The sequence below is a fragment of the Opisthocomus hoazin genome, chromosome 18, assembly GCF_030867145.1.
Source record: "Opisthocomus hoazin isolate bOpiHoa1 chromosome 18, bOpiHoa1.hap1, whole genome shotgun sequence".
NCBI lineage: Eukaryota > Metazoa > Chordata > Aves > Opisthocomiformes > Opisthocomidae > Opisthocomus > Opisthocomus hoazin.
This window is the reverse complement of record NC_134431.1, coordinates 13,288,001-13,351,482: the sequence shown is the minus strand read 5'-3', so window position 1 is coordinate 13,351,482 and position 63,482 is coordinate 13,288,001. Positions and strand designations below refer to the sequence as shown.

Sequence of the window (63,482 nt, the reverse complement as noted above, 5' to 3'; positions counted from 1 at the left end):
GCTCTGCAATCAAATGAAAAAAATCTGTTTTTAATTTCACTAACACTTGGGTGTACATAGGCAGGTTTTACTTCCCTTATACACCCTGCAGTCCCACTGATATTTCCGCCCATGGGAATCTGAGATCGTAGTTTAGTTCCAAAGAAATTCAATGTACAGAAGCACATTAAGGAGATATACCATCTTTTCTCACCACTGGAGGGAACTTTTTTGCCCTAGTTTGAAAAAGAACTTGGGTGTGATTAAGATAAAATAGACTATGGAGAATTTGATACACGTGTAAATGCCTCCAGATATTTAATCAATGGGGAAGCAGCGGAACAGGTTTGGGCAGCCTACAGATTGATGACCTGTTCTGATAAAACCTGGCTGGACTACAGAAGTCATTCAATATCCATCCCTGTTGCAGTTTCTCATGGCCAGCCAGCTACGTGGAGCACAGATTCCTGATTTTATTAGACTTTAACTTGCCACCCTCACACAGGTTACTGTAGTAGGATATAAGAAAGTAATCTGAAAGGAACGTTGAAGTTTTACCTATCAACTCACCCCCCCCCCAACCAACCATTATATATCCAGATTGGGATGGAGAAGAGGAAACTGTAGAAAATATTGGCTAGGAGTCTTACTATATGCATAGACATGAAATCTTGGCTGCCCACTGTATGAGCTAAAATGTTGGATAGTAACAGTGCTCTAGAAAAGACTGAACCCTGGGGCTTACTGCTAGGCAATGATGGATTTAATTAGCAGGGTGTGTCTAGAGGGAATGAAGAAGATTCTTCTCAGGACTTGCCTACACTTGAATCTGTGTGGGTTTTGTGCATCTCTGTTAAATGACTTGAAAAAAACATTGTATGATCAATGCACACAAACCTCCTCACAATACCATCCTGCACATAAGATATTCTTATTTTCTGACACTGCAGTTCTCCATGCAATCAATGACAACACACTCTTTATGAGCTTACCTCAATATCTCATCTTGTTCGAACTCTTTCAGTGTTTTGTGCTGTTTCCCACATGTTCAGCAGTGAACCATTTCACACCTTTCCAGTTACAAATAGAATAAAAACTAGCAGATTAGCATGCAACTGAAACAAAAATACCCAGTCAAGGTGCTAATGCTATGGTTTTGTCTCTGATCAGCAGACTACAATAAATAGCACATTTCCATTTATGCAACAGAGATTTTGTTAGCCAATAAACCCATGCAATCTTAGAGGGAAGAATTAATCTTAAATAATTGGAACTTTGTTTCAGGAAATGAATTTATACTAAGAGATTCAGTCTTGTAATTGAAAAGATTCAGTGTGTTTGTGATCCGCTTAGCAGTTTTATTTGTTCTTTAATTCACAGGAGTCCATACTAGGAAACAATTTAACAAAAATGCCAAGAGGAAAGGGATGTGCATACCAGGTTTGTGTGCAGACAAGAAACAGGGTCTCTTGAGCTATGCTACTAATGTTAGTTGCTCTGTTTGTAAAATGGAAATTGAGCACTTGGTTATCTCACATAACTGCTGTCAGCGTTGGTATCCATAGAACGCGCAGTTGGTAAGTGAGCTACTAGTATTACAAATGTAACAAAATCAAAGAAAGCAGGGTAAGATTTCATGGGTGGGAAACACTGCCTTAACAAGAGCCTTTTTCAAATGTCTTTCTCTCCTGACAAAAGATGAGGAAATTGCTAGTCAATGCATCAAATAGTATTACAGGAGGACAAAAAAAAAAGCTGCCATCTTTATATTCTGCCAAGAGGAGAAAACCAGCATTGAGCTGTACGTATTACGTACAAAAATGTTTGTATATTGAGAGTGATCCTGTATCAAGACGGTGTCTCAGTGTGGGAATTTCGTTTGCGAAAGAACTGCAAAGAGCATCTCAGCCTACAGACCCCCCTGCCCTTCCCAGGAACTCTTGCTGCTAGCTTACTCTTTCTCGCTGTGAAGTCTGAAAAGAGTTCACAGAGGAGCAACAGGATCAGACTTCCCCTCTCACCTTTTGTTGCAGAAAAAGAAAAGGGTTTTATCCAGTCCTCTAAAAACACTTCAGACGGAATTAGACCACAAACAAACCCACCTTACACACAAAATGTATGCTCACAAAGACCGCCATCTTCCTAACTCCTGGAATTAAAATCTTTAAAGCTGCTCTTTACAACCAAATATAGCCAAACAGCTTTAGGACCTGGTACAAATGATACTGAAACTACCAGTCGCTATTACTTAAGTAAGTATTCCACAGGTCTGATTTTGGCTTCCATTGAAACCTGATGTAGGGAACCACCACCCGTGGACGCAGAGGCGTATGCACATGCACATATTTCATCCAACCCACCGCTACCAGTTCCAGGTCATGCTGATTAACACTTTTCACATAAACACACTTTTTCTTATTTGAAATGTTAATGCCTGCTTAGTGCAAGGTGAAAGTCTATCCAACGATAGAATCCTTTAAGCGTGTTAATTAAACAGGACAATAATAATCCACTGGTGATTTATAGCAAGGTGGATTACTAGACCATAGTGGTTGGTCTGATAGGCATTTATTGCCTACTTAACCGTTTAAGTATAACAAAAAAAATCATTGTGGTACAAAAGGTGATGAATGTTTCTGCTAAAACAGTCCATTAAGATGATTCATTAACATTACAAAGAGGTCTGCAGCCTGCGTGCCACTTGGAGCCTGTAAAAGTCTGGGAAAGTGAGAGGCATTACCATAGGAAATGCTTTATGCTAACCGTGCGCTGATAGAATCTGAAGTCCACTTTCTGCAGATAACATCACTTTTTACATTTTGCACTACAAGGTCTAAGGGTGCTTTGTACTTCTCAGTTCTCCAGAATGTCTCTTCCTGACAGAGGAGCGCGGGAGGAGAGGAGTAATAAAAGCCACAATGCTCTGGCGTGTGTTGGAGTCCCTCACACTCCCTTGTGAACTGGTGTTACTGGAATGCCGAATCGCTGGTTACACCACTGCAGACGACATGGGAGTCATGAGTTATAGTCACAACAGCTACAACTTCATTAAATGCACGTCAAATAAAGCTAGTGTAACGATCTTTTCAGGTCAAATAACAGCAGATTCCTGCTGTGTAACAGCAAGGCAATATACCAGCTACAACTGAAACACGGAATTGTAGAAGGGTTAAATCGGCGTGTAAAGGTATCCAAAATACCGAAATTAAGACCTCAATATTTTCCTAACAAATTATTCCCTGAAAAGTGGAACTAATGAAGCTTGATTCTTTATGGATTTATGTCCCATCTCTTACACCTCCCTACTGGAATAAGCCCAGCTGTCCTCCTGTCCTCTACCACATCACGCTGCGATGCCTCCAGCCCCCTTCAGCCTTCCAGCCCCCCACCCCCACGAACACGCAGCATCTCTTACTCTCTGGGGAGTACCCTCGCATGCCATGGCATCCTTCCCCTAGCCAGCCCCTGACTTTTTTGATTTGGCAGATGAATAAAGCAGTGCTTTCGCCAAGGAATATCACAGCAACGTGCAAAGCAGTCGAATGGCTTGCTGTTGTCAAACACAACGAATAATTGCCGAATTCTCCCTTCCTCCTCAACGAGAGTATTAATAAGGATTCCTTCCTCTATGTAGTTGCTAATTCTTGCAAAACTGGTAAGCACATAGTATCTTCGAAACATCTATGTAACCTGTGACAAATGTGTCAGCATACTGGAAACTGGGTCAGACAAATAATAAGATTGTGTAAGTAGTTTCCCTAGGGAACCAGACTAAGAGGCGTGATAGGATCTCCACTGACCAGCAGTCAGTAGAATCTTGTTTATGTATTTTATCTAAAGTAGAGCGTCACCCAGCGCTTCCTACGTTGCAGGAAGTGCATGTAGCACCTGCTGAGACTGCCTGCACTAGCTCAGAGCCAGCTAGACCGGCTTCTAGGAGCAGGACAAGAAACTTGTGCCAGGGCAAAGAAATTCTGCTTCTCAGTAGGTAATTTGACTGTTTTATTTCTCAGTAGGTGAGTTAGCACAGCTATACCAAAACCTGGGCTGAAGATGACTTAGCTTTGCTGTCCCTGCATGGCGTTCATTTTCACTTCTAGAGACTTCGGTTGTTCAGCAGGGAATGTTAAAAGTGAAACATTACAGATACCAAATCTCTACAAGGCAATGGAGCTGAGAGGCACATGTGACAACAAACATAGCTACCCCAATATTGTTCAATACCATTAAACTGCGTGGGGAATTGGGCAAGCCACATTTAATATCTGATGCAAAATATATTCCCATTTTGTTCTTCTAGGAAAACAAGGCATTGGCTGCATACGTAAACTGTAACAACGCTTTATTACAAGGCATGATGAACTGGATTGACTTCATCTACAGTAATGGGACAACTGTTTTCAAGCAGGGCCATTAACCCAGTAATCATCTTTCCAATAACCGGCTGAGGAAATGGTAAACGTCTTTAAAATTAACTACGCTGATTAATGAATTGAGAGTGCTGAGGCACGGAGAGAATGTGCTGTTGAAACGCATGCTCTCCACCTCTACGCATGCCTTCAGGTTCCCCTGGGACACCCGCGAGTCTCAGTTCTTAGTCAGTAACGCCCAAGGGTGCACAGCACTGGGGCAGTGCATTTGTGGTAGGATCAGGGCCGGGTGTAAGGCAGCCAGCAGGGAGGAAGGAACACAAAATCGTGGGAGGTTGGCAGGAACACTGGCTGAACCAGAAACAGAAGCTGAACACGTGTGTCCAGGGGAGCTTGCATGATCCAGAATGGGATTGGGAACAAGGATGAAAGGATTGGATTGAAAGGTCCATGTTTGCAAAGCAAAGGAGAAGAGCTGAAATTTCAGCCCAATAAATTTTCTGATTTTTTTCCCCTACATACTCAATTTAACTTAATTTCAGTATCAGCTGAGAGACAGTCATCAACAGCTTTTCATGTTTTAACCTACATCTTCCTTATGAAGTTCCCACAAATTTACACACAGAAGTTTTGTCATCCCAGACCACATTTTGCTTGTGATCTCTTCTTAAACCTAAAAAAGTACTGAAGGTAAATGCCTCACACTTGTACAACACAGAGGTAGGTCTCAGCTCAGAAAAGCTGGTTGGGAAGTTTTAGAGAAAGTGCTTTTTGCCATCAGAAAATGCCAACTTGTCAAAAAGAAAATTATTAAAAGTAATATATTGTTTTCCATGGACATATAGTTAGGTAGGTTCAGATATTTCCATGAGAAAAATCTGTTCTGAATGAGAACAGAAACATGAATGTTACTTATTCACTCCCAAAGTCAGAAGAATACCTGAATATATCATAGCACCCTACTAAATGCAACAGAGTAAGTGGCTGTCTACTCTCTATACAGCTACTTTACTTTGTTTAAAAAAAAAGTAAAATAATAGAATTCCTCAAGAAAGACTAAGTGACCAAACAGCCTGGTGACTAAGTCTCACCTACGACGTACAGGACTCCAGGCGAGCTCTTTTTCAATCCATTTCAGGGCCCACATTTGACTCTGACAAAAATAATGTTGAAAACATTATGTCAAATGTCTGCTCCAAATCCCATAAAGCACTGCTTGGATACGGCCCAAGTAAATACCCTAGCCACTGGATGTTGGCTATTCTGGGATGTCTCATTCTTTCTATTCATGTTTTGTTTTTTAAATCATTCTGTGACAAATCTAAAACAAATGTCAAAACCGTTAATTTTTTTATATAGTAGAATTTTTTTTTGTTTGTGGACAACTCTAATTCTCAGTGCACCACCCTTAACTCTTAAATTCATTTTTTCTCTTATAACTTGATCCAAGTTGCTGGTCTTCAGAAGAGTGAGACACATTTAGCTCTTGCACAGGAAAAATTAATTTGATTTGTGCATTCTGTATTGTCCCATATCACTGATTTTTCAAAGTGTGCTTTACAAGCATTTGGGTTCCATGAGCTGCTTTTACAGGGATGCAAAAAGGTAAATAAGACAGGTTGCTTTGATATGCCATAAAGGATTGGCTGCTGCCAAAGCCTGCAAATCAGAAAATTTTCATGATCGCTGCTTTCTACCAATATACATGTGTCCTACTGTTGTTAGTGTAGGTTGAAAGCTTGTGATAAGCTTTTCTTTGCACTACTAACATTGTTAAAACCTAAGAGAATGGGAAGATTGTTTGAAAGACAGTAAGAAGAATACTTTGGCTCAGGAGATTAATGTATAACCAGATTCATCACTTTCAAGAGAAAGCAATTTTGCATCAAAGTTAACATAAATTTTATATACTTTTTCCTCATCTTTATCCTAACGTAATCATATGAAAACTAGAAAAAAAAAATCATTGACACTGTTGTTTTTCATGGGTAACATTTATCACATCTCTAATATGACCGCTAAACATGAGAATTTCTAGTCAAAACATTAAATAAAATCTGGTTTACATGGCATTAAAACCAGTTAGAAATCCATCTGTTCATTTATTCTGATGAATTAATTCCCATAAAATTCTGTAGATACATTCAGAAGACAAGGTGTTTTTTTAGCCTACCCACCTGACTTCTCAACCAGAAAGTCTCTGAGGCAGCAAATTTTAGTCAGATATATTTAGTCTTTTTTCAGAAATTTTCAGTAAAAATAAGCCTCGAATGTGGATTTTTGAGGAAAGATGTGACAAAATAAATACTCTACCTTCACGCTATCACATTACACAGTTACCATACTTAATCCTGAGAACTAGAGTCACAGCACTTTGTACAACGTTTATATGCATACAAATGAGAAAAATAAAATCATGTTCATGGAGAACATTGTCACATGCTTATGGACCTTGGCTATGCTGCCACGAAAAATGGTCGTTCTCACAAAAGGCCAGGCCAAGCCTCAGCTGCAGAACTGCCCTTTAACAGCAGCATTTTCTCTATCCCTAGCGCAACACCACAGCTTGCAGCAGAGTTAGGCTCTGCATTTTATTAGCTCCCTTGATGTCCAAACTGCTCTTCCATACATACCAAATATAGTAAACAGTAAATGCTCAGCTTTTTATTCTTGCCTCAAGGCTTAGAAACAACTTGCAAATCCTCTCAATTCATTTTACATCCCCATTCCTTCCATCAGACTTGCTAACAGTATCTTTCACAAAGATTCTTTTGTTTCTACTGGAAATCTCTTAAAGATTTCCTTGACATTTCTCTTTCTCACAGTATCCTGTCACAGGGCATAAACCTTCATCCTGCACTTGCCCAAATCCTTCCTTTTTCCAAGACACGCTGAAACCTTCCATCCCACTCTCCTATGAAGGAAAATGTGGACCCTACCCACAACCAAAAAACAAAAGCCCAAAGCTGTGAACTCCTCAGCCCTTCCCACAAATGGCAGAGTGCCCTCACACCCCCATCACATTGCGGAGACTCAAAGGTGTTCTGAATCTTGTAAGAGTTACTTTTCTCCGTTATTTAGTCTTTACTCTGAATATGTGTTTCCTGTCTTAATGGATGTTCTCTCTTCTCCTTCCATGATCTCTGCCTATCTGTTTCCAAATGAAGCAGTAGCCCATGTTCTAAGTTATAAATACTCCTAGTAAACCAGATGCTAGAAAGCAAACTCCAGATTCTTCCAGAAGAAACTGGCATTTCTATCTGCAAATGTGGTCAGTGTAATTCCTAAATCATCCAAATTACGGACTTTTGCTGCCTGACCTGTCATCACTTCCCAATTACATACTATGAGGAAGCTATGTAAATAGGTTTTTGTTTAAGTGGAAGGTCTTCCGTGCTATTCTGCTGATGTATTCAGGACACAGAAATCGGGACAGAAATAATCAGGAAGTGATTCACAATCTCCATAGCCCCTCAACTGTGTGAAGACACACTGTCTATGGTACACGTATCCGTACAGAGCGTCCTACTGTTACTCATCTGGAAGAACAAGAGCTGGGGTTCAGTTTGTCACCAAATCTCCAATTTCTCTAGAAACTAAACAGCTGAAACCTCACCCCTGCTCAGAGCTTTCCGCGGCTCACGATAACCACACGTTATTCACAAAGATGATTTTTATCCCCAAAACAAATGTGATGATCTTACTGGAATGTAAAAATCTGAACTTCTTTGGATTTTACATTTTTATTTCCAAATGAGTTTAACAGACAACAATCTCAAAAAAAATTTAAGCTTTTATATGGAACTCATAAGAGTCTATTTTATAGCCTCTTGAGTTAAATAAACAAAAACAAACAAATGGCTTCCCTCTGCTGTTTTCCCGACAATCCAAATATTTAGAACTCTTTATAGGATGCTAATTGTGGAAATTCATGCTTTTAAATTATTCTTTTTGGGTGCCTTGAACAACAAAAACAACAGATTCTCTCTTGTGGTCAGACCACCAAAGCGGAGTGAAGTGCAGCAGCCCGGAGAGTTTCTGCCCCGTGTTCTGCTCCGCTTGTCCTTTTGAAAGGGGGCTCAGTGCAGAGCCTTGTCGGGACCTCCGCTGGTGCCACTGTTTATAGAGGGGGTCATTAGGAACAGTTTAGTTGGAACAAAAGAGGGTTTGTTTCTATTGTCCCGCTTGCAGTTTGACGATGTCTTAACTGAAAAATTATCTTAGTAGCTTAACAGTATATATTTGCCTATGGGGCTCAGACAACTGTAGAAAAGGCTTGGGATGAATGCTGAAAAGATGCCCTTTACAAAGCAAACTCGGTGCACGCTGAGCACTATTTAGGAAGCAAACATTTTCCGACTAAAAACTTAGAAGTCCCAGCCTCAGAAAGCTAAACTCTTACAGCATTGCACTTACAACTAAAGTATCCTCCACAAGCAGAGCAGCAGCAATACCAGCCTCTCCACATACAGTCACGGAGAGCCCCAGGTTAGTTCCTCAGTGGGGTAAATCAGCGTGCCTCGGTCTACTCACACGGTGCTATGCCAATTTACACCAGCAGAGGAAACAGTCCCTTCATATTATTTTAAAATCCTCCAGCATAAACTTCTGATTAATGATTTTCTGCTGCTAAAGCTCTGGGAGATTGCTTCACGCAGCCACTTGTAATGTGACAAACCTCTCCCTCGGTCGGACCGGGAGCTGGAACGCTCCTCAAGCCATGGAGAACGGGGGCCAAACCGTGCTACTCTGCGCAACTTGGGAAGGGATTTTTGCGGCCAGGGCTTTGGAGAATCAAATGAATCTCTCACTTCCGTCTTGTTTCAGACCAGTTCAGAAACACCACTATAAATCATCACAGATATAAAGAAAGTTATTTTAGAGGCAGCACCAGGGAAAAAAATGCACACTGTATCCCTGCAGCCCCACGCAGCTCAAAACTGGCAGCTCAGAACTCCCAGCCTGAGTAGCTCTAATATATATTAAAAATAAACTGTTAAAATAATTGTTCCTATGGAAATGAAATATAAATAAAAGTAGAAGCCTAGACCATATTAAGATAATGCTGGACCAAATTCTGTTTCCTGCTTATTTAAAGGCAGAAGATAAGCCTCAGCAGGAGAGAAACTGTGGGGTGCAGCTGTTGTACATAACCCTGCTTCCTACAGACCTGTAAAACCCATGGTCTCCAAAGATCTCTCTGCTCCAGCAACAGAAGTTTTATGATTCAGGGGCATGGTACATATGGTTTAGCATACACACCCCAATTTTCCATGCAACCTCCCCTGTTAGGATTACTAATACTTGTGGCATGAGTAGTTTGTACAGCAGCTGTGCAAGGGTTATGCAAGCATTTATGTACACATTGGAATAAAGGCACAAAATAATGGTTCTTTTGAGGTATTACTCTGCACCTGCCTGGAGAGAAAACGTAAAGCCATCCAAATTTGTCCTATTGCATTTTACAGGTCAGAATCAGTTATTGTTACTCCCTTTGAAAACAATGAATAGGTTTTATATGCTTTTTGGACATAGCTGAGTGTAAAAGTACCAAACATCTCTACCTTTAGTGAATACAAACCACAGAAACCTAAAAAATACTCTAGAAGACATACATATATGTTAGTAAGAGGAATCCTGAATGTCTGTTGATGGACCGTAGCAGCAAAGATCACCATTTATTGTAAGAAAATGTTACAACTCAGCAGACTTTCAGAGGCACATTTCCAAGGTGCTGCAGCATGGCTGAAGTCCGCTCCTAACAGTGACATATGAGTGCGTTCTCAGCACAGTTTTTCACAAATATAGGCCTAAGATTTCAGATGTTCAGATTACAATGTTACCCGTGAAGGAAATGCCTGGGTTTATGCCAAAAGCTTCAACCAAATCAAGTGCTCACAGAATAATTTTATAGTACGTAATTAAATTCAGTTTTTCTTGGGCTGCTTTGGCAATATCTGGACTTAAAAGTGGTCCTATGTTAAACAATATTCATATGTGTGTATCTGTGGTACAGAAACATATTACTTACATAAAGTTTAAAGAAATTATTGGGGTATACTGGTGTATGCACACTGCACATGTTCATACCAGTATAGAAACAATTACACACAAAGATATATATAAAATGTAACACAGGCCTATATTCAAGCTATATATAGATGCATGATAAATATCATACTACAAGTGTTCCAATGACATGAACTAATTTCTAATGTTTTCTGAAGTAAATAATAACAACAGAATCCCCATCGAGATCCCATTTTATAAAGTGAAGTCCTATGAAGTGCTGAACTGTGAAGGATTGAACTTTGTCCACCTTACTCAGTTGATGAACATTAGATTCAGCACCAAAGATCATTTTCTATTTAATTATCAATAGCATCTCCAGAAACTATTATGCCCTTTCACACCTCAAAACACAGATTTCATTTATGACTCTCCTCTGATCAGTAGCAATGGGAATCAACACTTAATTTTTATAACATAATAGGTATAGTCCAAACCAGAACAGTTCAACCCAGATCTGTTCAAATTCCTGGATTAGAGCTAATATAATGGCTTACCCATAATGCGATTACTTTCATGTTGGTGAACACGTTCTCAGTAGTAATGCTGAAGAGATGAATAGAAACTTTTGATAAGAATGATCCCAAATAGCATAATTAAATATGCAAGCTAATTATGCATTCTTATACAAATAATAATACTATTATTTTTGTTATGTAAGTGTTTTGCATGCACAGGGCCCAGAGGAGCAGTTAAAAATTCCTCAAACACATGCTATTTTAGTGGAAATATTTGGAAGAAGAAAAAAGTTTGCTATAATTTAGGACTTGCACTTAGTTCAAGCAAAATGAGAGAAGATGCAAAACAGAATGGAAGAAAAACATGGTTAACGTTAAAAAGAGGACATCAAAGCTGGAAGGCAAGGAGCTTGAAACTGATTCAGCAGAAAAGAGGAAAAAATGCTTTGTGTCTGATTTCTAAAAAGTCATTAAATGAGTTTGTGAGCAGAACCCACTACTTTTTACTGCCCAGTTGGTAAAATTGAATGCAAATGGCCAAATTCTGCCGCTGGCATCTGCCTAATACGGGTACATGATGATGACAGCAGCACATACAAATTCATTAAGCACAAACCTGCACATTTTTGTCCATTTCATATTTTAAAACCAGACCTTTGATCTCCTAAATACATGCTTCCAACTATACTGGCTTCCACGCAAACAAAATCAACAGCAAGAGTTGGTACAAAAATCAGATAAAAGCGTACACGCAAAGCTCAGAAAGATCAAAAAGTTACTCAATTGGTGATGTGGTTTGCGCAGAACCTCAGAAACATTGGGAGTTTGTTTTTATAGAAATAATCTGAAGCAGCAAGTGCCAACAAACAGGGATTACTTCATCACAAGCATTTCATTTTCCTTCTCAAGAAGAGGAGGACAGACAAGAGAAGCAGAGAATAGCCAGAGGAAAAACTGGTTTCTTAATTGATCCAGGAAGGAGAAGGAAAAAGACAATGACACGTGGGTGCCAATATTTCAGCAACCTGTGTGGAACTGATCCTACACGCAGCAGGATGGGGTTTATGCAGCAGGCAAGAAAGGAGGGAAGAGAAAGACGCTGCCCATGAGAAAGGCAATCCAATTTGTACCTTGTCTGTTTGAAAGGTATCCGAAATTCAAGCTCGGATCTGAGGACTCAGCCATTGCATTTTGAGCTGCATCATCCTTTATTGTATGCAGCAGAATAAATGCTGCTCTTTGTTGTGCCCCAAAGCAAGCTGAAGACAAGAGCCGTGGACCTCACATTCAAAAAAAATATTCTTTAACAGATTTCCCTTCTCTTTGCACACTCCTGGACTGTTTTTGTTATGCTGTTCTAAGAAGACGTGCAAGCAGTACCCCCACTGCAAACTATCACGCACTTCTTTAATGCTGTACTTGGCGCAATAGGGTCATAGAAAATACTGCTAGAAAATGTTAAATTCTTGCAACTATCCCTGTGAAAGCACAGGATACAGTTACAGCATCGCCCCCCCTTTAAAGAGCATATCCTGCAATAAATCAGGGTGCACCTAAACCTGGCCAAAGTCAGATCACTTAAACAGACAAAACAAGAAGGAAGTAGATTTGAACATCACTTTTTCAAGCAGTTTGTCACATCAAGAGGTTTCAAGGTTTACTTTTCTTCCTCTGCTGTTTCTTCAATGACATAAGCAGCTTCAACAGTCGTTACCCAAGGCATTAACAAGTCAGGATCCAAACCTCCCAAACTATCTTTTCCTTTCCTTTCTCTCAAAGAGTGATGTCATTCCAAAGCACAACACTGACCTGAAGTGTAGTCACTCTTTAAACATGGGCTACAAGCAATTCAGGTGTGAGTACTTCAGGCAACAGAGACACCTGCTCTCCAGCCCATGGTTCCATCCGTACAGGTTTTTTAATCTCACTGTCCATGACAAAGGCAAGTCTCCTTTGCCCCGCTGCTGCCCGATGAAAGGTCAACACTCAAAACTCGGGAAAAACCAACTGCCTACAAGGAACAAAAAAAGAGAGTGGAATCAAGTTATCTGCAGCTGAAAGGAGGGATGCTGAATCATCTGCCTGCCCGTCCACCATCAGTTTAAGCCAACCCAAGGCAGCCCAGCCCAGACACCCTCTCCTTGCCCCCAGCTGTGCATTCCTGTGGCCTCCCTAGTTCCAGCACAATACGTAGTCAGTCAGAGCAAGGAGCTGATCCAGCAGAAAATGAATTCAGCAAAATCAAATATCTAAATGGTTAAAAAAAGAGTACTTTTAAAACCACAGTCAGCTTCCTGACCTGTGTGTGGATGGAACCATTAGGGGTGGGGTTGCACAGCTGAAGGTCCAAGCTGGGGTGGGATGAGAAAAAAAACATCTTTCTGGGGAGAGGCCTGGCTTTAGATCAGCTTAAGCGAATCTACAAATCACACCCTTGGCAAGAGGGAAATTTAGGCAAATACCTGCCTGGTTAAGAGCAGGTTAGTGCTGCTCCTCAGGAAGTACAAAAGATGATAGAGAGTTTGATCTTCACTGGGCACCCAAAATGCAACTGCTCAGGTATCGGCATTTTCCTTAGTGGGGAGCAATGAGAAGGCAGGCACAGGGGTGGCATTTGAGCACCTCCATTTGCACCAGTGAGTTTAGCAAGTGCTCTCATGGTACCCAAGGTGGATGTGGCTGCACAACCTCTTTTCCCACACCTTCCTCCCAGAGCTTGGGCCATTCCTAAACACCTGTTAGGACTGAGCTAGGAGTTTAATGCTGGTTCCGCCACTATTTCAGTAGCTCTGTGAGTCATTGCGATGTCATGCCTCAGTTTCCCTGTTATTAAGAAGTGCACATGCACACGTACAAGCGGACTAAATCACTCAGAGTGTTTCCCATGCAACTTTTTTGGCTAGTTACCTGCCGTTCACACATGGATTTCAAACATAAAGAGCTAAAAGAAGTGCTTAATATTAGTTTCCAGAACAGATGCAGGATATCTGGTGCTGGATATTGCTCGTCTGAAAACATCAGATGAACAATCTATCAAAAAAACCAACGCTGACCTCTTTTCTCCTCTGCCCCTCTTCTTCCTCCTTTGCCTAAGGAAGGAATCCTAATGTCAGCATAAACTTCGTGTGTATGTACATGGTTTCTGAAATTACCTCAGGCTGGATTCAGTGACCCAGATAAACCCTTCCATCCTGCCCTCCCTCGCTTCCCAAGTTAAGTTTGGGCAGCAGCAGCCTACATTTGTTATCCGAGATTACTATTATTATTATTTATGTGGCAGTATACATCTACCTGGACTCATCAGGAGCAGGGCTCCATTGCGGTAGGTGTAACACCCACTGAGTTTAAAAAAAGTAAAAGTCACTGCTTAAAAGAGTTGACAGTCCATCTGGAGACCGTACTCCACAAAGGCGCGTACCAGCGAGCGGAAGGAAAGGGGAAGGCGAGAGGCAGGGTAACGCCATGGCATGAACTGCCCGGCGCACAGGTTGATGGTTCCACTCCCAGTAAATGCTGCTATCGCACCATAACCCCCCCCTCGGGTTTCCAGTGCTTCCCCACTAACTGCCCTGGCTGCCCGCTGGAACAAGCGACCCGGGGCTCTGCGCACAGACACACCGGGTACGGAATCCTCAAGCTGTAAATAGCTGAGTGCCCTTGGTCTTGTCCCGGGCAGCCTCTCCCCAGCTGTACTTTCACAAAAAAAGAGTGGACGGGAAGGAAAAAGCCCCCCTGTGTACTCGTGTTTGTGCAGGCAGACGGTACCCTCGCGTCCACAAACTCTGCGGGAGCCTGGGCCCCCTCCCCACGCACGCCGCCCTCCCGCCTGGGGTGCCTGCTCCTTCATTACGTTCGCGTTAATTGCAGCGCCCGGGACCGGCTCGCCCTCTCCCCCAAGCCAGCAGCCTCCACAAACATCCTGCGCAGCAACCTGATCAGATGTTCCTCCTCCGGGCAGTTACACGGAGTTTCTCTCCCAAGCGGTTTGGAGCGCCTGGGTTTCCCCGCCCGCTCCTCCCACCAGCGCCAGCCTCCCGCTGCCGCTCCGCCGAGCCGCGCCGCACACACGGCTCCGTGCGGGACGCGGGCGGACCGCGCCGCTCCCGCTCCCGCTCCCGCCGCCGGGGGAAGCGCCCGGGGCCGCCGCCGCCGCTGCCGCCCCGTCCATGGCCCGGCGCCGCTAGGCAGCCCCGCCGGGGGGCCATGAGCGCTCCGCGGCGCCTCACCGGGGGCCCCCGGCCGGCGCAGTGAGCGCAGGGCCCGCGCCGCCCCGCTCCGCGCCGCTCCGCAGCCGCGCATGCAGCCGGGGCGCGTCCCGCGGCGGGGCAGCCCCGCGCCGCCCCCCCGCAGCCGCCGCCGGGCCGCGATGCGGGCGGCGGGGCGCGGGCAGCCCGCCTCCTGGCTGCTGGTGCTGGGCGCCGCCGCGCCCGCCCTCTGGCTGCGCTGCGTCCTGGCCGACTTCACGGTGGACAACGAGGTGCACTCCAGCTTCATCCACCGGCGGCTGCGCGGGCCCGAGCGCCGCGAGATGCAGCGGGAGATCCTCTCCATCCTCGGCCTGCCGCACCGCCCGCGGCCCCACCTCCACGGCAAGCACAACTCGGCCCCCATGTTCATGCTGGACCTCTACAATGCCATGTCGGTGGAGGAGGGGGCGGCGGGGGCCGCCGCCGAGGAGGGCGAGGGCTTCTCCTACCCCTACAAGCCCATCTTCAGCACCCAGGGGCCGCCGCTGGCCAGCCTGCAGGACAGCAACTTCCTCACCGAGGCCGACATGGTCATGAGCTTCGTCAACTTGGGTGAGTGCGGGCCCTCGGCGAGGCCGCGGGGCTGGAGCCGGGGGGCACCGGGCGGAGGGAGGTTGGAGCGGGGCTCTGGCCCCCAAGGGAGGGCAGGGGCTGGCGGCGCAGGTGGCCCCGGCTGGGAGCGGTGTCCACAGCAGGTCGGGTGGGCGGCAGCCCGCTTGGGCGAGGAGGGACAGGTAGCGGCCCCGCGGAAAGGCAGCCGCTTTGCCAGGCGGTAATTAAATGGCAGCAACGCGGAGAGGGCTCCCACTTCCCATCACAGCATTTGGACAGCCGCAAGCTCTCGCCACGCTCCACCCCGCGTGCCGGCACGCTAAGTTCTTTGTCGTCTCCTCCCTGGGACAGTTACGTGCCGCACCTCAGAGATCGGGCGTGCAGGTAGGAGTTGAACAGGACGGTTGGCGGGTCTGTTCCGCATCCCGCACCGCCAAGGAAGACACGAGACCCAGGTAGGACCGCAGAGCCCGGCACAGCTCCCAGCACCAGGCTGGCGCTCGTGCAGGATGCGGAGCCACCGCGGCTGCCCAGATGGAGAGTTCCCCGCGGCATCCCAGCGCTGCGCTCCCTTGACCCGTGTTTTCCTAATGGCTTGAGAGGGATTCCACAGGAAACCCTTATTTACTCCTGCAGCTTTTTCCGCTGACCCCAGTTTGTGCAGCTAACTCGCCTCTTTTCACAAGCACATGTGGATGGGTTTATGCAAATGACACGAAAGTTGGCACGCTTTGTATGCGGCTCGCTAGGCCTCTCTAATTGGATGCTACGGCCCAATCTGATTTCCATTTGCTTGCTGTAGATTGCACACCCGTGTGGACTGGCTTGGCTGGATTTGAGTAAAACATTGTTGGGATGAGCATTCTATTTTAAATATATAAGTATAGACCCCGGTTCACTCTTACCCATTTTTAGACCTCATCATGTGCAGCTCTGAAGCCACCACACGTACAGATTGGGTGCCTGCAAGTTCAAGACAGAATCTGAATAGTATTTCCAAAACAAGATCAATGCAGACTTTGCCCAAAACAAAGGGACACGCAAAGTGCAAGAGGAGCCCAGCTCCGGCACGTAACCCGCTAGGGCTTACAGACACCCCCATCGCCAGTAAATCCGTTAACACCTTTATGGATGTCACTGTTCTGGACACTTCCACTGTCTGGAACTTCGGAGGCAGCAAAGATTAAATCCGCACCTAAATCACCACCTCTCTAATCCCTGTGCTTTAACTAGCCGAAAAAGATCAGCAGCTCCAAAGGCTCTGTGCCACGCGTTCATAATTATCAAACACGGTAGCCATTCCGGCGCAATTCTTGCATGATAGGGACACGCAGGACGCTGTGGGAGAGCCCTCGTTTGCGTGAGCAGCACCTCCTTACTAATGGCCGTAAGCTTCCCGGTGGGAAGCTCTGAGGTACGCCTGGCCTGGGGGCTGCGCTCTGCGAGAGTGCTGATGCTTTCCACTGGGAATGACAGTGTTTGTCTAATCGCTGGTAGATGCTTAAGCCGATCAGCAATGATACATTTAAAATCAAATATTTGAGCAGCCAAAAGTACCAATGGCGGTCAAATATTTGACTTTAGAGATAAGAGTGATCTTGCTGACATTGTTCTCTGTGGTTCTTGGGTCCTACACTGTGTGCAGCCCGAGCGCAGGGAGAGTCCCGGGCGGCAGACAAAGGATGTTGAAATAACGATAGCAAAATTTGCACTTTTGTTTCCATTTCGGTAGAGAGGAGGGAACCTTTAGGAAAGATGTGAGTACCTAATGGCAGGGAGTTAACTCTGGGGAAGAAGCTCTGCTCCGCGGGTGTCGTTATTTACTGCATAACTTTCATCAGCGGGACCGCAGCGCTCCCGTCCCACGCTTCCTGCGTAAGCAAGAGACACCTTTGCAGCCCATGGAAGCTTTACAGAAAAGGAATTAATGTTCAGGTCCCTGATTATTTTGGATACAAAGGAGTGGACTCGATCCATAAACCATGAAATAAAAATTACATTTTGGATATGTCTGTTCCTACGTGAGAACTTCTTATAGAGCAGGTTTTACCTCTCTGTATAAACTGTAGGTAATCAATAATCGACATCCCGATGCGATGCCATGACTGCAGCGGGTGTATTCATTCGTTTCGACCTGCTGAGTCTTGTAGTTGGCTTAGAAATCCAAAAGTGTTCTTTATGCAAAATACTTAATTATTGTTTTATATAGTTGCTGTCAGCATGGTTAGTGAGTGGTATGAGCGCAGGCAAAATCCCATCGTTTTAAGAAGGACAGGTGGAATTATTACCAGCAAGGCACATTTTGGAGGTTTATCTGTACTGTTTTGTTCCCTTGTCAACAGTGCATGCCAGGACGAGTTTAAAAAGGACACAGATCTCTAATAGCTTTCTTCATCACTGTGCACACCTTTCATCCCATTATAGTCATCAGTCTTTCATCTTTATAGGACAAAGATGGGCTTGTTTATGGACAATTTAATGAATTAGACCAGCCACTCGCTCCCGTATATAGTCAAATACACCGCCTGCTTTGATACGTACAGTTTTCTATTGACATTCAGGGAAAATTAGAAGATCTGTTGTAGAACTGATTTTTTTTGGAGACTTTCGACAACGATCCCTTTTAAAGCAGAGCTGAATTGCTAAATGCAGACTGTAGTAAACCGTGTCCTACTTTTGTAAGAGATACTCTGCGAGCATTGCGTTTCACAGGTAGGCTTTTATTACTGTACTAGAGTCGTCACAATGAGGAAGTGTTGCAGCATAATAAAGTCTCATCTTAGAATGGAGGAAGTAAAAGTGAGTAAAGAAATAATACTTTTAAATTTCAATAAATAAAGCATGCTATTCCAGGCTTCCAAATGCTATCTACAAATACGCTTGTTTGCTTTATTCTTATTCTTCATCTATCTAGAAGAAGATTTACGTTGCAAGAGGTACTGGGCTACACAGTAAAAAAAACCCCAATGACCACCCCCCCTCCCCTTGATTTCTGCGGAGATACTGTCTATATTTATTCCGGAGAGTTTATACTGGGCATTGGTAGGGAGGAACCAGAATACAGGTGCCCCATTTCAGGGTTATGTTGCAGAGAGCTCTGTACTGAGCATGTAATGTTACTGTAAAATCTTGACAATTAATTAGATTTAGATTTATAACCAGTTAATTCGCAGGCTGCATTTTGTCTTAGCTTACACCTGTGCTAAGATGGATGGGGAATGGATTTGTGTCAAGAATGAAGTTACATGTAAATCAAAAGAGAATTTAGCCACAGTGGTCTGACTAAGTTAGCGATTAAATTGCTGGCTAATTTTATAAAATTTGTGGCTATAGTTTCAGTATTTGGAATTTTGTTTCAGATCTTGTCCAAGTACAGTTTACAAATGGATCCATTTTAGGAACTGAAAAAATGCAAAGCATTCTTTGCACAAGTTTAATTTCAAGTTTATAAACAGCAGCTAAGGAGTAAACATCCTCTGGATTACTTAGACCCTCTCTTCTAAAAATAATGGAGTTGTCCTTATGTGGGTAATCTTGCCTTGGTAAACAGACTTGCTTAGAATATTTTTAAAAGAGTCGGCACAAGTGATACGTAATTTGTTAATTTGTCTCGTGGTTGATTATAAAATGAACAACACTGTTCAATCCTGGCAAAAACTAAGGGGGGGGGAAATTAGTCATTCTTGGAAGGAGCACATGAAAGTGGCTTTTGTTAATGTAAATCAAGAAGCTGAAGAGCCCCCAAGTTTCCTTTTATTTCATACCATCTGGCTGTCCTTTTTGTTGACAAGTGTTTGGCATAGAGAACCATCTCTTTGCCCTTTAATAACAGGCTTTAACACTGTAGGGTATTAGAAAAAGATTCTATAACAGTTAAAAAATTTCCTTCGGGGAATACTTTATAAAGTGAGCACGGGCTGCAGGCATTTGCAGCTGTAACCTGGCTTGTGTTAAAATTTGGAAGGGGCTGCCTTGCATTCCAGCTCACTACAGGCCTTCATTGGTGTTCAGCCAAAGGTTAATATAGATGTCACACAGTTTTTCTTTGGAGAGCCTCAGATATAAGAGTACGTGTACAGCTGTGTTTTTAGTAACCCTTTCATAATCACTTCTTTTAAACCTCATTTTCCTGCTTATATAAATCAAAGATTTTCAAGGATATTTGACCTGGATTTGAACTTACTTGATCTTCACATATTTCCCACTTGAAACAAAGCAGATTAAATGTTAGCCCTGGATGCCTGGTTGTGATCACATGGTTCATCCATACATTAGGCCAAGCCCTCGGCTTTTTTTTTTGTATCCTCCTCCACCTAGCACTGCTTGAAGCTCTCAAGCCTGAACAGGTACATGCAGTAATTGTTTTGGACAGTATGGATATATGCAGCCCTCGGTGGTAGAAGATTAGCTAAGGTAGAAAGCTTGCAGCAAGCTAAAGGTATGAAGTACACTGTCTGTGCAGCAAGTAACCAGCAGGTATTCTTTGAACGTATGGACCTATTCTAGAGAGAAATTAATTAATTTTCTAATTTTCGGGTGCAAAATGGCAGAACAGAACAGGAACTATTGACCTCTGCCACACGGTTGCGGTGGTAGCAGAGAATGAAGCAGCTGAGGGCAAATGTCCTCACGCAAGGAAAAAGGACATGGGAATCGTCCCCATCCGCTCGCACGCTTCGACGGCAGATTTACCCCAGAAAAAGGTTCTTTCCTCCGTTCCCACACAGGCTGTCCTGGGGAGGTGAAGCCCCCACCGGGAGCTGTAGTTTAAAAGCCAAAACACAAGGGCTTGTAAAGGGCTTTGAAGGAGACAAGCCTTGATGGCCAGGTCTTGTGATGCTTGTAACGGGAGCTGGGTGCAAGTGAAGCGTACAGGACCCGCTCCCACCCGAGCCCTGCTCGCCGTCGTGTGTGTGCATCCCCCCATCGCCCCTCTTGTAAAGGTGCTTTAAAGGCCTCGGGGCAGGCAGCATGAAACCAGGCGTTAACGTTTTCGTCTGTCAAGAAGTTTGAAACACGTTTTCGGGTAGGGGGGGAAGGATGTGTGAGAGAAGGTTACACAAGTGGTTGGAAACATTAATTAAAAAAAAAGATTATAACTATTAAAGCCTAGTCAGAGCTGTTGACAGGCTCCTTTTAAATGGGACACTGCGATGTTTTAGTTTAATACATTCTGGCAGTGTCACCGGGGTTAAGGCTAATACTGGGATGTGTGGATCCTGTCATGTTATTGTCAGGAGGAATGCAGGGATTAGGTTTAAAAGTGGCGGTGGGCGAGTGGTGCAGCTGTGTACACTTATTATAAAAGATTTAAGTCCCACTGGTAAAATCAATATATTAAATTGCAAAAGCCTCTGTTTTTAATTAGTTTAAATCAAATATACTGTTAGTGCTGTTATGGGTTCTGTCCTTGAACCAAGTGAGGAAATGCTAATATTTATATGGAAACTGTTAATTTGTGGTTAAAATGATAACACATTTAGTTTTATGCCTCTAAATTGTTCTAACTGGATGAATACCAGTGAGAAGTTGCAATGATGGATGAAGTCATCTGAGCAAGAACACAAGTAAGCAAATTTTGATGGCATGCCAGATAAAGAGACTACCTGTTGATACACAGCATTAAGAGACCACGATATTTTAACCCCTTTCCAGTGGTACAGTCCTCCTCTCTGGGGCCTGCATCAAAATATTCACGTGAATTAACTATATTTATATATTTTATGTATCTATAAAAACAAAAATGTGCTATTATACATACATATTCTCTAAAGGGAAGGAACTTCTAAAGAAATTAGTGAGCTGTTTAAATTAGTTTCAGGATGAAGATTTTCATTCTACAACTGTTTGAAGTAAATGGAACTACTCATGAGGACTAATCACATGGATAAAGTTCTGCACACGCATATGTTTGAAAAATGGAAGCCCAGGAGAAAATTCTTGGCTAGGTCTTCATTGGTGTAAATTGTCAAATTTCTACTGAAGCTGGCCCTATGGTCTCATTTATACAACTGTACGTCCAAAGTAATTCCCATAAACTCCCTCTTGATTTACACTAGCACAATTGAGAACAGAATTGGGCCAAGGAAATGCCCCTGTGCTGAAATAATGAGCATGCAGTAGTTTCTGCTAGAGCTTCAGTTTTCTCTCCTAATCTTGAAATTGTTTTTGAGGGAGGCTTCCTTTGCTGCAAACAATCAAAACATGAACTAGCTCCTATTAGTCACTGCTTATCATTATTAGCCCAATCCATGTTGTTGAACTACAGCTGAATTCCCATCTTTGCAACAAACAGAATTTAACAAATAATGTTTGACAAAAATGTGAAACTGATATTTCTTAACACAAGACATATTTTATATGGAGAAACTTCAGTGATGAAAGATTCCTGGTATCAAAATATCTGAATCACAGTACAAATAAACTGTGTTGTAAAGACTGCGGGGCCAAACTCCGTGCTGGAGTAATTCCACTGAAGTCAGTGGAGTTGTGCCAGGAGATAAACTGCCATCTAGATTTTTTTGGTGCACATGTGAAAACCAGAAGTGTTGAAGATTTTGTCAGTAAACATCTTTGCTAAGAAAAAGGTTGCAGGTAGTAAAGTTTGAACCGATTCTAATTCAAATCTCTCTTTTTGAAATCCGTATTTTGTTGATGAAAACTATAAAATTTGCCAAGACCCCCTGTATTTGTATACGTTGTACGATTCCATTCTTTATACATAAATTTACCTGATTTACAGCAGGTAACATAAGAGGATCTTGGGTGCGAGCTCATAAGTGCAAGCCCCATAATACCGTGCCTTGCACGTTCTTTTAAACATTTGTGTTGACTACATCTTGAAGTCAGTGAAAATCCTTTAGTGATCCAGACTGAGTGGCTTGAATTAATGGCAACTTTGAGACTACAAGTTTTAGTGTAATTGCTTTATTGTTTTGGAACCAAGATGCTTCCAATCCAGTTCCTGTGAAAACATGTTTAACGTGTGTTAATGTGTTTCAAAACCAGATCCTCTCCGCAAAATTCTGCTTTTCATTAATTGACATCAGTAGCATGGTACAATATTTCAAAGCACTAGCCAAATATAAACTGTGTTTCTAATTTCCTTACTTTCCTGTGCTTGGAATGCCAATGTTAATTTGTTCCCATGGAAGAGTGAGAGCTGCCAACCACAGTTTTATATAAATGACTTTACAGTGCAGGGCTGCCAACATTAAATGATACTCAGGAATTTTCATGACATTTTGTATTTAATGCGTGTGTGTGTATGCGTGAGAGAAATAGGGAGAGATATATGGGATGGTGAACAGCGCAGCCACTGATGGTCAAGGCAAATGTTGGAAGAAATGTGTCCTTTGAGTAGCTGTTACTTAATGTTTCTTCTCTTTTAACAGTTTTTAATAATCTATCAGATATTACATAGCATATTTCTTCTGCCTAGAAAAAACTACTTTGCAGTGAATTTTGTTGCTAACTCTCCAAACAGTTCTACGGTTCCCCCCACCTCCCACATTTTTAGTTATTTATGAATAGACGAGCAGAAGGACTTTTGTTTATGTTGCTATTCTGATCATTATGAAATAGATTGTAAGAATGTGTTATTACTCAGCAGGAGAAAATGTAGAAGTAGAAAAAGCTGGCACAGCTAAGGAATAGGGGGATTAACCAATTCGATTAAAACTGCCAACAGATACTTTTTTCTTTAAAAGGAGTAGCTACATAAAACCATTTGCTTTCTTAAAGAAATTCAAGCATAATCAGAGTTTCTTTAGTGATATTTGCTGTCTTTGTAGATGAAACAAATGTGAAATTCCCTTTAAAGTTATTTTAAACTGATGAGGTCTGTTTATGTATTTCTCCTTTAATTCCTGGACCATAATCAAAATACAAATTGTTCATGTTTCAGTAGATTCCTCTTATAGGTGCTATGGTTTATCTCTCAATTTTCCCATTTTATTAGAGCAGGTGCAGTGTCTGCCATCTGTGCCAGCCCTGTGCTATACCAACAAACAAAGTGGTGTTTTGGTTCACTGGATTTAAAAGTCTCCTGAGAGTAAAGAAATGAAAGAGAAAGAATTTAGAAAGTGCCTAGTGAAGGAAAGGCACTTGAAGTAATGTGCTTTGTCACTCAAGTCTTCCCGTAAATTACTTTAAACTATTTCTAAACTGTTTGAAAAATTTTATCCGTCAAGTATTAAGTTTCTGTTGCATCTCGGAGGTCCAACGCTATTCTTTGTCATCTTTATCCTACCGCAGTAGCTTCCAAGTTAGCCTCCTTTGTTGTCAGGTTGAATTAAATTTTACAGGAGTAAAAAGTCTTTTTTTTCCTTGCCTTAAAGTAGAAGAATTGTACAGATTCAGTTTTTCACTGTTTCTGATTCCACCTCATTTAAAAGATAGCCATCCAAGTTTAAACAAGATTATGTTGTAATTAGACAGACAAACGCATAATTATTTAAGGGCTAAATCACCACCAACAACCCTTTCAGGTTCATTTTGACAGTGTTTATCCAGCGTATCTGGAAAGGCTTACAATTAAAGTGCCTGAAGGGTGGGGATGAGGTTTTTCAGCATGCAGTCAGTGCTGTCGGGTCCACCTGGCCTGGGAAACTATGCAGGCTTTGTAGTAGAGAAAATCCTTTAACTTAGATCTTCATGGCAAGCTCTTAAAAGCTACCTTCCTTTAAAAAAAAAGAAAAAAAAGGGAGGGGGAAAGGGAAGGCACCACTTCCCTCTAAATAAAAATTAAAACGAGCGGGTGCCTTCTTAGGCTCTGTATGACGAGGCGACGCCGTGTCGCTGCTCTGGCCGATAATCTCGCAGCGCATCGTTCTTTAAAGTTTTGTCTGTTGTGCACAACCGCCTCTCAAACGAGGAGAAAGTTTCCTCTGGGTGGGCTGCGGCCTCCCAGCGTGGTGCTGGTCTGGGTTACTCCTCCACACAAGCCCGCTGGTGTCACCCAGCAGTGTCCTCGGCTGGAGCAACCTGGCGCAAGGCCACCCGGCAGTGAAGTCACCGCAGCTGACTCTGACCGAGGAGCTGGCACAGGTCTGGACCAGGTTTTGGGGGTTGTAAATCAGGCTGAGCTGTGACACTATTGCTAGAGCCCTTGGGCCAAATCCTGCCTTCAGGCACCTTGTTTTGCTGGCACCAGTGGGGCTGCCGCAGTGCTCCGATTTTACCAGTTGTTCTTCCCACCGCACAGTGGCAGTACAATTTGGTAGTGTTCAAATACTTTTGTATCAATATTTTAACAACAATTTATTTACATCAGCCAAGTACGTATAATGCCACGAATGATAATCACTCAACACTTACAGGAATCGGTTCCTAATTGTATCTGTTCTACTTGCGTGCTCGGTGCTAGCAAGCTGCTCTTCCCCTGGGTCTGAAGGTTAAAACTTAATTGCTTCTATCGCCAAAAATATTCTGAACATTTTAATCTTGCTACTTTTATTTGTTTATTACTGTGCAGTAATTATAATCCCACAGTGACTTTTTAAATGTTAATAAAGAGTAGTGCACATCACTTTTCCTGAAGCTTGTGTGGCACTATAAACATCATGCTGAGTTGAGGTTCCCCTTTCTGACCATATCCTTGAAAAACCCAGCATTTGTTAAGAGAAAGGAGGGGTTTTTTTTCTTTTTAACAAAAAGAAATAGTAAGAAAAACAAAGAAGTAACTTTAGCCTCACAATGTGCTAGCTACATAAAGCAGTAAATGGTGAGTTGAGACAGGGAAAAACCAGAACTGCTGGAGATTGGTTGTTTCCTTTTGGAGGAAACAATAAATGTGCCCACTTGTATTTTAACAACGTTACTACTGGGCCTCCTAATTACACAAATATACTTGTAATAAACTGCAGAAGAGAAGAATCACTCGGCACAGATCTTTCTCTTCAACTCAAAAAGAAGCTTTTGAGTGACCACTCCTTTCAATCTCGTCCTGAAGCAGAAGGTGAAGGTGTTTTGGCACTGTGTGATGAATCGTCTGGCTCCCGAGGCAGGTGAAAAGTAGCAGCTGATTGGACGTGTGGTGTAAAACTTGTCTCATTGGTGTGAACACAACTTTGAACTCTGAATACAACAGTTCCTGCAACTCGGTGGCGTGCATTATAATCAAGTTAGAGGAATATTAGACTCCATATCCACAGAAATCTCTGACTGTTACGCTATGTTAAAACCTGACACAGGGAATACAGAAATACATGAAATAATCTAGAATGATGCAGGAACACATTCAGGCAAATTCCAAATATTTTTTTAGAAAACAGTAACTGTCACTTTGCTCGCTAGTCCACAGCTGTGAGAGCTGTTTCCCTGAAAGTGTTACAGAGGAGGGGAAAAAGCGAAGTCGATGCATCTAACCCACTGAAAGTCTTTCCTCCCTGTATCGGCAGTTGCGGTCCAGCAAGAGAGCAGGGGCTGGCAGGCAAGAGACCGTGCTGGGGAAGAATGATCCGTGTTCCTGCTCCTTGAGAGACACTTTCATAAACGCCATACTCTCATTTCTCTGCTATTTTTAATGGTTGCACGCAACAGGACGTGAACTGCGTTCCCTTCATTCATACCAAACCGATCCGAGGACGCGAGGGTGTATTACAACAGCTGATCTTTTACCCCAGAACTACAATTGCAAAATTGCATTTGAAGATACACATAAACCAAAACAAAACAGAAAATGCTGTTGTTAGGGGCTGACTCAGGAGGCCTGGGTGGCCCAGCCCTAGCGAGAGGCTCAGTGTCAGGAATCCAGCCCTGCGGTCCGCAGTGTGGTATGCAGGGCTAGGTGCTGCTGATGTCACCGATGGGCTTATCTTGTACCAAAAAATAAATTCCTCTTGTATAATAGGGATCGTGGGTGGGAATTAAACTGAAAATAAATCTTCTCCTAGCCTTCAGATACTGTTATGCCTGGGGCATTGGCCGCCAACATTTGAAGTGTAAAGGGGACAGACACATGCACACACGCTATACATGCATGTGTATATATATATACATGTATCTTCCTGAGGACATTTCTGAAATAATAGTTTAAATTTTCCATCACTCCAAGACGCTAGCATTTTACATCTACCAACAGAAATACATGTGGATGTCATCAACTTGCAGGTCTTTAAGACGCATAGTTCTCAGGACCATATACCAAGTTATTAAAAGAATAAACAGTCCCCTGCCTGTTTCTCAATGAAAATAAATGTGTTGCACAGGAAGCTTTCCTAGAAAGCGAGAAGATCGTACGCATGAGCTATGAGTCCCATCGCAGGCAAAAGGGCAGCGAGCATCGCTGCCGGGCAATGACCCCCTCTCCAGTCCCCGTGTCGCAGACCCCGGGGGCTGTGCTCAGGGCCCCACCTGATCTCAGCTGTCTTCGCAGCACGGAGGAAACAGGGTGATCTCAAAGAAAAATGTGAAATAGGTCGTGAGGTCCCACTTTCACGAGGAAGGGCACTCCGGGGTGTGTTTTTAAGCAGTAATTGAAATCTCTAATCATTATTTTGCAAAATGTTTCCTCCCATCCCTCCAAACACTGTATTTCTGTCTAATGATCTTGGCTTATAAACTGTGTTAATATCACTGGACCTCCCACGTACAGAACACCTGAAAAACATGCAATAGATGTAACAGTAAGGCTGCGAGACAGGAGCTCTGCTCTTGCCGGGATTTGCCCTCCAGGGCAGGCGGGCCTTTCCCCTGAATAGCTTGTTGCCCCCTAATCCCCCAGCACTGGCCTGACCGAGGACGGCGCAGATGTTTGTTGTTGTAGAGACAAGCTCAAAAGGTCCAGGCTGTTGTGGTCTTACGGCGCAGCTCGGAGTGTGTACATTCCAAGCTGAAATTCTGCTGATTACAATCAAAGGCTGAGATTTTATCTGATGGCCGCATGTCTGATATCGAGTGGTTATTTTGTAATATCCCACAAACTACTTTCTCAACGGAACCAGAATCTGGGATTTCAGGTGACAAATCCAGCAATTCATATGGTTTCAAACCTGGAAAACTAGTTCTTGAGTTATTTTCCTTTTGTCACAGCAAACCAGAAAAAAGGCTCGATTCCCCGCGCCTGCGACTCCCGCCATGTTCAGGTGTAGACCCACACTCTGGAATATTTGGGGGGATGCTGGTATTATTGTGGCAATACAATATTAGAGGAAGATTAATTAGATTTATGTTATTTATTTGGGCAGCTGTTCAGTAGATGAAAGGAAGTCTAATGCAAATGAAATGAAGAAGCCTTAAGAGGCCAATGTGCAGTCACTTCTCCGCTTGTGTCCCTTAGCACGGCTGGTGCAGAAACAGGCACGTTCCTTTGACAAAAATGAGGCATTTGAAGATTCCATCAGCTGAACTTTCTCTTTCAAGTGTTGCCAGTAGATGCACAATATATACATGTGCTTTTAGAAGACTTTTATTTTGAACTCAAGATGTGAATCTATGGTATTAAGGAAAGCAGAACAATCCTTTATTTAGCTGCACCTGCACCTTAATGCCTAATGAGTTTAGTCTGATGGAATCCAGACCTCAGGAAGGATTATAAATTCTCATTTGATTTCATTTACTTCTAAAATGCCTTAAACCAGCTGTACCCGTCCAGAATCCAGTCCTTCCTTCTATATCAGTTTTGCAAACATTGTTGAATCTTTTGCTGTATTAAGTAACTTTATGCTATATAATAATACACCAATAGTAATAAGGAAAAGAAGGCAACTTGAAAATAATCATATAGTGGAAGATAATTAGCAGCATATAAGCTTGAAAAACATCCATTTATGAGCACAACTTTATGAAACTTCTTCGTGTTCTAGAGGCAAGATTTGGAAAAAAATTGAAACGAAGTTGGTAGGCAATATCCTCTCGCCCCAGCCCAGTGCAAGGCAGAGGAGTCTGGCCTCGCGAAGGCTGGATGAACACGCTCGCCAGGGCATTAGTGGTACGTTTAGCCGTTTCTGTCTGTTTTGTATAAACACATTAGAGACACATTAGAGGCAGTGACCTTCCCAAGATTACTGTCTCAGACTGTTTATTATGAACAGTATCTAATTTATCAAATACAATTGAAGCTGCCTTGGTTTGCCCCAGTGTAGTTACTGGAATGCAAGAGCATAATCTGATGCTGTCGCATATCTGCACGATCAAATAATTGCATCAAAGAGTTACTATATCATGATTTGGGGTTTTTTTTGCATGTCCTCTGCATGTGCTTCTTGCAGATCAAGGTGCCTGTGCTGCAGGCTCCCAGCTGCCTGCGCTGCAGGCTCCCAGCTGCCTGCAGAGGTGCTTAGTCCTTCCCTTGTCCAGACGTTGGGGTCTGAGCAGACCCCCTCAGCAGAGCAGGGAAGCTTGCAGTGCTGCTGCCCTCACCCGCCGAGGACGAGCACCCTTCCAGACTGCCAGTCACTAGTGGGCTGCCTTCCTTTACCTGAGCTTACATTAGAGCTGGCTGAAAACATTTCAGGGAAACTTTCTTATCTTCCCCCTGAAATGAGATTTGGCGCAAGCTGAAGAACTGTTTCACACTTGGAAGCTTTCAAGAATGACCTGGATCTTTTTATTCCAAAATTTGCGTTTCATCCCAAATAGCCCATTTTAAATTTTTCTGTAGTAGTCTCTCACACCGCCTCTTATCTTGCGTAGCTGAATACACATTATTTCTGACCAGATCTGTTCAGCCACTTATCTCTTTGCTGGGGTGTGGGGATGTGTTTCCATTTGCTCAACACTGTCTGTACGAGCAGACAGGGCAGGCTGCTGGTTTTTGCATCAGTGATTTTGTGAGAGGCCTCCAGCATCAGAGCAGGTTACAGGAAGCACCTTGAGCCCCATTTGTCTGCTGGTTGGACTGGGGAATTATTTTTCTCAATGAACCATGTTGTCACTAAGTTTTCTCCCTCTTTGTGCTCTGCAGCCTCCCCCCCTTGAGACACCCATCGCCCTGCTTTCTCCTCTGGACCAGTACTACCCTTTTCTGTGCTGTGGCTGCCACCTCCGTCTCCACTGTCCTGACCCTCATCTGTGATTCCTCCCCCTCCTCCCCAGGTTCCCACTATCTCCTTGACCCTTGGATGCACTGGCAAAACGTGTGACTTGGAGTTCACACCTATCGCTGGCACAGCTTGCCTGTGAGGCTGGCCTCACCACATGCAACTGACTGATTTCATAGCACCAGGAAAGCAGCCTTGCTGTCCCTCATATTACAGAAGGAGAGAGCAGTGTAATGCAGCCGTCGTCTATGTTGAAAGAGGGAAATGAAAAATATTCCTATGTTTCCACACACCTCCCATAGCTGCCAGAGGTTGTAGGAGATGCATTAAACAGCAGTGCGCCTTGCTCTTGGGCTGTGTTATTCCATGCTATACATTATGGTGCAGACAGAGAAAAGAAAGCAGAAGCACTGATCAGCTTCTGCCTCTTATTTTGCCCGCGCTCAGTTTGACTACAGGGACGTTTCTAGAGGAGGGTGTAGACAAGAGCTAAGATTGGCTTTGGTGGGCACAAGCTTCGCAGCTGCCTTAGCCTGCCCTGTGCAGCCCACGCTCCCTGCAGGGGTCCCCAGTTCGGGGCTGCTGTCCAGGTGCATCCCTGTCTTCCAGATACAGAGAGACGCAACAGCGCCGATCTGTCGGCAGAGCGGTCTGTCGAGGGTGAGTACCAGCCTCAGTTAACCCTGCTCCCCCTGACCACACAGGAGCTTGAGACATTCTGCGATGGCCACAATGCTGGCCAGCTGGGAGGACGCAGGAGGAGCCACATTTCACAGCATCACCACAGCCCCCAGCTTGCCTCTCTGTCTCTCTGGCAAAATGCCACCCTAAAGATGCTGGGGGCAAATCCCCAGGTCAGCACTGCCCTGGATCCCCCCTTCGCAGTGAAGGAGCGAAGAGAAACAAGATTTGAGAGGCTGATGAGGAGGGCCCTGCAGGAGATTTCCTTATATTGGATTCTTGGAAGATGAAGGCAGAAATGGAGGGAGTCTGTCTAAAGAAACAACTTCTTGAACTCCCATTTATTTCTTTCCCCTGTCACGCTCCCATTTCTCCATTCCCTCACACACCCAAATCCCACAGCGATCCGAAGTGTGTTACAGCAGCTGCAGATGGATTGCAGCACTACGTGCTGCCGTGTTTCACGTGCTGAGGCTGTGAATAAGGTGTGCTGAAGAAACACAACTCTTCCCTGCTTATTTAACTTTGCTTTCCCCAGATACACATACAGACACTGCAAACTCAGCATCAGGATTCGCACCATCGTCAGTCTGTTTACTATTAGGAGAGTTTCGCGTTCACAGAGCAGTCCCACGTGTAAATTTTTCACAATACCTTTCATCTAGTCTGGCTCTGATTTCAGCAGAGAAACCACAGCGTAAGCGGGTACCAATCAGGGCACTCTCGGAAAAGAAAATGGATTACCTGTGCATAACCTGCCCAGATATTTCATGGATGGTCTTTAAGGAGGAATAGTTTTACCATCCAGCATTGCCTTAAAGTGCCTGCGATGAAACCGCGGCCGGGGAATGTCTCCAAGTGTAGAAGGCAGCACGCACGCTCCTTCCTGACCTTTCCCTCCCAGTGTTGAAGTTTCCCCTTTGCCATCTAGCACCCTAAGGAGTTCTAGCGTAAAAGTCTCCTGGGTGACAGGCGGGGCGAGAGGAGGTGGTGACACGCAGCACCCTCTCGTCCCCCCGCCGCGTTCTCTGCCGGCACGACTCCCGGGATGCAGGTGGCTCCGCATCGCTCTCTGAAGCCCTGCCCGGGGCGGGTGCGACACTAACCCTAATATCAGAAAGGGCCCAGGCATTTTGTTAGAGAAGGACCAATTTCTGCCTTGAGCGGTCCTTGCTAGCTGAAGTCCAACGTAGTCAGGAAGAACTTGCTGCTGCTTCGGAGATAATTAAACCCATCTTCCCTCAACCCGCTGTTTGTACACGCACAATGATACCATTGTTCAGAGTCATGCAACACATATGCTGACATTAAAGTGTTTAATCTTCTAGTACAGTATTCCATTATTTTTTGGACATCTGTACATGATAGAAAGGGTACGTATTAAGGGATTTGTTGACAAAGGAATGGCTAATGCTGATACATGTGTGGACTGAAAGGATCTTTCCAAGTTGTGTTCAGTAGTAGGGAGACCGCTCCTTCCCAGGCCCGAACCCTGGCACAGATGTGATACGCACTGTTGCTATTACCACTTTTCAATTTATAACAAGGAGTCTGTGTTTAGAAGAATTTTGGAAGCTCCCTGCTGGGTTTGTGGCTAGGTGGTCTTGCTGGCAACACCACCTTCATGCTGAAAGCTGAAAAAATGAGGTGATGGCTAAAGGAAGAATATTGACTCTAGAGGACTTTTCACCCTCCCCTCACTTTCGAAGCAAAAATGCTTACCCCGGATCGCTTTGCGCAGTAAGCACTAAAGAATTTCAAACCCCCCTGTTTCTAACCCTTGGGGTTGGGGATCAGGATTTATGGAGCCTGCTTTTCATCTCATCTGAAATTAATGCATTAGTCTTGCTTTCCACCCGTAGACAGGGCAGGACTTTGCCCTGCCATAGACTGAGTTTACCACGCGAGAAATAGCTGATCACCTTCACCTCCCTTTACCCGGCTGTGGAATGGGTACATAAGCACCAAGCACCTGGGAGCAAGTTCCCTTCGGCTGAGCGCTGCCTTGGCTCAGAGCAGCCCCTCCTGCAAAGGGCAGACGGGGACGAGACCATCAGGACAGGGCTCCAGCGGATGAGCCCAGACCCCCCCGAATGCCTGGCAAAGACAGACTGTGTTTTCAGAAGTGGTAGGATGGCGGCAGTCGCTGGCGATGGGATGCATTAATGAGTTATAGAAAAACCGCAGACTATTTTTATAGTAAGCTTATCTTGCAGACCAAAATCAAGGGTGCATTTGTTTTTCCTTTGGTTTCTCCAAAAACCTGCAGTAGCTTTTAGATGAGTTGGAGAGCTGCAACTATCCAATGTAAAAAGGCCCTCCAAATACTGGTTTTATCACTCTTTAAAAAAAGAAAATCCCATCACACGACCCAGGACATTTGCTCTACTCCATTTATAGGACTCCCAATTTATATTCTTTAACTATTTTGTCAAATATTTCTGTAGCTGCTGCCTTAGCTGCCTAATGTCAGCATGTAAATCTTGTAGCCGAGAGGACGAAGCAAATGAAAACCAATCACAGAACTTTGCATTCCCAAATTCTTGCCATTATAAATTTACTGCCACTGCCCCTGTAGCTCTTGCTGTCAGGCACAATGAGGAGGGAAACATGTGCCTTAGCAGACTGCGGCCTGGCGTGATATTATGGAGATCTTTATTATACTCCCCCTTTGCCTCAGAAAAGTATAAGGACTGATCTCGCACTTCTTGCTCCATCGGCAATCCCGCTGAGCCCAGTAGGCTTTTTCAGCCGTGGAGACCGCTGGATCCATCCCAATTGGTTTCGTCCTTCCTGAATCTCACTAACATAAGGAGAAAAGGCCTATGTAAGTGACGTGGTTTTATCCACCAATTTAGAGACAAAGAAGTGCAATTTATAGAGGGAACATTTAATGCCTGTTAATTAGAATCCCATCAAGAGGTCTCAAATTTGGCATCCTGAAAATTTACAGCGCAGTTTCATAATGGCTGCAAGCCTGGAGTCCAAGGGATGGCCCTGCCCTCCCTCCCGCCATGCTGGGAGGTCCCTGGTCCTCCTCCTGCCACCGCGGTGAGCCGGGTGAGGATGGGATCCACCTGAAAGCTCATCTGGGAAAGGGAAAATTGTTTTCCAGCTGAATCCGTTTCCCAAGGGAGACAGCAGGGTGAAGCAGTAGGTGGGAGTGGACCTTCCCTTTGAAGGCAGTACTGTACGAAGGCTGAAAACGCTGGTGGACCCCAGGCAGAGCTGGTGGGCCCAGGGCAGGCAGTTCCTAGGAATCTCATGCTTTGCAGTGAAACGATACAAGAGAGTTTCTCAAGTTTTGGCTTGGATCTCTAGGGCTGGTGATGGAAGGAATTAAAGGTAGTTTTTCTAGGAAAATTCAATTAAGATTTTGCGCTGATGGGTGAAAACGGTGTAACTCAAAGTGTAGTTTGCCCTTTCATGAAAACACTAAGGCTAAAATCCACAGGCTCGCTGGACAAGCCAGCCGGCCCTCGGCCATCTCTGAAGAAATAGCGCTCGTTTTCTGCAGCTCTGCAGCTGTCAGAGGCAAAACAGATAAAGTCTTTCCTACCCACTAAGCTCACCTACACGACTTCTTCAGCCCCTGGGGCCAGGCAGGCACAGGTAGACTCCGAAAACGTGTTAGACCTTGATGTCGGAGTGTGGCAGATTTTTTTTGGCGTCCAAATTTCTGAGGGGTTTCGCAGGCAACTGCTAATGGCTCTGCAGTCGAGTCTCCCGCCTGGCCGCGAGGCTGAGGAGAGGGGGTGTTGTCTTTTGGAATCTATTTTCCTTTGACTTATCTTTCAGTCTCAGGCATTCAGGACCTTTAATCTATTTGAGATTAAAGTCCTTTACAAATCCCTTCTGGCCTTTTTTGGGAGTAAAGAAGTTACAGATACCCTACTGCACATTCCTTTTGGGGCTTTTTTTCGTTGTAAATGAGAAACAAGTAGCGCTCTAGTTGTTGTGAGCACTACAATAAATGAGGCAACTACTCTTAAAGTGCCTTACAAAAACAATTAACATATTATCAGGTGAAAGTGTTAACAGGGAAGTTTCAGTTTTTACTTGTTTAAATATTAAAAATATATTCCAAGTGCATCACCCAAACATGCCAGGGAGGAGGAGGTATGGAATTACTGAAGCTTTCCCAGTTTGGCAGCCTGAGCACAGAATCTATTCATCTGGTGTTTACTTTGCTTGTGAAAAAGTGGTTTTTTACATCTTCAGAAAACAAGAGCGTAAAAACACTTAAGTAGGTAGATTGGCAAAAGTAAGGTCTCCCATTAAATCCATTGAAATTAATGGAAGTATTTCCACTGACTTCCCTGGGGTTTGGATTAGCTCCGTAACGCTTCTGTAATAATTATTTTTTAACACAGTCATTCTTGGAAAATTATTGCTGTAATTCACTGTTTCTTTGCTTGATGTGTGAAGTTAGTGATTGCCATTGTGCTACTGCTCTCGGTACTAAGGCTAAAAAGGTACAGCTGCTTCTCTTTGTAGAGAGAAATAACAACACTGCAAGCTATGTCTCAACATAATCTTTTCTGTCATGGGTCATGCCTTGCCTGCCACCAATCTGTATTACAAAGCCAGTTGTCCAACCAGCATTTACAGAATTAGCTTAGCTTTTCACTTACCAGTAGTGATTTACAAAGTACCTGGAAATAGTTTGGGCTCTTATTTCTAGTCTCAATGTATTTTGTTGTGGAAACGAACAAACTTGGGATCAGTTCAAGTTTCCCAGCTTTATGCTGATGAGTCATTTGCTTTAGAAGTTTGGGTACCCTGGGGTGTTCAACCAGGATCACAAGACTTTCTGTCCAACATGACTTTTTTGGTACTGGTTTCAACTGTATTGCTACTGTAACTACGCTTTTTCATCCCTGCATCTTAACGTTTTCAAGTTTTGTATGTGAAAAGAGTGCACTTTAGGACACGTCAAAACAAGTACCAGGGATTTGTTGACATTTTATCACCAGCTTTCCCATATTTTTGGATCTGATACCTGTCTACTTCACACCTGAGCACATGTATCCATCATGTTTTCTTTTAACCATCCCCGTTGTTGCACAACTATGCCGTCCTGCCTCCTCTTGCATCACCACAATGCCACAACAGAGCGGGTTTGGAGAGACAAAAGACTTCAGAGAGATCGGGGCCCTAGCTGTTTCAGATAGATGAGTGCAGTCTGCACATTCAGATTGTAGACAGATAGTCAAGGCCAGGCTTTCAGAGATGCTGACCTTACTTGCATATTTGCAACAGAGGTGTGGCAAATTTACTGATAACCACTAGCCTAAGATATTGCTTGTTTTGTTTGGATCACCTTAATTGTCCTGCACGCGTTTTGGTGTCTTGCTTATTTTCTCATGAACCTGGTGTCTGCCTCTGTCCTACAGCTCTCAAGTCCCCTCGTCCTGGCCTTTCTTTTCCCAAAGGACTATGCCAAAGGGAGTGTCTGGTGATCCCCACCTACCATAGCTATGATTAACTGCCACACTCACCATTTTGCACCAGCAGATTTTGAGCCATGTGTTAAATTAGGTCATAATCTGTTGATAGTGGTTGTGCCTCCAAAATGGGAGACCACTTCTAGAAATGAGGAGAGAGGTTCATTTACATATGCATCACCTGTGAGTGACTTTGAATTGTTTTTTTAGGAGAGGAGATCTACTGTTTTCCCACAGCTAAGGCACACAGTCTGTTACATAGAAGAGTTATTTTTCAAGGGTGTTCTTCCTTTTCATATTTTGCAACCTTTAATTGCACATCCAGAGCTTTGGCTTCCTCTCCAAGCATCTGCCTTGCCAAGGCATTTGAGTTGTGACCGTTTCTGAGCTGGAATTTCCAATGTTTGAAATTAGGAGCTGGGCTAAAACCATTCACCAAAAGCTTTTGGGTAGTAGTGATTTGTAAGAACTATGAACCTGGGACAAACAGGAGTTCAAGTTCTTTGGGCAGAAGGGCTATTAAGCATACCCAGGAAATATTCATATTGCCTGATGACTTTTAAGGGCTGCATAATGGCTGACAAACAGCTGAGATTAAGTCCTTGAAGAATGACCAAAAGGTCCTCATTATGGTATGTTGTGTCAATAGGGATCACGGATTTTACAGATCTAATGGAGAAACTACAGTTGTATTCGAAGAGCGGTAGCAATTTGCTTGACTGTTTTGGTGAACACTTAAAATACCATTCCCCCTCCCCTCTTTTTTTTTTAAACACCCCCTCCAGTTCAAACTCCTCAGGTAATTAATTGGAAACAACCCAGTTGCAGTATTGTCAAAGGTCTGACTAACACCCGTCAAACCCAGGAAATTCAGACCTCTCGAGCGCTCCCCTGCGTACCTTGTGCTGTTGTGCTTAAGGTATTACTGGGGTCTACAAAAAGTACACAATCATATATGCTGTACCATATGTTCACAAATACCAACGCACAGCAGCATGAATTAAGGATAGGATTTCAGCCCTCATAATGAAGAGTCGTGCTTTTATGAGTTCAGGTCAGACCCTTAACGTTATTTTAACATAGATTTTGGTGTTTAATTATGTAATAAGATTTACTGCAGTCATCCAACAGATGTTGATTCAGGGTCAGTGTTTCTCATAAATTAGTTCTGAAAGGATTTGTTACTTCTGGGTCAGCAGATAGGTCCAGAGTGCAAAGAAAAAGGGGAAAAACAATAAACACTGGGTTGAAGGGTTTCTTGGGATTCTTTCTTCAGTTACATATCCACATATTTTCATGATCTTAATGACTATAGCCACAGGAATGTTTGCTTTAACACTAAAGATGGCTCAGCCCAAAACCCTATATCCAAACATCTGCAAAGCATGGGAAAGTTCAAACTTCGGAGCTCTTTATTTTATGACCCTGGCCATTAATTTTTCATACTAATATGACATATTTTTTCTAGGGCTCTACGGTGGGAATCACTGTGAACTCTAGTAGCACCCGAAAAAGTTTCATCTTCATGTGTTTGTTGCCAGACTTTGTGTATGAAGTGCAGCTAAAGACTGGTGTTGGCCGATGTAGTTGTCATCGTGTGTGTGCACTGAAAGGGTGCACCCACCTTCCTTTGAAAATTCAGCCTTCCTATGTCTTTGGAAGCAAATCGTGTAGGTACCTCTAGACCTCTCTATAATACACCCTGCTGGTGATGATATCTGTAATCTAACTAAAACCATACAACATTATATTCATTCTTCTATAGTTGTGGTTAAAGGAGCTATTCCATATTAAAATACTTTTTCCTCCTCTCTATAATTTAGGTACAGACAAATTCCTTTGAGACTGAAATCATACTCTTTATATCTTCTTCTGCTGAGAATGCTTTGGAGGAAAGGGATTGAGGCACATTTAATAGTGTTGCTAGCACTTACAGGGCAGTTTCAGCCTGCCAAGTGTTTTACAAACACAGGTGGATATTCACAATACTCCCCCACTTCAGCGTATGACAGACTGAGCGATCTTCCCGAGGCTGTATGAGATGCTAGGGCTAAAGCTGCAACAATAACTTTGTTCATTCAGTGCACACTAAGACTGCTCAACCTATAAAACCATTCGCTGAACTTATTCGCCTCTGTCTTGGAAAGTTTAGGGGTTTCATACCTAAAAAGCCCTCTAAGATGAATCCCAGCTATTAGTAAGAGCTCTGAAGTACTTCCCTGCACAGTGATCACACAGTGGCAAACTGCGAGCCCTGGACTCCTTGCAGAAATAATGTGCGAGAAGAGGAAGAGCCCGGGGCCAGCTGCCGAATCTCGGCCAGCAAAGCAGTGCTGACCCTGCTCCCTGCAAGCGCTTGGACGCAACCCGGTTCCCGGCGGCTCCCCACGCTCCGTCCCCGCTGCAGGGGAGGCCCTCCCGAGTGCTGATACAGATTTGTACCGTGCAGCGCTGTAAATTTAAATAGCACTTTCCAGACCTGGGCTTGAAACTCGTCTTTTTCAGGAGTAATTCCATTTAAGTCAATGGATTTACACAATGGATTTACTGCTGCCAGAAGAGAATCAGGCCTGTAGAAAGGCACACATTCTTTGCCAAGAAAATCTCAGAGCTTACTACTTGAATTGTGCAGTCGAGCTGCAGGGAGGTCAAGTGGACAGACGATGGGGCTGGGACATACGGGAAGTCCCTGGTTCAAACCTCAGCTCTTAAAATGACATGTGCTGTGACCTCTGGTGAGTCAGTTCATCCCTTATGCCTCTGTTTCCCCATTTCCCTTTGTCTGACTTGTCTATTTAATTTGGAATTTGTTCCAAGAAGAGCACTTCACTTCATGGGCCGGGCTGGGGCACTGACTCCTCTCCTTCCCCTTGCTGGAGGACAGTCTTGAAATCTTTGATTCCTCATATCACTGACCCTCAGCTTTAATATTCACAAGCAGTGTTACGCGAGACCATCAGCTGTCCATCAGAAGACAGGTAGACCTGTCACTTGGTGACTCTGTCTTGGGAGGACTCAGGCACTTCTTGTTATTTCACGGTGAGGGTTGGGAAGAAGGTGGAAGAAGGTCTTCATTTTGAACGTTTGCTTCACAGCCCTGATCACTAAAGATGCTTTAAAATGAAAGCTTTGACCCTGCGGAGCAGGGCTGTGAGTTTGTGGTGAATTCAGCTGGCACTGAATGTGGGTCACTGGCATGAAAAGCCTCAAGGACTGGAATTTGTGTATATATGTGTGCGGGTATGCATGTGTGCGTGTGTAATTTTCAGAAGCAGAGTCAGGCCAAGAGCCAGCACTCCTGAAAAGCCTCATCTGTTTCTTCCAGCTCCTTCCCACAGCAGCTTGGTCATTATCGGTGGCAAATGTCCAGAGTCACTTGTCAAGCACAAAGCTGCCAAAAATCATTAAAACACAATGGTCACCCACACCCTGTACCAGCCAGCTGTAAAACTGTTTCAAAGAGAGTCCGATAAACACATACATGCTTGTAACAGCCCAGACAGAGTCATGTATTTCCTACGTGCTTTAATGAACCGCACAACAGCATGAGATGCTGCAATCAGATATTCTTGCCCTTTTCTGTTGTGGCAACTTGCAAGCTTGTTTGATGGCGAGGGGAAAGGGAACAAAGCAGGTGGCTAATGGGCTGTTTTTCTGTTTCAGTGGAGCATGACAGAGAGTTTCACCATCAGCGCTGCCACTACCGAGAGTTCAGGTTTGATCTCTCCAGAATCCCAGAGGGGGAAGCAGTGACGGCTGCCGAGTTCAGAATATATAAGGATTACATCCGCGAACGCTTCGATAACGAAACGTTCCAGATTAGTGTCTACCAGGTACTCCAGGAGCACCCGGGAAGGTGAGTGACCCGCAAGGAAGTCCTGACTAAAGCGCAAGCACTGTACGTTCCTTCAGAGAGTTATGTCCCATAGTTTTAGAAACACCGATGCTGTCAGCAGAAGTGTCTGAAGAGCTGGGCTTAGGCATCGGGGTTGTACAGTGAAATCTCAGTCAATGCTAACGCAGCGGGCACGTAGCTGCCTTGTGTGGTCAGCCACTGAGGACTTGGGAACAAGGTGCCCCATGAGCCTTCACGTGCCCCAGGGAGCATCCACAGTGTCCCCAACACTGTCGCTCTTGTCCCTGGGAGCGCTCGGTAGCTGAGAAGCAAACAAGCCTGGCTGTGTGCTAGTACAGGAAAAGATCATAAAGTCGGAGTATTTAAAGATTTCTGGAAGACCTACCCTCTTCCTCCCGCTGCTTATAGATCCTGAGGTGGCAAAACCACATCCGAATGCTGCCTTTCTAATTGTAGCTTAATTACTGGCATTGATTACCAAAGGCGTTCGAGATTCCTAATTAACAAAGATGGGTGACACCATGTTTTTTATATTGACTGATGGTTTTGTGTGTGCGAAACTACAACATGAGCTATTAAATCCATTCCAAGCAATTATTAATGTATGCCAAGCTCCCTGACAAATCCTCCAGGGAACCTGAATAAGAACATATGTTCAATTTTCTCATCTGTTTTTAGTTCCAATTAATCAGCAATCCCAAACCATTTATCAAATGCACTTAGTTTCATTTGCACTTATTTCTTTTACATACCAATCCTACCAAAAGTGAGGTTGCATTTATTTACGTGAAAAATATTTACACATGCTGGTCAGAAGCTGTTCTCTAGGACTACTGAACACAGGGTAGTAAAACTACAGCCCTAATTTAGGTTTATGAAAAAAGAAACACTAGGGATTTAAAAAGCGGAAAGTCCAAAAGGGTAGGAAAAAATAGCGTAATGAGGAATCTGGCTTTATATAAGCTAATAAAAAGGCAGAAAAAAATGTTTTGCGTTTTTTGATCCTTTAGCATATGACAGGAAACCTTATCAACTTTTAAAATGGTGAGAATTTCTACTGGCTTTGCTGTATGGTAAAAGTATTTATATGCGGGTGTGTTTTCTTGCACATCTGAAATTCCAATTTTATGGGTCACAACTCATGGTTCTCTTGGCATTTCTAATGATATAATTATTTGCAGGGTTTGTGGACTATGCTAATATTAATCTATCTTTATCAAACAATGATAATTCAAACTATACATTTTAACCAGGCTTTCTTAAAGGAGAAAGCAACGAGCCACAAATGCACATAGGACCCATTAGATGTCCTGCTTACTACATTTCAGTTTATTCCATCTTGGGCCCTTACAAAGATAGAAGCCTCCCTCTGCTGTACTTCTTGAGCAGCTTATAGAGCCACAAGCCTGCAGGGGAAACTTTTCACTCTCGGGAAGAGCAGAAACAAGAGATGTGTTGGCAGATGAAAAGGCCCTGACCCGTGCGCTAGGGCATCGGGAACAGAAACCTGTTCTTGGAGTAAACGTCCTTCCCCATCAGATACCAGGGAAGTTCTCCTTCAGATCCTGTTAAGTGAGGTAGGCGCCCACTAGGAATCTTACAGACAGAGTCAGGATGACATTTATTACCTTAATTTTAAGATGATATATCCACAGTTTTGTTAAAACTATGTGTAGAGAGGGCTGCAAGGTACCCACTGGGGATAGTTATGTGTGGAGCAGCAAGTGTTTCTACAAACTGTCAGCTTCATAAACTCTTATTCCTAAAGGAAAAAATGTATGTGAAGGGCAGGCATATACGTGAACCGCTGGCTGGAAGAGGTGAGGAATCTTGCTAATTATACAGATGTTCCAGCTACTAGGTTAGATGCAATTTTACTGCATCGCATTCGCCACAGGAACACTTTTTAAAATGATGTTCATGCATATTCACCCTTTGCATACGTTTTGGCACAGGAAATGGTGAGTTTTGAACAGTTTGTCCTGAGAAAATGTTCCTGTTGGTTTGGATTGACCAAAGGTAAAAATATTGTCCCTAACATTTGTAAAAATATTTGCTCTTTTTCTGCATTTTTCCACTGACATTTTCCAAGTGGCTCTGTCACAGACCAGTCATCCAAGTCAGTGTGTCATTGGGCAAGTGGAGAAAGAAAACAAACTCTCTCCAATGTTGATCAAAAAGCAGCCATTCGCTTTGATGCTTCCTTGGCTGTTTGTCTCATCCTGAGCAGGCTGGAAAGTCAGACCCATCTGACGCTGTTAGCAACAAGAGCAAAACAAAGCCAAACCCTCCCCCCCCATGCAGGCAAGAAAACCTTTGCTCACGTTTGGCTTTGTAGGTTCCTCTCCCCAGAGCACGGCAGGTACAATGGCCAACATAAAACCAAATGGTTTTCCCTGTTCCTGTGCGCTTACGATGATCCAAGAGCAGTGGCACCTCCCAGGAGACTGCTGGAATTGCCTTTCGGGGTCTGAAACACCAGGCATTCTCCAGGCCTGTACCCCCCTGCTCTGTGCAGCTCCCCCCTGAGTGCACCAAGGCACAGCAGCTCAGTGCCAGGCTCTCCAGAGGCAGCTGCAGCATCGTCTCTCCCTCGCAACACAGCAACGCACCGCAGAGATTGGGACAGCTTCTAGGGCTACAAAACCAGCGCGGGATGCAGCTGGAAAGCCTAAGCTGAGGCTTACTGGTGTTTTTTCCGTTTGAGGGTGAAGAGACCATCGGATACACTGGAGGCTTGATTTTCAGTTAAACCTCAGATGAGCCTCCAGTTTGGAGGGTGTGATGGTGTGCTCTCAGTTCAAATAAACCCTAAGTACGCAGTTCAACAATTAAAGACTTGTTCAGTCTTTACTTACAAGTTCAGACAGGTTGGCAGGTATCTAACCAGAAACATCTCTTGTCTGCAATTTATTGTTGGTGAAAAATACAGGCACAGGTCTTTCCAGAGAAACAGCTGCACCCGCAGCAGACTATTCCTGAAATCCTGCCCCTCAATAGTACTGACACTTGAACGCAGGGTGGAAGCTGTCCTCCGTCCGCCTGCTCAGTTGTGGGCAGAGATGCCTCACAACCCTGGCAGTAAGAACAAGAGCCCATCCTTGTAGCAGACGGGCTGCCACTCTGGACTTTGACTGACAGAAATTATATCTCCGTCAAACTGAAGATATTATTACAGGTGTGTATAGGAAACCAGACTAAATGATCAGATATTCCTTCTGGCCTTTCCAAATCTGAATTCATTGCAAGGCAGGCTTTTCAAACTGGCAGCATCTGCTCTATAAAAAGGCATGTACAGCATTCTTTAGGCACAAAGCATCAGTTATTCACTTTAAGCAAACAAGTACATTCATGAACAAAAATGTTCCTAATGTCATAAACACAGTGAAAACATTTGATGTTTTGACTAATATAACATGTCTCAAAGCTTTCGCGCGTATAACTGAAAGTCCAGTGACTCATGTCCAACTTCTGTTTGGTCTTCATGGTTCACTCACCCAGAAGCCTGGGAAAGAGTTTTATACAGCCAGTGACTGGCTTGAGAAGGGTGCTGAGCAGCGGGACATCAAGTCCCTGTTTGTGGTCGCAAACCTGCTAGTGGGAACTAAAGGCTGCCATCAGGGAGCCGGGTGCTGCTCCAGCCTCTGCCTCCCCCCTCCTGGGTGCTGCGGGAAAGCAAAGTGCTAGGGAGCACACATCATGGGGCACATGGCTTGCTATGAGGTGTTGAAAGTCATTTATCTCGGGCATCTATGCAGGGAACATGTCAAAATAAAGGTTATCGATATGAGCCTGAGAAAAATGAACTTTGATACTTTTACAGCGGAATCATGAAATAGTTTGTGAACCACTCTGTAACAGAATGTCCATTACCCTCAGACTCTCCGCTAGTGTTGTAAGCGCTGGCCAAAGCAAGAATTTCGAAGGGACTTCAGTGCTGAAGAGACACACAGGTGTGCAGAGGGATTGCTAATAGCAGCTAAGCAGGCTGGATACCCAGCTCCTGTTGCAATTGACAGGAACTCGTGTATTTTCCAAAAGTACCCGTGTAGTTCTGGGGCAGATTATCAGTAAGGGCATCATCCTCAATTTATCAGCCTGAAGCTGCAGAACAAATGCAGACTTTATAGCTTCCCTCAACACCAGAGCTCGATCCTGCCCATCTATCTGCACCTTCAGAAGCTAAAATACCTCATCCCAGAGTTACATCTCTGATTTCACTGGACCCAGCACTTGCACTGTGGAGTAAATCCCAACCCCTTTGAAGTCGATGGGAGTTTTGTTACTGGAGAGAATAAAGCCAGGTACTTGACCAGCCTTTGGTAATTGAAATGTAGTTGCTTCATGTTCACTTTGTGGCCATTATGGATTTCACAGGCTTCAAAGACCATGAATGATTTGAATGCTCATGTTACCAGCCCTACAGAAAAATAAGATCTTGCACGATGCATTCCTGGGTTTGACTTGCAGCTGGAACGCTTTAGTCTGTGCTCAAACTACACCACTTCTGCACCCAGATCAAACCTGAGCGCCTCTCCAGCCCCTTTCTCCTGTTCATTGGAGTCTGTTTCCGTGTTGTGGGTTGAAACATGTAATTCTAGTAACTTAGAAAGGCTTAGGCCCACCCAACCCGTGAAGCAGATGTGCCTGCTTTTTGGAGCTTTTTTAAGTCCCAGTGCGATTGTTCTAGGGATGGTGCAGCAAAGAAGGGTATAGCTTGTTTTAACGTTTGTGCCCCAGCACCATGATGGTATCTGCAAGTACTAACAGCATCTAGAAAGGTACTGACAATAGCTTTAACTTTTTTTTTTTAATGGTGACTTATCTTCAAATCAGTTGATAACTGTACTCGCCTCTTTGCGAGCAGCAAGGGAACTTTAGCGTGGAAACCCTGTCGCTCTCCAAGAACAGAGCTGCATCTAGTTATCTCTTTCAGACCATTCCTAAAAGCCACCGCAGTCTGCAAAACCTCTGACAAATCCTGAACTCACTTAGCAAGGCACAACTCTTCACAGGCACTTGAGTAGCTGCAGGAGGCATTCTGCATACCCCAGTGGGCTCTTGCTCAGCTAAGTGATGCACGATGAACAGCAATTCAACGCTGAATAGAAACAGCTGTATATAAAGTGTCAGAGATATGTATATAACCTCATTTCTCTCAGCACTGCTTTTACAAGATGCTTCATATTTAGGAAACATGTTGCATCTCTCTGTAACAAACTCCCACTGCCACTTTCAATCAGTCTTTGAAACCTAGACCTTACCCTTCTCAAACACCACATAGGAAAGGGAACATGACTACGAGAAACACACAAAACAGAATTAAGAATCTGCTGAAATTTTAAAGTGCATTTAATTTCTCCCAAGAGTCAACAAAATTTACGCAGGTGTGTCACTACAGCCAGTTTTCAGACCAGTCCTTGGTGGAAATCCCCTCCAAGCAAACTGCGCTGCTGCTGTGGCCACCCCTTTGCCTGGAGCAGACCCCAGGCTGGGTTTGGCTGGCGGCTGCTCCCCGGGGGCACGGGGAGGGCTTTATCAGGGAGGGAGGGGGAAGGATAAGCAGGGGATCCCAGGCGCGCGGGGAGGGGAAGGTGTGGGAGGATGGCCGCATCAGGTCTGTGTACAGAGGGTGTTGCAAACGTGCCAGGGAGAGGCCCAGGGAGATCCTGGGGCCCTCTGAAAGTAGGAAAGTCTGAAAAATATTTTCCTAAGCTTGTCTTTGGACAGCTGCAGCTGACTTTAAGCAATGACACCAAGCAAACTGGAATCTGGATACTGCAGGTTTTTAATCCAAACATATGCCTTTAAGCCCAGATCTCCTCTCGCCCTCCCAGGATGCTCCTTCTGCCTGCTCCTCCCTTCACCTCCTCAAACCTGGACATGAATTGACCCTGTTCCCTGATGCCAGCACTGTCCTTGGGCTGCCTGTTAGTAAACTTGCCATCTTGCACCATGCCCATGACCCAAACAGCCCCTCTAGGGTTAGAACACCAGTCAGGAGGATAGGATTATGCTCCTGGCTTAGTGGCTGTGGTTTACATGCCGAGTCAGTAAGACATTTAACACATCTGTGCCTCAAGTGTTTCCCACTTGAAAACGGAAGCAGGAGGGTTGACCCATATTTGTAAAGCAATCCGAAGTCTGTTGCAGGGTGTCACAGTACGGTTATTGTTTAAAACACTGCTAGATCTGTAATTCCTCAAACCAGCAGGGAGGGCTTTGAGCGGCGTAGCTGCCAGGCAGCCTCGGCGTGCTCTTTGGGCTGGCAGACGACCTGAACACAGGCAAGGGACGGCAGGACCTGCTGGCAGTGGCCCTGGGCTGGCTGCTACCAGGACACGGCCAGGTGAGCCAGGGCTCCAAGTCTGCCCGCAGCCAAGGGTGCCAGCGCCTCGCAGGAATCAGTCTGGTAATGAGAGCTGCTGAGAGTCTCCTTCTCTTCCGCTGCCTGTCCTTCTTCCCATTGATTTTTAACCCATTTGGAAGTGCTCATTAGTGTTTATTACCACTTGTCAACCAGCAGCTTGAACTAGCAGAGCTGATGAGGCAGATGGGGAAAGCGAGTGAAGACAACAGATGCAAAAGCTGGTGCTGTTTGATAAGAGGGCTACCCTAGAGCAGTACAGAACTTACAGCATTATAGCTTATAAATGCAGAGTTTTATCTCCTGTTCTCCCTTGCTACTCCAGAATTGCCAACTCTCATATTTTCATTGAGTCTTTCTTGCTAGTCCATGTTCTTATGCCCCAACTCAGCAAGGCAGGTGATCAGGAGACATGCTGTACTTCTGATTTTTGGATACATTTCTAGTGTTTATAGCTACAAACTAAAGTGCATCCTAGAAGCTGAAAAAATACCCCAGCAAAAGGCAAAGAGCCCGTACATACTATTTTCATGAAGCTTCTTGGTTGGTAATGCTTTTTCTTGTCTTAGAATTACTGCATTGCAACGTGGCAACTCTCTTCCTCACCGTTTCCTTTCAAGAATAATTCCTTTCAGAATATTCTTACTTGCCTTTTCTGCATTTTGTCTCCCCTATTTTCTCCACAAACCTCACTTCTTCCAGTCCTTTTCCCTTCCACTAATCCCCTGTGATCCTCTTTCTTACCCACTCATGCCACCCGCCCTCCACATCCCTGGTCACACACAGCACTTCCACCTCCGTAACACCAGCTGCTTTCCAGACACAATCTCACATGCATCCTCCTCAGCCATCCTCACTTTGCAAGACTTGTTATGCACCCTTGAGTCCACTTTGCAAGACTTGTTATGCACCCTTGAGTCCAGAAAACATCAAGTTCACTACGGAAATTTTGTAGACCACACAGCAGTTCTATGACCTGTAGACAAATTTTTAGGAGTGCTAGCAGAAGGTGCCTCTCCTTTCTGGCATCCAGCACCAGACACTACCAAAGCGATCAGCAGACGAGTGCCAACCTCCTGTCCTCATCTTAGGCTCCATCGACAGCACAATGCTTGAGAAAATTGAGCTGAAAGCCCTGAGTTTTATCCTTGCTAAAAGCTTTGACGGTCCTGCTGATGTACGTTTTTTGAATGCTGACCCATTTTGATGTGGTGTCAACAAAACATACTTGCGGTCTGGACCCAGAATTCAGGTAATTCTAATCTAGACATCAACATTTCCATGGCCCATCTTAATTTTCTGTAAAATGCCTCTTCCAATTTCTTGGTCTGGTGGGAGGTTCAGTACAATTTCTCACATACTCTGAAGTTCTCAAATGAAGGGATTGAATGCAGGGCCAAGGAACCAAAGTGCTTTTCTGCCTGCTGGTTGCAGAGCCATTATTCACATTGCTGCAAGAATGCTCTAAATATGCATACAGTTGGTAGGTAAGGTACCAGAAGGTGAGATGTGCACTAGAAACCTTTTCTCTTTGTACTTGAATCTTTATCTCAAACCTAAAACCCAAACCAGCCACATTATTTAGACTTAACTAGCACCGTCTCATATGATAACTCATTAGGTGGGAGCCCTCAGAGCATATTTTGTTTAGGTCTAAGCAGAATAACATTTCTTTGCTACGTTTATTATGTCTTGTCCAACAATGATGCCTGAAGGCCTTGCTGTCGATTAGCTGGTGATTTAACACTGTTTGCCGTAAGTCTTTGGAGAGCAGGGCATGTCACTTAAAGGGAGGTTGTTCTCTTTAAAAGAACAAGAGGTTTCTTCTCATCAGAACAGGTGCCACAATCTCAGGAGCCTCTGCTTGCACCACCAGTCAGGTTTTGCATCCCATCTCTGGCCACTGCTGGTGGGCCAGAGTGGAAAGCGCTAATCCAGGAGTGCTTGAACTTCTCCAGAGAGCATCTGACATGGGGCCTTTCTGGGTCCAAATGTTCCAAGCGTGTGTGGGAAGGATATTTCCCTTTAGTGGGTCCCTTTGATCTCCCTCACTTTGGGCTTCCCCTCCAGGCCTATTGTTTGCACATTGCTGTAACTACAGGAAAACAAACCATTATACAATTTCCCAGACTGACTCACCCTGGTACTTGATGCCTCATGTTGTCTGGTTACCCTGATTGCATCATGTCAGCATGGGAAGCTTAAAGGCTGGTTTTTCTGAGTAATACTGCAGTTGAGCAGTAGCTAAAAACAAAAAAAGTTATCGTTACTGCTATTATCTTCAACCTGCAAAGTACAAGGGAGAAAAACCAAGCAAGCCAAGTCCCTGTTAACTAAACCTTGTGTGAATCATGAGTTCCATTCAGGGGCCATGCGTAAATGATGCAGTATGTGAACATAAAAACCCTTTACTTCTGGAAACTTGGACTCAGCCATTGGAACGGGCCAATCCGTACTACTCCCTCATCCCCAGCTCCTCTGGGATGTGTTTTGTTCAGCGTGTTGTAAACAGGGAAGGGTGGGAGGTGTCCATGCGCTGCGTCATGCACAGTGGGAACAGGGCCATCGCTTCTGGGTGGGGATGAAACCCCAGGAAATTTGTCCCCCAGTTGGAGTTCAGGCATCTTTCATTGCTGTGACTAACGTGTATGTGGAGGGAGGGGGTTATCCATACTGTTTATCTTCAGCTGTCCTAGGTGCACCCAGCAAAGCTGACTGAGCTCCAGAGAGCAGCTCCCAACACCTGGGTTGAGGCTCTCCATCACTGTACCACGGCCCCTTCCTGAGCCGGCTGCTTTGGCTGCCTAAACATCACCAAAATACTCTCCCAGGACCCCTTATGTGTTAGTAGGAAAGCACTGCAGGAAGTTCAATTCTGATGTAGGGCTTCTTCCCCAAACCAGAACTTTTGTTTAAAAGAAAGCAAAGCTTCCTCTCCTGTGCCTTTCTCTGTGGCAGGGATGTCCTGGGTGAAGGAAGGAACTGCAATTCTTACAATCCCACCCCTGCAAAACATCTCTTGCAAGCATCAGACCTTGGCTCATTGTTCTGAACGGAGCAGACAGAAAGCCACTGCTTTTCTTCCGGCTGCCCCACGCAGCACTAATCGCACCCTCAGCAGCATTGGCTGTATATACGTGTTCAGCTAAGGTCAACAGCATCGTGCATTAGTGAGGAAAGGACAGAATCCTCCTTTTCGGCACCACACGCTGGGCGATGTGCTCACGTGCTCTGTGGGAGCTAATTTCAGAAGTTTACTGTCATGTGAGCCAGCACGGAGCCAGAGGCGGTGACATCCATTAGCTCACGGAGGAAAGCCATCATCTCTTACACGCCCTGGCCCACAAAGGTTGAAAGGAAAGCTAGACTGTAAAAACATTGCAATAAAACTCCCATTTCTGTTTTGAGTCAGCTGTGTGGGACAAAAGCCTCTAATTTCTTGATATCTCAGGGGGAAAAGAATCACTAAAAGCTATGAGACAAAAGCCGCTATGCTGACAGCACTTCTCAAATTCATTTTTTGATCACTTGATATTTCATGCAAACAAGAGGCGCTGTGTAAACTAAGTTACGTATATTTATTGGCGTGACAAATCAATAGTGACAAAATTGATAAGGCCTTCTTTAAGCTTTGAGGACATGATTAAAGGATTTTCCAAGGATATTTCTTCATTCAAAAGGATATAATTACACTTAAACAAGTCATCATGTTTGTGCACGGTAACTACAAAAGCAGCTCTTACGGGACTTGTCTAGACACTTCCACTGTGTTTCTTTGTTCTTGTAAAGTCGTTTTTTACAAAGAAACTGCACCACTATCCAGTATTCTCATCCAAGTTTTGTCTCTTTCTTAATTTCCGATAAGAGAAGATCCCTTCCTTTACAGAACCTGTGTTTTCTCAAATTTTCATTTTACAGAAATTTGCCAGGAAATGTTTTGTAAATCCAGAATTATTTCACCCCTTTCAAATGCATGAAATTTTCTCAGTTTCTGATCTTTCTCATTTTCTGGTATTAGCTCTTCAACTAGAAAAACCCAGCAGTGGCCTTTAAAAAATTCAAGCAATGAATTGAAAGAAAATTGCTGCCCAAAGTAATGCAGACCTGCGACTGTGCAGAGGGTTATTGCCTCAATCAATTATTCGTAACCTCACATGAACAAATTTTTAAAAAATCATTATATATATTAAAATATGCACACCAGTGTTCCAGCTGGCTTGCACCAATGCTACAATTATGCATAGAAGTCAGGAAATTATGTGTGGAAAGGATAATGAGCAGCATTGTCTGCCCAATTACCAAGTTTGCATATGCAAACAATAATTTTGCAAATCTGTGCCTAGCAAGCGTTTTTTCTGAAGTTGCATCAGCAGCTCTAAGGTTAACTGCAATAGCAAAGTAACCCAAAACCACCTCAACTCTGCTTCAACCCATCCTCCCTTTTGGAAAGGGAAGAAAAGCGCTTCATCTGAAGGTGGTTAGGCGGGGAAGCACGCCAACCCGGCTCTGGCATGATCCGCCTGTTGCTGAAAGGCCGACCGAGTGTGCCGCTTAAAGCACGTATGTGAATGTCTGTAGACTCCTGTGGACAGCCTGGTAACTGGGAATTACTCATCTTTTTTTCAGGGATTCAGATTTGTTCCTGCTTGACTCTAGAACAATCTGGGCCGCAGAAGAAGGGTGGCTGGTGTTTGACATTACTGCAACCAGTAATCACTGGGTGGTGAATCCCCAGCACAATCTTGGCCTGCAGCTATCCGTGGAAGGCATCGATGGTGAGTGTCAGGCACCAACATCAATCAGGGAGTCTCCTTTCCAGCTATACGAATCCCAGCCAGGGGAAGCCTTAAGCATGCAGTACTCCCTTCTTTTGCATCGGATTTCTTAAGCATGTTTTTCCTGAATTTGCCCAAGATGCAAATAAATAATAAAAAAATAATCCATAGACATATTTCAGGTTAAGGATGTACTCAAATGCTTTGGCAGATTGGTAACCTATCTGCAGTCATTTCAGTATGAGCTACGTACCCATCCCTGCCAAGGTTTGTGTATGCTGCTGGCTGATTTGCAGGTAGTGCAACCCAGTCGAGGAGAGAGGAAGAAACTCTGCTATGTGCGAAAAGACACAATTGAGTGATGTATAAGGCTGGTGTTAATTGGCACAAAAGCCCTTTCAAATTCAGAAAACAGCTAGGAACCATTTTAATTTCCTTTGTGGCAGTAGAAATGCCTAGTAAAGTCATGCCTGGTCTGGACTCCGAGGTCTGCAGTGTGCTTATAGTACAAACCTGTGAGGTTTGGGAATGGGTGGGAAGACCTGGCTCTGAAACATCTCCAGAAAGGATGTGTTTAGAATCAGGGAATTTTCCTAACCAGGTCTTAACTAAAAAGTCATGCTGCTTTGTCTTAAAGTTAAGATTCCTGATGCTCACTTCGAGACTTGTGCAAGGAAACCAAAGTATCCTGGATCTTCTGGGGGTTCCCAGGACCTGGGACCATCTGAAACTGCCTGTCTGCCCCGCAGGAGAGGTTAAGCAAAATCCAGCTCAAAACTATTATAAGTACCCTGAGTGTAGTTATCTAAGAACATACTTTCATTCTCCAGATATGCATCTATGATAATGGCTTGCTATTGGTTTTTATGCAACACTCTGAACCGCTTCCAATAAGTAGTATTTCGCATAAAGACTGCACAAAGCAGCAGCCTGCGGAGAGTCATTTACATGAAAGGGCGATTTTACTCATGCGAGATCTGTGCACAGAGAGGTGCACAGGGTTTGTTTTAACCTGCCCTTTCTGAGTGAGCAGTGAATGCAGAAACCCAAACACAGATACAAAGCAGGAGCTTCACCATGGAAGTTACTAGTCCCCACCCCAGTGACAGATGCCTTTTGCCACCTTTGCATAAAGACTCAAATCCAGCCTGGTTTACAACTTAATCTTAACTCTTAAAGCTAAAGCAGTAAGGCAAATCAGCAGCCAAGACAAGCTTAACCTGTTTTCAAACACTTGCCTTTGGTTTTAGTTTCCAGTTTGCCTCCTAAAGGAAATACTTGGAAGTACAGAAGCTGTGTCCACAATCATCGCACATTCATTCAATTCTGTTCACATATAGGAAAAACATCAAGATTGAGCCCAGAGTCCACAGAAGAGTGATAGCTGGAAGCAGGCTTAATACCTCTAAACACTACCGACACTACAGTATCACACTCACACTCTTATACCGATAAAGCCTGCTTATCGCTCTGTCCTCCCCCACCCTCACCTAGTGATTTTACAGCAAAAGTAAATCCTGTTTTTCAGCGTTAAGGAGGAAGGCAGCTGATTTATGAATATGTTACAGATTTCAGTGGAGACTTTTCAGGATCCTACATCCAAGGAAACGCTGTAACTTTGCACACACTTACTCTGTCTGCTCTGCTGGAGTGATCAGGAGTAGACCCTTAAACAAATACAGCCAGGTCTATCACAGATAGTGCTTTCAAAGAGAAAAATTCCCAAGTTCAGTGAAAAGCACATTCTCATCTGTTATTCGACTCAATGAAAATTAGGAATCTGGTTTCTTTTTACACTCCTGAAAAATCTAGCTGAGTTCGTAAAGGGTTGAAATCACATAAAAAGTAACTTGCTGCTTTCTCAAAATAGACTAAGAATACTTTAATCAGCCTGTCATTAAAGGTAGAAAAGCCAATTACAGTATTTAAAAAGTAAATACAGAGACACAGAAGCTGATTTTCTGCTTGTCTTCTATAACCAAGTCCCCTGACAGCACCCCTTTGCACTCACAGTTCTGCACCATACACGTGAATTTTTCTTTCTATTTTGAATGGCAAGGACATGTCCTTCCTTGCTCCCTACGTTTCATTTTGGATTTAGACCAACTGTGTGCGCTAACAAGAAAGCTGCTTTTACACCTGAACTTCATATGAAAATCACATGCTGCAGACACAGCAGGATTTTGATGCAACACTATATGCTTGGGCAATCCCCAAAGCTTTAAGTGAATTAGAAGAAAGGAAAAAAAATTATTTTCTTTGTATCTGTCATTACATATGTACAAAAAATTCTGACATCATGAGCACTGTCCAGATGAAATTATACAAAAGAAATTAATTTAACTGATCTTTGTACTTCTTTATAATCTTGCCAAATAAGTCTATCAACAGGTATAACTAGGGTGGAATCAAAGAAGTTTACTCTTAGAAAAGGGGGATCAGCTCATGCAGCAAGCAAAAGAAACACTTGAGTGACTCAGTAGCCTTCAGTGGGCTCTGAGCCCAGCGCCCGAGATGCTTTGCACAGCAGCAGCACATGGGAACAGCAGCTACGCACTTAGGTTTACTTAGTTTATTACTTAAGGTCCCATTTTTGACAGTATTAGAAAAGCGGCTACATAAATAGATAAAGCCATGCCCTCTGCTTCAAGAGCACAGCTTTAGTTCTTTTGGGAGAAGTTTATCATTGTCTGATGGGGACTACACGCGTGCCCTTGTGTTTAACCTTGCTTCCTGGGTGCATAGGAAAGTTAGAAAGTGGATTTTTCCCACTTTTAATAAAGAGCAATTTGCTACTTCACATACAGAGCATTACATGCTTTTTTCCCCCCTAAAGAAACATTGCCACCATACTGGCCTTGGACATGACACGTCAGTGCTACATGAGGAATTCATTGGTCAAATGCTACTTATTGCTGCGCTAATGCAAATCCATTAAACATATCAGCATGAAGTGGGTCTCTTCAGTGCATACTGCTGACTGACTCTTTAGAGACATGGCAAATGTGAAATAATTGACACTGGACAAACCACAGCCATAGATGCCCTTGCTGGTTTAAACAGTTCAGGGAAACAGAAAGACTTTGAAGGGGCAGGAAAAACCGTAGGAGCAGTATTCAATGAGCTCTGACTCCTGCAGCTGAGCTTATTTTCAGGAAATAAGGCTTCCATCCAGCAAAGCCTGAGCACAAGTGGAACTACTTATATATTTAGCATTAGCTACTTGCTTAAGCACTTTGTGGGCTCAGCCTCAAATGTTTAAAATGAAAACTGTTTGGACAAGTTTCCAGAAAGGAGCTTAAGCAGAAGGTGAAGCTGTTGATGTGTGTCCACATATAAATCTACGTACATGAGTTTTTGCATTTGCTATTTTCGCCCCAGCTTTCCTGGTGCGCTGTCAGATTAGTTTTACTTTATCTACTTTACAAGGCCTGGCCCTGCTCCTCCTCCGTGGTGGTGTGCCACGGGACCTGGCCACGCCGGGCAGCCGTCCTGCTGCCAAGCTGCCGTGCTCCCATTAAACCACCTCAAGCCAGTCCTCTCCACAAATCCCATATATTGTAGCTTGGGACTTGCTCGCTGGGCTGCGCACTTTGGGAAAAATAGAAAATGGATTCCAGCCAAGGCCAGTCTGTTTCTTGGCCTCGTTCTTTGACCACAGCCCCCTTTTTTCTGGGTCTGTCACATTTACCAATCTTCTGGACGTGTGCAAGAGCAAAGATGGAAACAATTCCATAAAGACAATAATTTATAAGACTTGGTATTTACTTGACTCAGCAGTTATAGAATATTACCTATAAATACTTCAGGTTACCAGCTTCTTTTCACACAGCAGTCAGAAACTAGCAAGATAAGGCCATTTTTGTCAGTGGACTGTAGAGCCCCTCGCCTGCTCTCCCTGGCCAGGCTGCCTTTCTCGGAAAGCGTCAGCTGTCCACTGGCATAGTTGCTTTGTGGCTGACAAGGCCCAGCTCTGTCCTTAGCAGAAGGATCACAAAAGCCATTAACATAACTTTGACTTAGCAGCAGTACTCAATAGCTTGGAACAGAGTAAATCTGGGTATCGCCCCTGCATTTCGCAACAGTGCCCAGATACCCTTTGGAGGCAACAGGGAGGAACGTTAAATTTCCTGCTGCCATCCACCCCTTGTGTCTTCTGTAAATAATTGATTTCATTCTACAGAGAAACCACCTAATCATCTTTTACTAAGAATAAAACTATTTTAAAAGCCCAGGATGAAGAAACCACGAACAGTAATCCACAGTTACTGGGTACAGTAGTGCTGAGATACAGCAATAAGCAAAATGTCTCTGAACATCTGAACTATTTGTTTCTCTCAGCTACAATATATCTGGAACTCTGTCAGCATTTCATACAAGGCATTTTTATTTTAAGTTAATAACCTTCCAGTGGGAATTTAGTGTTCCTATGGGCTGAGTTTTATGGTTCCTTTTATAGGATCACTTCAAATTATAGGTTGGTGAACTTAAAGAAACCCCTCTAAAGAATGCAGGAAAAGTTAATGCTAAGCGGATTTAGGGTAAAATAATTATATGTAGGACTATTTTATGTAACTTTTACACGCAGATATAAAATGAAGTTAGCTGAGCTGACTGCTCTCGTCAGAAGCAGCTTTGCCGATTAAGTCCAGGCCCTTGGTGGATCGACGCATACAGACTTGCCTAGGAATCGCCCTTCGCAGCCAGGCAGCAGCTCTCCTCCTCGTCATCCTTACTATGTCTGCTGAAATGGAAAAGTTACTGCAGGCCCTCTGATCAGTCTGTTCTGTTGTTAAGGGCAAAGCATCAATCCCAAACTGGCGGGTCTTATTGGAAGGCACGGCCCGCAGAACAAGCAGCCGTTCACCGTAGCCTTCTTCAAAGCCACTGAGGTCCATCTTCGCAGTATTCGCTCCACGGGAGGGAAGCAAAGGAGCCAGAATCGATCAAAACCGCCAAAGAACCAGGAAGCTTTCCGGGTGTCGAACATCGCAGGTACAGCGCGGGTCTGGGTGTGGGATAATGCTCTGCTGGACTTGACACTGGATGGGAATGGCTTTTCCCATGCTCAGCCTGTTTGTTTTCTCTTTTGTCTACCACTAGTGTTATCTTGCTGATTTGAAAGTATTTAAGATTAGGGATTATTCCAAAGAAGCTAAAAAAATAATGCTTCTTTGAAACAGTGTTAAACTGAGAGATTTCTTAATCTAATTTTTAAAAAAAGGCCATCTCCTTTTCTCCCACATGAAATAAATTCTCACTTTGAAATGTAAGATAATTACATTAAACCAATGTGTAAGTGATCAAAGCAATAATATATTTCAGTGGATCTGAATCAAAATGCTGTAGATTTTCAGAGTTTGTGATTTTAAGTTTAGCCCCAAAAAAGTTTAGTAGTCCCAAAAGTTTTGCATGGAAGAGGAAAACCCATTCGTCTCTCAGGATAACTGCAGCTGTTCTGGGGGGAGCTGTGTTTCCTAATATGGAAGAAAACTCCGTCAGGCATTCAAAATAGAAACGTGGCTTAATTACGAGATACCTCAGAATAACGGGCCCTTGGTGACCTTCCCAGCAGGAACCGCAGTGCAGGGCCAGCTCTGCTGAGGACAAAGGCAAATTCCAACTCTATTTCTGAGAGCACTTCACTGAATGGAAGGAGAGCTTGCAAGAAGTGGAAGGAAAAGGACAACGCAGGGCACAATATCATTTTACACAACTCACCTTTGCCTTGGGTTGCCTAGGGTTACCTGCAAGGCTATGGGAGAACTCTCTCCCATCAGTCTTGTTGCAGCTTCTGATATTTAATCAGGTCGTTCCTGTCCTAGAAATCATGATGTTTTTCTGCAGCCCTGGTGATTGGTGTGGCTTCTCTGACCTGCCCACATAGATCTATTTCTGTATCTCTCACCTGAAGTCCTAGAGTCTCTTAAAATGGTTTTCCATGGCTTGTGTTTCCAAGCTCTGGGTTTTGCAGTTCCCCAGGCATAGATGGTCTGCAGTTTAAGTGTGCACTTATATATCAATTCAATTTTTTAAGTTGGGTAATGGACAAAAGAATTTCTTACTTCTGCAAGGTTAGAAAACTCCCTGTAACCAGTGTCCCGCTTCCACCTTGGGGACCCCGTGTTGAGTTAGTTTCCAACAATAAGAGTTGAAAAAATATTTTCCAGTACTTCTGCTTGGGTCTGCAGCTCAGGCTATACATCTGGATGGACACAACTTTAAAACTGCACTGACAGTCATGGTTGCTCAGATCCACGATTCAGACTGATGCTTTATTCTTTGGCTTCAGCCTTGTCACCCATTGCGAGAAGTCTGAAATCTGCATCCAGCTGCACTGGACAGAAGAACAGATTTCACGTTGTCTTAATGTCACGTGTGGCCTTCGTAGGCCTGAAGGTGCAGCTATCACCAGTAATGCAGTTAGAAATTTAGAAAATAGGTAAACAGTGCCTTTCCCTATTACTCCTTTCACAGGTTCTCATTTTATATAGCAGGCAGTAATCAGAGATCTACTTTTTGCTAATATGAGGTCCAAGAAAGCCCAGGGCAAAAAGAAAAGGGGGTGGAAAAAAACCCCACCTATTTTCCCAGGCCTTTTTTAGCTTTGCACAAAAAGCCAGAGGGGCATTTCATACATATTGAACCCAGCCATTATTTTATGACTAAAACTGAAAATGTTTTTTAAAAAAAAAGCCACAAGTGCAACAGCTGAGCAGTGATGCCTCGCTCCCTGCTGGGCATGGCTGAGGGCTGTGGGTGCTGGGGCAGCCCAGCCTCACAGACCCCCCCTCCCCTCATGCAGAGAACAGCAGCAGCGACCAGCGACAAGCCTGCAAGAAGCACGAGCTCTACGTCAGCTTCAGGGACCTGGGGTGGCAGGTAAGGGCTGCGAGTGACTGGGGTGTGAGCTGGGGTGCCTCTGCACATCACTGACTGAGCTGCAATAGTGAGATCAAGCCAATAACTGGAGATATTTTGCTTTTTATCCTTGGGGGAAGAAATTGTATCTTGCCTTTAGCATGCTTAAGAAGTGCTTCTGCAAAGCCAGAGTATACAGATATTCAGTGGAACACTGTCTAGAAAAATAGCACACTTCGGTTCTTTTGAGAAACTGTGGCCCCCTGAATTTCCTCTGGCAGCGATGAATGCACATACGGCTCCCCATTTTCATCTATCAATTCTTGTAGACCTGGTTAAAGACATTTTAATTTCTGAAAGCTTGTGCCTGCATGTCAGTGATGGTGAAGTGATCCTTATGGACAGCCAGAAGGACACTGCTGACTAGATAAAAAAACTAAACCCTGAAGTTCAGCACTCTATGGGCACACTTGCAAAGTGGGATACGTCCTTCCAGGAAAAGCGGCTGTTTTAGAGGTGTATGAGATACCATTAGAAAGGCCAGAGTAGCAGATTTTTGTTTTGCAGGCTACTGTCATTGTATGCAGACATATGAATTGTTAGATATATGTGCTGTTCTGCTTTTTGCTTCACTGCGCCATATTTCTGTCTTTCTCCACAAACTAACATCTTCAATTTAATCAAGGACTGGATCATCGCTCCGGAGGGCTATGCTGCGTATTACTGTGAAGGAGAATGTGCTTTCCCACTGAATTCATACATGAATGCTACAAATCATGCCATTGTGCAGACACTGGTAGGTGCACCGCAGCTCCTAGTACAGAGTTATTTCTGATACGTGCTACTCAGAAGTAAGTTTATACACGAAAAAAAAATCTCTAAGCTAACAAGAGAGGGAAGGTCTGCGTTAGTACATTAAGATGCCTGCAGCATCTGGCTAAACATGTCTAGCCAAGTGGCCTGAATTAATAGTTGGCTAGGAACTACCTTGTCTTTGCTGCAAACATTGACACGCTCGCTCTAGTTTCAAAGGGCCCTATGATAGACATCTTAATGGTGGTGTACTCCCACTGCACAGGACAGAAAGAGCAGGATGTGAGACCCACTGTTGGCATCTCTTGAAAAATCTCTGTCAGGATCCACTGCAGGCTGCTGCCAAAAGCGGATTTGGGGGCAGACTTAGGAAGGGGTCAGTGAATCTCAAAATTGCCCAGCCCAGCTGCTCTGTGGGTGTATTTGTGTTATGAAATTGTGCAAAGATGTCCAGATGGGAGCCCTGAGCTGGCGTGTCCTCGTGGCACAGCACCTGTGCTCAGGGGAACCCTTGGCTGGGGCCACGCAGCCCCAGCCATGTCACCAAAGCCAATGCACCTCAGCTCTTGGCATGGGCCATAAGACACACTGGTCCCGAGTACCCCGGCTATGCGGCCCCTGCAACTGACCTGTCCGGATGCCCTCCCCTACTCAGCTTGGGTCCAGCTTAACAGCCCAGACCCCTGCACACATCAGCAGGGCACGATGAGGCTCACTCCACCTTTACACCCACATCCCATGTCCCTGCGCAACACCACAAAAAGTATTGAGGAAACTAGAAGCATCTATGTTTCCAAGGGAAGAAACATCTTGTGTGGTTTTGTCCTGGTAGATTCCTTTTTATTTGCTTTTTCCCCCCCTATCCTCGGAGGTCCTGCAGCAGGGGACCTGGAGCCCTGGGCCCCAGCTGGGTCTCGGTGCTGCCAGGCGCAGGGACAGGGGCCCTGGATTTCTCACAAGACCTTGCCTGCACGTCCCACAGAGTTTATCGTAACTGGTACACTCCTGCAGAGCACTGACTGCTCTGACACATGGGAACTTTCTAATGAAAACCTGCCTCACTGAAAGATTTCCAGCTAGATCTGACTTGGGTGCGTGCGTCAGCCTCTGTACATGCAGGGGACATCTCAAGATGTTTGTACACAAAGCCAGGTGTTCAAAACATGTCTGAGTGAGCATATGGGACAGGCAGAAGGTTGCCTGGGAAAGAAAAATATGGGGGAGGAGAGGGGAAAAGTAAATCTTAACTCGCCTCTACTCTTATTCCCCAGGTTCACTTTATAAACCCAGAGACTGTGCCGAAACCGTGCTGTGCTCCTACACAACTCAATGCCATCTCAGTGCTCTATTTTGATGACAGCTCCAATGTTATCTTAAAAAAATACAGGAACATGGTGGTACGAGCATGTGGCTGTCATTAGATTTGTAGGAAAGGAAAAGAAAAAAAAAAGTTATTTGTCAAGAGTGTTTTTGTATGGCTGTGTGGGGGAGGGGAAAAGGTTAGCACTCCAGCAATCGGTTTAAAAAAAATCCCAAACAGTTTTTAGGACTGGGCTTCTGAAAGTTCAGACAATGGAACAGTTTCTGGATCTAAGTGGCATTTGAACACATTTTGTTTTAGTTTATTACAGACAATGAGCTTGTAAACTGAAACAAGTCAGAGAAACAATTTAAAACCAAATCTTTCTACAAAATTGGCTCCTACAATACATACTTTCGCAACTGAGTCTTTCTGAAGATTGCAAACTCACCAGTGTTGATTGTGAGTTCAAAAATAATAACCTATCCAAGGTGAGAATGTGCTGTGACTAATAAGCGTGTGTAGTTCGTGTAACACAGTTTGCAATAAAATAAGTGAACAAAATATACCTGGAGTGAACAGGTATTTTGTTAGAGAATTATTACTTCCATCCCTCTGTTTGCTTCAATTTCATAGGCAAAAATAAAGATTAATTACATGCAACTTCCAGTTTTAAACTATAGTAGCAAAAACTATATCTGGATTAACACTAATTCATAGGACAGATCAGTCTAAAAAAAATTCTGACTGGTAAGCAAAAGAACTGAAGAAAATGATTCCAAAGAGCAAGACTTTTGGCGTACACTCTTTTCTGTCAACAGGGAAGGAAATTTCCTCTAGCAACCAGAAAGACTTTGAATTTTCTATGAACTTGAAACAGGAAAGCAGCAAAACATTAAAAAACAGGGATTAAACCTAACATTTAGCTGGGGTATCCTAAGCAGCTACGGAGCTGTGAAAGCCAGCTAAAGATCCTGCTCCTGTTTGGATAATGTCCATTGAGTTCACAGATAGAACAATTTCCAATCTTTTTTCAAAACATGGAGGCTCAGGTGCAGAGGGTGCTGTAAGCTGGGACGTACATCCAGCACCACGCAGATTCAGCTAGACGCAACCTAGAAAACCTTACTTCCCAGGGTCAGCATTTACAATAAAAGCCCTGCTCCATTATTGGCTTCGCCTTTAAAAAAAAAAATAAAAAAAGTAATGCCATTCGAACCACACCAACAAGCTAGAACCAGGAGCAAGAAAACATCCCCCCAGGGCTTTTATTTTTCCTTCTTTTAAAGTCACAGGTTACACAAACATCATACTTACGTAATTAAAACTCAGTTGAAGTTGTAAATCAGAATACAAAGTAGCAGTAACCTATCACAAACCAATCCAACACTCTGGCATATGTTGCGATTACAAAAGTAGGACTGGCATAAGTTATACCAGAGAGATAAAAAAGAAAATTCTGTCCAATAAAACACCAGGCCCACTGCACACCCAGCTCTAAATCTCCAAACTTCAAAAAACTAAACCTCCAATAGGTGGGCCCAGAACGTAATAAATCCCTGGAGATGGTTCTCTCTGCTCACGGAGTGGACAGGGAGATGCAGCCGCAGCGGGAACTTGGCGCCACGTCTTGCCTTAAAGGGGAGTTAGAGAAAGAAGATAAATGAACGCAACCGCCCAATTCTGGAAATCACTGCTCTTCTTCCTTTAAGTCACAGATCAAATCCAGACTAGATGCCTCACTTTAAAAAGAACAAGCAAATGAAGAAAAAAAATTACTGTCTATGAAATCTGGTTTTTGATGGTCTAATTCTAATCTCATTTAAGTCAATTGATCTGTTCCTACCAGTTTTCTCAGTAGCAGGATTAGGCTCATGGGAAAGCATAAGTCTCTCCATGACATCGTTGGGTTTTGGACGGGGGCCTTGGTGAGCAGTTGCCACACTGCCAGATGTGCCCAGCATCCAACCCAGCAGACACAAACATCTGCCGGACCAGCCTAGCCGCAGCACGCACTCTCTGCCAGCGCAACCCCAGCAAACTGCCCTACTGCCCCAAGGTGAGACTTTGGCCAAACTGTTACAGGCAGCCAAATGGCAGGACAGCAGCTGAAGCCAAGAGACCTTCTCTCCCTGGAGCCTTCAGACAAGACCATCTATGATAAACAGCCAAAACTGCCCACAGTGTGTCTCTTCTGTAGAGCAAGGCATTGAAACCACACAGAGCGGAAGCGTCTCTTGACATTGTATACGTATATACACCAGTGCTTCTCTAAACCTCCTAAAGGAAGTCACGGTGCTACCTAGAAAGTTAAAAGCTAATCGTGCCTAAACTTCCACTATTTAGTAGTCAAGGATTAGTTTTTCTTGGGGGTGTTTCAGTGTTGGTGGTCACTGCATTGATGTATTGCATTTTTAACTTGGACCACACTATCTTGCTGTATAGGATTCATATATTAAATATTATGTGGGGATTGTTTCTGTTTTGTTTGTTTGGGGTTTTTTTAACATAACAGGATTTCTGTTGCTAGGCTTAACATCAGCTTCACTCTTTGTACATTTTTATGTAAATAGTTGTCACAAGCGGAAGAATTATTTATTTCCATCTCTGAATTCCTTTTCAATCACATCCAGGAAAAATTATTCTCGGTTCCTAAACACATTTGTTTCCTTATTTAAGAAGATATTTATTAACAGTTGGCAAAAATGCATACACGTTTCTGGTTCTTTTCATAGAGCAGTTGTCAGAAGCCTTTTGTACAAACTAGTAAAATAAATCATTGCAACTTTACAAAAGATATCCCAATAATGTTGTGTGTCTGTGTGGTTATTCTCCCTATACTTAAAGAACCTTTTTGGCTGGGCAATATTTCATCTTGAACCTGTTTTCATGTAGATCAATCTCTATGTACAGGCAAAATCGGCACATGTCGCTATTTGGTGCTCCTTCAGTCCAAATACAACAGAGGGAAGAATACAAAAAATATGAATATGTTTTGCAGACTGCACTGCAAAGATCCATGATTGAAATATAGCGCAGCTGTCAGCAGCTGTTTCAAAGAAGCAGGGGGTAAATTAGCTCTGTTTACTGCTAACATAGTTCAGAGATTTAGTCATCCCAATAAAATTATAGAGGCACAAGAAAGGAAAAAAAAAAAAAAGAAACTCCAAAGGAACATTGGCCAAGAAGCTGACATTTTCTAATTTAGATTGTTTTAGCATATTTCAGAGATGCTGCTGGCATGAGGTTTCCTACTGTGGATACCACACCGCATTGCTATGGAGGCAGCTGAAAAAAATAATGGTCTAAATCCCCGTATTAACTAAACATTCTATCTTCAGGGCATAACAGCAATTTTGGGGTTCTTGTTTACTTTGAATTGCAAGCAGAGTTGTGCCATTTTAATTAGATGTATTTGCTGGTCCAGAGGCTTAAATCATCGGCATTTTGGAGTTAAACTACCATCTTTCACAAGCAATTACAAATTCATAAGCAAGTTTGCTTCATGCACTGATCTGAAGTCCAGCAAAGCATCAGCGGAAAGACCTTTATTGACCTAATCTGATGCCTACTTGGCTTTTGTATGCCTAGACTAATTTTAGAAGAAGGATCCACAGGTATTTCTCAGTATGGTCTCAATTTTCTGGATTTAGATTCAGTGTAAATTAGAGGTGATTCCAGCAAGGGGAGGAAAAATTAGGGGGGGGGGGGGGGGGGGGGGGGGG

General features: G+C 44.0%; 1 protein-coding gene across 1 annotated transcript; it reads left to right on the top strand.

Annotated features, from left to right (window-relative positions):
- The first annotated feature begins 15,173 nt into the window (after window positions 1-15,173).
- BMP7 (bone morphogenetic protein 7) lies at window positions 15,174-62,502 on the top strand. Its single transcript, XM_075438559.1, has 7 exons — window positions 15,174-15,675; window positions 39,449-39,641; window positions 50,635-50,783; window positions 55,581-55,778; window positions 57,589-57,665; window positions 58,330-58,440; window positions 59,729-62,502. The coding sequence occupies exons 1-7, from the start codon at window positions 15,174-15,176 to the stop codon at window positions 59,876-59,878; spliced, it is 1,380 nt and encodes a 459-aa protein (XP_075294674.1). The 3' UTR covers window positions 59,879-62,502.
- The last annotated feature ends 980 nt before the right edge of the window (window positions 62,503-63,482 follow it).

Excerpts from the sequence above, each read along its gene's own strand:
- BMP7 (XM_075438559.1), top strand. The coding sequence starts at position 15,174 with ATGCAGCCGGGGCGCGTCCCGCGGCGGGGCAGCCCCGCGCCGCCCCCC. Across the intron at positions 15,676-39,448 it reads CATGAGCTTCGTCAACTTGG|TGGAGCATGACAGAGAGTTT; the intron begins GTGAGTGCGGGC and ends TTTCTGTTTCAG. Across the intron at positions 58,441-59,728 it reads ATGCCATTGTGCAGACACTG|GTTCACTTTATAAACCCAGA; the intron begins GTAGGTGCACCG and ends CTTATTCCCCAG.